At 35.9% G+C, this 71775-nt stretch overlaps 3 protein-coding genes and 10 non-coding genes across 15 annotated transcripts; 9 read left to right on the top strand and 4 right to left on the bottom strand.

Moving 5' to 3' along the window:
- The first annotated feature begins 10213 nt into the window (after nucleotides 1-10213).
- Nucleotides 10214-10321, top strand: LOC112745404 (small nucleolar RNA R71). Its single transcript, XR_003173335.1, has one exon. It is a non-coding gene; the product is annotated as a small nucleolar RNA R71 (small nucleolar RNA).
- Nucleotides 10322-21266: 10945 nt separating this feature from the next.
- Nucleotides 21267-23273, top strand: LOC112741929 (B3 domain-containing protein Os06g0112300). Of its 2 annotated transcripts, XM_025791117.3 has the most exons (4): nucleotides 21298-21419; nucleotides 21509-21544; nucleotides 21735-21907; nucleotides 22640-23273. In XM_025791117.3, the coding sequence occupies exons 2-4, from the start codon at nucleotides 21523-21525 to the stop codon at nucleotides 23015-23017; spliced, it is 573 nt and encodes a 190-aa protein (XP_025646902.1). In that variant the 5' UTR covers nucleotides 21298-21419; nucleotides 21509-21522; the 3' UTR covers nucleotides 23018-23273. The 2 variants fall into 2 exon arrangements, with proteins under 2 accessions (XP_025646901.1, XP_025646902.1); XM_025791116.3 differs by having other exon boundaries at nucleotides 21267-21544.
- A 276-nt stretch (nucleotides 23274-23549) lies between these two features.
- On the bottom strand, nucleotides 23550-26374 carry LOC112741927 (DNA-damage-repair/toleration protein 111). The gene is made up of 2 exons (XM_025791115.3): nucleotides 25260-26374; nucleotides 23550-24123 (listed from the first exon to the last, which is right to left on the bottom strand). Exons 1-2 carry the CDS (start codon nucleotides 26157-26159, stop codon nucleotides 23827-23829), a joined length of 1197 nt encoding a protein of 398 aa, XP_025646900.1. The 5' UTR covers nucleotides 26160-26374; the 3' UTR covers nucleotides 23550-23826.
- Nucleotides 26375-35372: 8998 nt separating this feature from the next.
- Nucleotides 35373-43935, bottom strand: LOC112741926 (uncharacterized). Of its 2 annotated transcripts, XM_025791113.3 has the most exons (7): nucleotides 43482-43935; nucleotides 43290-43366; nucleotides 43041-43175; nucleotides 41830-41884; nucleotides 41575-41662; nucleotides 35978-36076; nucleotides 35373-35880 (listed from the first exon to the last, which is right to left on the bottom strand). In XM_025791113.3, exons 1-7 carry the CDS (start codon nucleotides 43784-43786, stop codon nucleotides 35764-35766), a joined length of 876 nt encoding a protein of 291 aa, XP_025646898.1. In that variant the 5' UTR covers nucleotides 43787-43935; the 3' UTR covers nucleotides 35373-35763. The 2 variants fall into 2 exon arrangements, with proteins under 2 accessions (XP_025646898.1, XP_025646899.1); XM_025791114.3 differs by lacking the exon at nucleotides 43041-43175 and having other exon boundaries at nucleotides 43482-43876.
- TRNAP-UGG (transfer RNA proline (anticodon UGG)) lies at nucleotides 36296-36367 on the top strand. Its single transcript has one exon. It is a non-coding gene; the product is annotated as a tRNA-Pro (tRNA).
- TRNAP-UGG (transfer RNA proline (anticodon UGG)) lies at nucleotides 36785-36856 on the top strand. Its single transcript has one exon. It is a non-coding gene; the product is annotated as a tRNA-Pro (tRNA).
- TRNAP-UGG (transfer RNA proline (anticodon UGG)) lies at nucleotides 38324-38395 on the top strand. Its single transcript has one exon. It is a non-coding gene; the product is annotated as a tRNA-Pro (tRNA).
- TRNAP-UGG (transfer RNA proline (anticodon UGG)) lies at nucleotides 38813-38884 on the top strand. The gene has a single exon. It is a non-coding gene; the product is annotated as a tRNA-Pro (tRNA).
- On the top strand, nucleotides 39779-39850 carry TRNAP-UGG (transfer RNA proline (anticodon UGG)). The gene has a single exon. It is a non-coding gene; the product is annotated as a tRNA-Pro (tRNA).
- TRNAP-UGG (transfer RNA proline (anticodon UGG)) lies at nucleotides 40268-40339 on the top strand. The gene has a single exon. It is a non-coding gene; the product is annotated as a tRNA-Pro (tRNA).
- On the top strand, nucleotides 40763-40834 carry TRNAP-UGG (transfer RNA proline (anticodon UGG)). Its single transcript has one exon. It is a non-coding gene; the product is annotated as a tRNA-Pro (tRNA).
- A 5940-nt stretch (nucleotides 43936-49875) lies between the features above and the next one.
- On the bottom strand, nucleotides 49876-49979 carry LOC112745364 (small nucleolar RNA R71). The gene has a single exon (XR_003173296.1). It is a non-coding gene; the product is annotated as a small nucleolar RNA R71 (small nucleolar RNA).
- Nucleotides 49980-57683: 7704 nt separating this feature from the next.
- LOC112745109 (small nucleolar RNA R71) lies at nucleotides 57684-57787 on the bottom strand. The gene has a single exon (XR_003173053.1). It is a non-coding gene; the product is annotated as a small nucleolar RNA R71 (small nucleolar RNA).
- Nucleotides 57788-71775: the final 13988 nt, after the last annotated feature.

The raw sequence follows: 71775 nt of genomic DNA, 5'->3' as shown, positions 1-71775 counted from the left end.
GCGCTGAACTTGAGTAAACTCAAGTTCGGCGTGGAGATGGCAGCGTGTATTCTTCCTTGGGGCTTCTTGGTGGTGCCAAACTTGGAAGGATCCAAGTTTGGCGTGGAGGTGGCCGTGCGAAATGGAAGAAAAGGATAAACTATTAAATATCGTTAGAAAGCTCTGAAAGTTAGCTTTCCAATACTGCTAAAATCACATCAATTAGATCTCTGTAGCTCAAGATATATCTGTTTGAGTGCAAGGAGGTCGGGATTGACAGCATCATTTGCTTTCTTCCTTTTCTGCTACAAAACTCTGTCAAATACGTTCGAATGCTACCTGAAATAAAAAGAAATTGCAAACAACTCAAAGTAGTATTTCATAGTGGCTAAAGGTAATTAAATCTTGATTAAACTCAACAATTTGAATGCAAATTCACTAGGAAAAGATAGAGAAGATGCTCACGCATCACAACACCAAACTTGAATTGTTGCTTGTCTTCAAGCAGCCAAAAATAATGCATGATTAAGATGTGAATTTGCATGAGAAGTGAGAGTTCAATTAGGCTCATGTCTCTTCTTGAAGTGGGGTTTATCTATTGTAATACGGAATAGTTTTGGTATCTCACTCTCCTTTTAATCAGAGGAATGTCATTGTTATTCAGAATTAGAATCTGGATAATATTATGAATTCTCTAATCTTTATACTTTAGTTTAATCCTTAAACATAGCAGATATCCTTTAATTCTCAATGAATTGGTGCTTTGCACCTTGAGTCTAGCCGTGACTTTAAATGTTCTGTCTCAAGGGTTAATTGACACAAGAACACCACAAGCACTTAACTGGGGAACTCTCTTGAAGTTCTGATTTTCTTTCAGCTATTCCCAGATAGTGGTGCTCAAAGCCTTTGGCATACACTGCTAAATGCACTTGGCCTCGACTCTAAGTGTTCTGTCTCAAGGATTACTTGACACATTCACACCACAAGCATATGACTAGGGAAACAACTCTTTGAGCTTTTAATTATGTCTGACCTCCCTAGTCATTGATGCTCAGAGTCTTGGACCTTGCTTTCCTTTTTTCTGTTGATGTTTCTTTTGCTTCAAGGATTAAGCTTTCACTAACTTCATAGAATTCATAATAGTTCTCTAAATTCCTTTTCCTTATACATCAACATCCTTTGATTCAAATTCAAATATGCACTGTTCATATCATGCATTTAAAATCACAGATAATACCACCACATCTAAGTAAATAAGACTACTCTTCAATATAAACTTAATTTCTCATGCAATACATCACTTCTTTTCTTTTATTTTTAGATTCAAGCTCAGTGAGTGGTACATGAGACAATTTTTTTTGAACTAAAAGTAAATAACAGAATGAAACTAAATCTAAAAACTGAAAGTACCAAAGATCATGCAGGCAATCAAAGTAACAGAAAACAGAAGACAACAAAATAAGAACGGAAGGGGAAATAGAGTGAAAGGAACTCAACCACCTCAGTTATGCTGGTGTGCTCCTCCATGAAGAACATTCATCTCCCCATGGTGCCACTAATGATAAGGTAAACAGAGAGCACACTCCACAATACCAAACTTAAAAGTTTGCTTGTCCCTAAGCAAAGAAAAACTCTAGGGTGTCAAAAATTCCTTTTAATTGCTCCTGTACCTGTTCTAACCACTCTGCATGACCAAAACACATGTAAAACATGAAAAATTCTAAAAAAAAATTGAGATAAAGTAATTTAAAACTAGAACTAAAATAACTATAATGCTAAAATCAAAATAACTGTAAAATTAAAACCAAAGTAACTGCAAAAACAAGGATACTAGTAGTTGGGTTGCCTCCCAACAAGCCCTTCTTTAATGTCACTAGCTTGACACTTGATTGTTAAATTTTCTTCCTCTTCTTCCAGTTGGTTAGAAGAAATGTCTCCAAGGGGGGAGAGGTGAAAATTAGTGCCCCCTGATATAAATTTCTCCTAACAAGCTTTCTTTTATTGTGGTTAACTTGATTCACCTTGCTTGTTGGGGGTAGAGGTTGGATGTTTTTTGCTGGCCTTCTCTTTTTCATGGATATTTTCTTCTGTTTCTTGGTCACAATCCCCTTTTTAGTGCTTTCCTTGGTTGCCTTCACTTCTTTGATTTCAAAATTTGGGTGTTGTGTGATGGTTAGAGTGTACCCTTCATTAAGAACTTCTTGAATTGGTAGTTCAAGAAACTTACCCTCTATGCCACTCTCTGCTTCATTGGAGTGTAGATTCCCATAATTGTTTTCATCCCTTACAACCTCCTTTGTTTGTGCATCTTCCTTCTTTGTTTGTGCGTCTTCCTCCTTTGTTTTGGCATCTTCCTCTTCTTCCATGTGTGACGGTGGAGAGTTCTCTAATTCACTGGAGTATGAACTCCTTTGATTGATTTCCTACTTTCTTCCATAGGATCTTGCATTATATCTCTTAGAAATGAATTTGCTTATTCCTCTTTCTGGGGCTTGATAATCAACTCCACATATTTCTCTACATTTTTTACACTCATCTTTATATCATGTATGAATTCTTTCATGAGAAGCTCAAGAGATGATGGTTCTTGATATGAATAAGGAGATGGTGGCTCTTGATATGAATAAGAAGGAGATGATGGTTCTTGATAAGAGTAAAAAGAGGATGGTTCTTGGTATGAATAGGGAGATGGTGGCTCTTGATATGGGTAGAAAGATGATGATTCTTGATATGGATAGAGAGGTGGTGGTTCTTGGTATAAATATGGAGATGGTGGTTCTTGATAGTTGGAACATGGAGCACTGAAGTTTCTTTGGTTTTGACTTTGCCAACCGAAATTCGGATAGTTACTCCATCCACAATAATATGAATCACTACTTGGGTGTGAGTAGTAACCCATGTGATCTCTCTCCATTATTTTTCCTTAGCACAAAACACCAAACAGAATTAAACGCATCATGTGGTAAACAGGCAAGCAAAGGAGAAAGAACATAAAGAAAAATAAAAATAATAAAAAGAAATAAAAATAAAATAAAATATAAAAGAAAATGAAAATAAAAGAAAAATAAAATAAAGAAAATAAACTAAATAATTTAGAAAAGAAAATAACTAATAAGTAAAAAGGAATATAAAATTCAAATTCAATGAGTAAAATAACTAGGAAGAATAAAAACGACTAAAGGGACACCAAACTTAATTTCAGAAATTAAGAGAAAAAATTTAAATAAAATAAATCAACTTTTTTTTTTAATTTAAGGAAATAAGTTAAATGAAATTAAAGTAAAAATGCCTACTCTAAGAGATCAAACAACCAGTAGTTGTCAATCACAGTCAATTCCCGGCAACGGCGCCAAAAATTTGGTGCGGAATTTAAAGTCCACAAACTAACCGGCAAGTGCACCAGGTCGTACCAAGTAGTACCTCAGGTGAATGAGGGTCGATCCCACGAGGATTGATGGATCAAGAAACAATGATTGAGTGATTAGCATAGTCAAACAAAAAGAAAATGGTGTTTTGAGAGTTCAAAAGCATAAACAGTAATTTCAGAATATCAGAAAGCAAGCAGTAAAATTGATGTGAATAATATATGGAGAAATAGTTAAGGATTCAGAGTTATCTATTTTTCGAATTGACTTTTCTTACTAGCTATTTTAATCATGCAAGATTTAATTCATGGCAAACTATATGTGACTAAACCATAATTCCTTAGACCTTTTTAGTCTCCTCTAACATTCATCAACCGCCAATTCCTTGGTCACTTAATTCTAATTAGAGGGTGAAGTTCAATTCTAGTTATATGCCACAGAAACCCTAATTACCCAAACATAAGAGGATTATATGTCATGTATCTAGTTAAATCCAGATGATTAGAAGTTTAGGAAAAATTATTTTCAAGCTGTTATTCAAGTAAAGATCTTTTCCAAGTTATACAAGAACTCAATTAGAACCAAGGTCATACTTCCGTTCCACCCAGATTCATAAAATAAACAATGAAAACAATTCTTGAATTATAAATCAATACATGAATTAAAATAGAAAAGTAATATTATCAATTCATACAATAGGCAGGGCTCCTAACCTTAACAGTGGAGGTTTAGTTGCTCATGGTTCAGAGAGAAAAACTAGGATTCGTAAAACCATAAATTGCGGAATGAGGTAGAAGAGAAGAGATGAACCCGAAGGGCTGATTCTTTTCCCTTTTATATCAAATCCTAATTAATGTAAAATAAATTTCCTAAAACTAAATAATATCTTTTTCTATTTTAAAATAAAATAAAATTTAATCAAAATTAATTTAATTCTACGTGCAGCCTTGTATGAGTGAATGGGGACCACGTGTGTACTAAAGGTTGGCGCCGAACTTGAGTAAACTCAAGTTCGGCATGGAGATGGCAGCGTGTATTCCTTGGAGGCTTTTGAGTTGGCGCCGGACTTGAGTAAACTCAAGTTCGGCGTGGAGATAGCAGCGTGTATTCTTCCTTGGGGTTTCTTGGTGGCGCCAAACTTGGAAGGATCCAAGTTTGGCGTGGAGGTGGCCATGTGGTGCACGAAATTGTGATGTCCAGGCTCAAACTATTCCTGGCACGTGAGCAACTTGGTACGCGTAATCGTGATTACACATTCATAATATGTCACAACTTCGATACAACTAACCAGCAAGTGCACTGGGTCGTCCAAGTAATACCTTACGTGAGTAAGGGTCGAATCCCACGGAGATTGTTGGTATGAAGCAAGCTATGGTCACCTTGCAAATCTCAGTCAGGCAGATATAAATTGATAATGATGTTTTCGAATAATAAATAATAGAATAGGGATAGAGGTACTTATGTAATTCATTGGTAGGAATTTCAGATAAGCGAATGGAGATGCTTTTCGTTCCTCTAAACCTCTGCTTTCCTGCTATCTTCATCCAATCAGTCTTATTCCTTTCCATGGCTGGCTTTATGTGATACATCACCACTGTCAATGGCTACTTTCGGTCATCTCTCGGGAAAATGATCCAATGCCCTGTCACGGCACGGCTAATCGTCTGGAGGCATCACCCTTGCCAATGGCTTCATCTTATCCTCTCAGTGAATAATATGCTCACGCACCCTGTCACGGCACGTCTATTCATCTGTTGGTTCTCGATCATGCTGGAATAGGATTTACTATCCTTTTGCGTCTGTCACTAACGCCCTGCAATCGCGAGTTTGGAGCTCGTCACAGTCATTCATTCATTGAATCCTACTCGGAATACCACAGACAAGGTTTAGACTTTCCGGATTCTCTTGAATGCCGCCATCATTCTAGCTTATGCCACGAAGATTCTGGTTAGGAGATCTAAGAGATATTCATTCTAGCTTATTTCATGTAGAACGGAAGTGTTTGTCAGGCACGTATTCATAGGGGAGAATGGTGATGAGCGTCACACATAATCATCACCTTCATCACGTTCTTGGGTGCGAATGGATATCTTAGAAGCGAAATAAGATGAATTGAATAGAAAACAGTAGTACTTTGCATTAATCTTTGAGGAACAGCAGAGCTCCACACCTTAATCTATGGAGTGTAGAAACTCTACCGTATGAAAATACATAAGTGAAGGTCCAGGCATGGCCGAGATGGCCAGCCCCCTAAAGCGTGATCAATAGTCTCCTAAGATGAACAATGGATTAAAACTGAGACCAAAGATGTCTAATACAATAGTAAGAGGTCCTATTTATAATAAACTAGCTACTAGGGTTTACAGAAGTAAGTAATTGATGCATAAATCCACTTCCGGGGCCCACTTGGTGTGTGCTTGGGCTGGGCTTTGAGTGTTGCACGTGTAGAGGTCTTTCTTGGAGTTGAACGCCAGCTTTTATGCCAGTTTGGGCGTTCAACTCTGGTTTTGGCTCCTTTTCTGGCGCTGGACGCCAGATTTGGGCAGAGAGCTGGCGTTGAATGCCAGTTTACGTCGTCTATTCTTGGCCAAAGTATGAACTATTATATATTGCTGGAAAGCCCTGGATGTCTACTTTACAACGCAATTGGAAGCGCGCCATTTCGAGTTCTGTAGCTCCAGAAAATCCACTTTGAGTGCAGGGAGGTCAGAATCCAACAGCATCAGCAGTCCTTCTTCAACCTCTGAATCTGATTTTTGCTCAAGTCCCTCGATTTCAGCCAGAAAATACCTGAAATCACAGAAAAACACACAAACTCATAGTAAAGTCCAGAAATGTGAATTTAACATAAAAACTAATGAAAACATCCCTAAAAGTAACTAGATCCTACTAAAAACATACTAAAAACAATGTCAAAAAGCGTATAAGTTATCCGCTCATCACAACACCAAACTTAAATTGTTGCTTGTCCCCAAGCAACTGAAAATCAAATAGGATAAAAAGAAGAGAATATACTATAAATTCCAAACTATCAATGAAACATAGCTTCAATCATATAAGCGGGACTTATAGCTTTTTGCCTCTTGAATAGTTTTGGCATCTCACTTTATCCATTGAAGTTTAGAATGATTGGCATCTATAGGAACTTCAGATTTCGAATAGTGTTATTGACTCTCCCAGTTCAGTATGATGATTCTTGAACACAGCTTCTTTATGAGTCTTGGCCGTGGCCCTAAGCACTTTGTTTTCCAGTATTACCACCGGATACATAAATGCCACAGACACATAAGTGGGTGAACCTTTTCAGATTGTGACTCAGCTTTGCTAAAGTCCCCAATTAGAGGTGTCCAAGGTTCTTAAGCACACTCTTTTATTTTTGCTTTGGACCTTGACTTTAACCGCTCAGTCTCAAGTTTTCACTTGACACCTACATGTCACGAGCACATGATTAGGGACAGCTTGGTTTAGCCGCTTAGACCAGGATTTCATTCCTTTTAGGCCCTCCTATCCACTGATGCTCAAAGCCTTGGGATCCTTTTTATTGCCCTTGCCTTTTAGTTTTAAGGGTTATTGGCTTTTTGCTCTTGCCTCTTGGTTTTAAGAGCTTTGGCTTTTTCTGCTTGCTTTTTCTTTCTATATTTTTTTTTATTTGCCTATTTTTTTTCTGCAAGCTTTGTTCTTTGCTGCTTTTTCTTGCTTCAAGAATCATTTTTATGGTTTTTCAGATTATCAAATAACATGTCTCCTAGTCATCATTCTTTCAAGAGCCAACATATTTAACATTCTTAAACAACAACTTCAAAAGACATATGCACTGTTCAAGCATACATTCAGAAAACAAGAAGCATTGTCACCACATCAATATAATTAAGCTAAGTTCAAGGATAAATTCGAAACTCATGTACTTCTTGTCCTTTTGAATTAAAACATTTTTCATTTAAGAGTGGTGATGGATTCATAGGACATTTATAACTTTAAGACAAAGTTACTAACTACTAATGATCATGTAATGAAGACACAAACATAGATAAGCACATAACATAGAAAACGAAAAAACAGAGAAAGCAAGAACAAGGAATGAATCCACCTTAGTGATGGTGGCGTTTCCTTCTTGAGGAACCAATGATGTCCTTGAGCTCTTCTATGTCTCTTCCTTGTCTTTGTTGCTCCTCCTTCATTGCTTTTAGATCTTCTCTGATTTCATGAAGGATGATGGAGTGCTCTTGATGTTCCACCCTTAGTTGCTTCCAATAATTGTGTGGAAGAAAATATATCCCCTGAGGTAACTTAAGGATCTCTTGATTTGCAGTCAAATGTTCTACCACTGAGCTATAGACCCTTGATGGAAGCTTTTGTCTTCCCTTTCCTCTTTCTAGAGGTTTCTCTGGCCTTAGGTTCCATCAATGGTTATGGAAAAAACAAAAAAGCTATGCTTTTACCACACCAAACTTAGAATGTTGCTCGTCCTCGAGCAAAAGAAGAAGGAATAGAAGAAGAAAAAGAAGATATGGGTGAGATGGAAGGAGGTGTGTATTCAGCCATATGGGTGGGATTGGGTGGGGAAGAGATGTTGAATTTTGAAGGTAAGTGGGTGTATGGATGTGAGTGGTAAAGGGTTAATAGGGAAGAATGTTTATTGGGAGTAGAGGATGATTGAGAAGAGAGAAGAGTGAGTGGAGGTATGTGGGGATCCTGTGGGGTCCACAGATCCTGAGATGATCCTGTGGGATCCACAGATCCTGAGGTGTCAAGGCATTTACATCCCTGCACCAATTTAGGCATGCAAAATACCCTTGCACACAACTCTGGGCGTTCAGCGCCAGGTTGGTGCCCATTTTGGGCGTTCAACGCCCATTTGCTGCCATTTCTGGCGTTGAACGCCAGAACCATGCTTGTTCTGGGCATTCAGCGCCAGAATGCTGCCCATTTTGGGTGTTCAGCGCCAGAACCATGCTCTGTTCTGGCGTTGAACGCCAGGCAGATGCTCCTCCAGGGTGTGATTTTTCTTCTGCTGTTTTTGACTCCGTTTTCAATTTTTATATTTATTTTGTGACTCCACATGATCATGAACCTAAGAAAACATGAAAAACAAGAATAATAGAGTTAAATAAAGAAACATTGGATTGCCTCCCAACAAGCGCTTCTTTAATGTCAATAGCTTGACAGTGGGCTCTCATGGAGCCTCATAGATGTTCAGAGCATTGTTGAAACTCTCCAACACCAAACTTAGAGTTTGGATATGGGAGTTTAACACCAAACTTAGAGTTTGGTTGTGGCCTCCCAACACCAAACTTAGAGTTTGACTGTGGGGGCTTGGGTTGACTCTGCTTTGAGAGAAGCTTTTCATGCTTCCTCTCTATGGTTGCAGAGGGAGATCTTTGAGTTTTAAACACAAGGGAGTCCTCATTCCATTGAAGGACTATTTCACCTCTGTCAACATCAATCACAGTTCTTGCTGTGGCCAGGAAAGGTCTTCATAGGATGATGGATTCATCCTCTTCCTTTCCAGTATCCAGGACTATGAAATCAGCAGGGATGTAAAGGCCTTCAACCTTTACTAATACGTCCTCTACTTGTCCATATGCCTATTTTCTTGAACTGTCTGCCATCTCTAATGAAAGTTTAGCAGCTTGCACCCCATAGATTCCCAGTTTCTCTACTACAGAGAGGGGCATGAGGTTTATTCCTGAACCAAGGTCACACAGAGCTTTAAAGATCATGGTGCCTATGGTACAGGGTATTGTGAACTTTCCAGGATCCTGTCTCTTCTGAGGCAATGTCAGTTGATCCAGATCACTTAGTTCATTGGTGAACAAGGGAGGTTCATCTTCCCAAGTCTCAATACAAAATAATTTGGCATTCAGCTTCATGATTGCACCAAGAAACTTGGCAGTTTGCTCTTCAGTAACATCCTCATTCTCTTCAGAAGAGGAATACTCATCAGAGCTCATGAAGGGCATAAGGAGGTTTAATGGAATCTCTATGGTCTCTAGATGAGCCTCAGAGTCCTTTGGTTCCTCAGAGGGAAGCTCCTTATTGTTCACTGGACGTCCCAGGAGGCCTTCCTCCTTAGGATTCACGTCCTCCTCTCCTTCTTTGAGTTCGGCCATGGTGCTTATGTCAATGGCCTTGCACTCTCCTTTTGGATTCTCTTCTGTATTGCTTGGGAGAGTACTAGGAGGGATTTCAGTGATCCTTTTACTCAGCTGGCCCACTTGTGCTTCCAAATTTCTAATGGAAGATCTTGTTTCATTCATGAAACTCATAGTGGCCTTAGATAGATCAGAGACTAAGTTTGCTAAATTAGAAGTATTTTGTTCAGAGTTCTCTGTCTGTTGCTGAGTGGATGATGGAAAAGGTTTATTATTGTTAAACATGTTTCTTCCACCATTATTAAAGCCTTGTTTAGGCTTTTGATCCTTCCATGAGAAATTTGGATGATTTCTCCATGATGAGTTATAGGTGTTTCCATAAGGTTCACCTAAGTAATTCACCTCTGCTATTGCAGGGTTCTCAGGATCATAAGCTTCTTCTTCAGAAGATGCCTCTTGAGTACTGTTGGATGCAGCTTGCATTCCATTCAGACTCTGAGAAATCATATTGACTTGCTGAGTCAATATTTTGTTCTGAGCCAATATGGCATTCAGAGTATCAACCTCAAGAACTCCCTTCTTCAGAGGCGTCCCATTACTCACAGGATTCCTTTCAGAAGTGTACATGAACTAGTTATTAGCAACCATGTCAATGAGTTCTTGAGCTTCTGCAGGCGTTTTCTTTAGGTGAATGGATCCACCTGCAGAAGTGTCCAGTGACATCTTTGATAGCTCAGATAAACCATCATAGAATATATCCAGGATGGTCCATTCTGAAAGCATGTCAGAAGGACACTTTTTGGTCAACTGTTTGTATCTTTCCCAAGCTTCATAGAGGGATTCACCTTCTTTCTGTCTGAAGGTTTGAACATCAGCTCTAAGCTTGCTCAGCTTTTGAGGAGGAAAGTACTTGGCTAAGAAAGTCGTGACCAGCTTATCCCAAGAGTTCAGGCTGTCTTTGGGTTGAGAATCCAACCATAATCTAGCTCTGTCTCTTACAGCAAAAGGGAAAAGCATGAGCCTGTAGACTTCAGGATCTACTCCATTAGTCTTAACAGTATCACATATCTGCAAGAATTCAGTTAAGAACTGAAAAGGATCTTCAGATGGAAGTCCATGAAACTTGCAGTTCTGCTGCATCAGAGAAACTAATTGAGGTTTCAGCTCAAAATTGTTTGCTCTAATGGCAGGAATGGAGATGCTTCTTCCATGTAAATTGGAATTAGGTGCAGTAAAGTCACCAAGCATTCTCCTTGCATTATTATTATTTTCAACTGCCATCTTCTTTTCCTGTTTGATAATTTCTGACAGGTGCTTGCTGGTTTGTTGTAATTCAGCTTCTCTTAGTTTCCTCTTTAGAGTCCTTTCAGGTTCTAGATCTGCTTCAACAAGAATATTCTTGTCCTTGTTCCTGCTCATATGACAAAGAAGAGGGCACAGAAAAATAATAATAATAGAGATCCTTTTTTTTTTGTGAGTGAGGGAGAGATATTAGTAGATGAATAAACAAATAGAAGGAGATGAGAGAGAAGATAATTTTCGAAAATTATTTTTGAAAAAGGAGTTAGTGATTTTCGAAAATAGTTTTTGAAAAGTGTTAGTAATTTTTCGAAAATTAGAATAAAAAATTAAAATAATTAGTTAATTAAAAAGAAATTTTGAAAAAGGGGGAAGATATTTTCGAAAATAGAGAGAGAGTTAGTTAGGTGGTTTTGAAAAAGGTAAGAAACAAACAAAAAGTTAGTTAGTTAGTTGAAACAAATTTTGAAAATCAATTTTGAAAAGATAAGAAGTTAGGAAGTTAGAAAAGATATTTTGAAATCAAATTTTTGAAAAAGATATGATGAGAAGATATTTTTGAAAAGATAAGATAGAAATTAGTTTTTTTTTTTTGAAAAAGATTTGATTTTTAAAATCACAATTAATGACTTGATTCACAAGAAATCACAAGATATGATTCTAGAACTTAAAGTTTGAATCTTTCTTAACAAGGAAGTAACAAACTTGAAATTTTTGAATCAAAACATTAATTGCTATTGTTATTTTCGAAAATTTGGTATAAAAATAAGAAAAAGATTTTTGAAAAATATTTTTGGAATTTTCGAAAATAACTAAGAAATTTGAAAAAGATTTGATTTTTGAAAAAGATTTTGAAAAAGATAAGATTTTCAAATTGAAAATTTGATTTGACTCATAAGAAACAACTTGATTTTTAAAAAATTTTGAAAAAGTCAATCCAAATTTTTGAATTTGATGAGAGAAAAAGGGAAAGATATTTTTTTTATTTTTGAATTTTTATGATGAGAGAGAAAAACAAGAAAAATGATGCAATGCATGAAAGTTATGGATCAAAACAATGAATGCATGCAAGAATGCTATGAATGTCAAGATGAACACCAAGAACACTATGAAGATCATGATGAACATCAAGAACACAATTTTGAAAAAATTTTAATGCAAAGAAAACATGCAAGACACCAAACTTAGAATTCTTTAATACTTAGACACTAAGAATTCAAGAATGCATATGAAAAACAAGAAAAGACACAAAAACATGCAAATGCAAAGATCAAACAAGAAGACTTACCAAGAACAACTTGAAGATCATGAAGAACACTATGAATGCATGATTATTTTCAAAAAATGCAAGATGCACATGCAATTGACACCAAACTTATAACATGACACATGACTCAAACAAGAAACACAAAAAATATTTTTGATTTTTATGATTTTCTAATTTTTTTGGATTTTTTCGAAAATTATATGAAAAAGAAAAATAAGGATTCCAAAATTTTTAATATGAATTCCAGGAATCTTGCATTCTTAGTCTGAAGCTTCAGTCCAGGAATTAGACATGGCTCACTAGCCAGCCAAGCTTTCAAAGAAAACTCCAGTCCAAAACACTAGACATGGCCAATGGCCAGCCAAGCTTCAGCATTTAACACGAGGGTATATTGCTCTTGATAACAAATTGCAAGCCTCAGTCCAAATAAATTTAGACATGGCTTTACAGCCAGCCAGGCTTTACATGCTTCATGAAACACTAGAATTCATTCTTAAAAATTTTGAATAAAAAAATTTTTTTTTCGAAAACAGATGAGAAAATTTTGAAATATTTTTTTGAAAAATTTTTGAAAAGAAAATAAAAAGAAAATTACCTAATCTGAGCAACAAGATGAACCGTCAGTTGTCCAAACTCGAACAATCCCCGGCAACGGCGCCAAAAACTTGGTGCACGAAATTGTGATGTCCAGGCTCAAACTATTCCTGGCACGTGAGCAACTTGGTACGCGTAATCGTGATTACACATTCATAATATGTCACAACTTCGATACAACTAACCAGCAAGTGCACTGGGTCGTCCAAGTAATACCTTACGTGAGTAAGGGTCGAATCCCACGGAAATTGTTGGTATGAAGCAAGCTATGGTCACCTTGCAAATCTCAGTCAGGCAGATATAAATTGATAATGATGTTTTTGAATAATAAATAATAGAATAGGGATAGAGGTACTTATGTAATTCATTGGTAGGAATTTCAGATAAGCGAATGGAGATGCTTTTCGTTCCTCTAAACCTCTGCTTTCCTGCTATCTTCATCCAATCAGTCTTATTCCTTTCCATGGCTGGCTTTATGTGATACATCACCACTGTCAATGGCTACTTTCGGTCATCTCTCGGGAAAATGATCCAATGCCCTGTCACGGCACGGCTAATCGTCTGGAGGCATCACCCTTGCCAATGGCTTCATCTTATCCTCTCAGTGAATAATATGCTCACGCACCCTGTCACGGCACGGCTATTCATCTGTTGGTTCTTGATCATGCTGGAATAGGATTTACTATCCTTTTAAGTCTGTCACTAACGCCCTGCAATCGCGAGTTTGGAGCTCGTCACAGTCATTCATTCATTGAATCCTACTCGGAATACCACAGACAAGGTTTAGACTTTCCGGATTCTCTTGAATGCCGCCATCATTCTAGCTTACGCCACGAAGATTCTGGTTAGGAGATCTAAGAGATATTCATTCTAGCTTATTTCATGTAGAACGGAAGTGTTTGTCAGGCACGTGTTCATAGGGGAGAATGGTGATGAGCGTCACACATAATCATCACTTTCATCACGTTCTTGGGTGCGAATGGATATCTTAGAAGCGAAATAAGATGAATTGAATAGAAAACAGTAGTACTTTGCATTAATCTTTGAGGAACAGCAGAGCTCCACACCTTAATCTATGGAGTGTAGAAACTCTACCGTATGAAAATACATAAGTGAAGGTCCAGGCATGGCCGAGATGGCCAGCCCCCTAAAGCGTGATCAATAGTCTCCTAAGATGAACAATGGATTAAAACTGAGACCAAAGATGTCTAATACAATAGTAAGAGGTCCTATTTATAATAAACTAGCTACTAGGGTTTACAGAAGTAAGTAATTGATGCATAAATCCACTTCCGGGGCCCACTTGGTGTGTGCTTGGGCTGGGCTTTGAGTGTTACACGTGTAGAGGTCTTTCTTGGAGTTGAACGCCAACTTTTATGCCAGTTTGGGCGTTCAACTCTGGTTTTGGCTCCTTTTCTGGCGCTGGACGCCAGATTTGGGCAGAGAGCTGGCGTTGAACGCCAGTTTATGTCGTCTATTCTTGGCCAAAATATAGACTATTATATATTACTGGAAAGCCCTGGATGTCTACTTTACAACGCATTTGGAAGCGCGCCATTTCGAGTTCTGTAGCTCCAGAAAATCCACTTTGAGTGCAGGGAGGTCAGAATCCAACAGCATCAGCAGTCCTTCTTCAACCTCTGAATCTGATTTTTGCTCAAGTCCCTCAATTTTAGCCAGAAAATACCTGAAATCACAAAAAAACATACAAACTCATAGTAAAGTCCAAAATGTGAATTTAACATAAAAACTAATGAAAACATCCCTAAAAGTAACTAGATCCTACTAAAAACATACTAAAAACAATGTCAAAAAGCGTATAAATTATCTGCTCATCACCATGCGAAATGGAAGAAAACGGTATACTATTATATATCATTGGAAAGCTCTGGAAGTTAGCTTTCCAATGCCACTAGAATCACATCAATTGAATCTCTGTAACTCAACTTATATCTGTTTGAGTGCAAGAAGGTCGAGGTTGACAGCATCATTCGCTTTCTTCCTTTTCTGCTACAAAACTCTGTCAAATCCATCCGAATGCTATCTGAAATAAACATAAATTGCAAACAACTCAAAGTAGCGTTTAATAGTGGCTAAAGGTAATTAAATCTTGATTAAACTCAACAATTTGAATGCAAATTCACTAGGAAAAGATAGAGAAGATGCTCACGCATCATGTAGTTAGTTGCTTGCATTTAGATACTACTTGGTTGAAGTGATAAATTCTTGTCCAAGAAACTGTTTTAGGGTATCTAACTAGTTTGAATTAAAATTTTGTTGAACTTGCCTGAAAAAATTTAATTTGGAACATGGTTTTAGAGCTCAAACACACAAGCCTTGTGAGTTTTTTTTTTAACCTATTTGATTGGTTGCATCTATCAACTAATGATTTTTTGGTGTGTGTTGTTCTCTCTAAAATTGTGATCTTTGTCTTGCTTGATTCTATATTTTCACTGGTTGATGTATGCATGCACTTATATGATTGAGGCCTTTATTTTACTATAACTCATATACCCATATGGCCTTACCCTTTCATTACCCTTTGCAACCCAATATTGAGCCTATTTGATCCCATTTATTCATTATTTTAGCACATCATTAACTCTAAGTAAAAATAATAAATGTCCCTAATTTGAATCCTTGGTTAGCTTAGACTAATGAGAATGCACATAAATTAAGTATGGGTAATTTGGGATTGGGGAATACTTGATTTGGGAAATGGGTATTTTATAGTCTTATATGAAAAGATGAAAATAGTTTGGGCACTTGTTCATGCATCCAGCACATTAATCATATGCATTAACTCATTTCAAAAAACAAAAAAAAAAAGAAGAAGAGAAAAAGAAAAGAAAAAGAGAAAGCAATAAAAAAGGGACACAATGCCCCAAGGTAAATAATTGAATTAATGCATATAATTTGTACCCAAAAGATATCAAGGTGCATGAATTTATGGAAAAATAATCAACGGGTGGTTAGAATTTGCATTGTAATGACATGGAATGTCTTAGGTTAGGTGGAAATTTTAGGTTAATCAAGGATTCGAATTTTAGTCCACTTAACCAAATACATTCCTACCTTGACCCTAACCCCCACTACAACCCTTGAAAAGACCTCTTGATATGTGTATTTGTGCATTAAATTTTTGTTCGTTGGTAGAAGAAGAGCAAGCCTTAGAAAGAAAGATTAGTAGAGAACCGAGAGAATCGACCCTCAAACACTAGAGTGATTAAAGTGTATACACTTCCAGTGAGGGTTCGATGCTCGATTCTTTGTTCCCAGCTCTTATGAGCTTTCTTCTTGCAAGCCTACTTGTACTTCATTTTGAGATTTAAATTAGTGGAATTCAGTTTATATGTGTTCTTGGAGAATTTGTTTACTTTTAACTAAATAGGTAGAAGCATTTAGCATGTAGTTGCATCCTTATAGATAAATTGCATTGCATAAGTCTCACCATTTTTCTTTCACTCTTTTTGGCTCACATGAACTTAGCATGAGGACATGCTAATGTTTAAGTGTGGGGAGATTTGATACACCACTATTTTATGATATATTTTGGACTGAATTGAGTGGATTTTGTCAACTACTCTCACACTTATTCATGTAAATTGCATGTTTTTAAGTTTCCTTCCCAATTTTATGCTATGATTGAAAACATGCTTCCCAGGCCTTTAAATCGCTAATTTTAATCCTTTGTTATTACTATTCGATGCCGTGATATGTGTGTTAAGTGATTACAGGAATTATAGAGCAGGAATGGTATAGAGGATGAAGAGGAAGCATGCTAAAGTGGAAGAAACACAAGAATTTGAAGATTAGAGAAGCTGGAGGCGACGCGCGCACATGGCTGACGCGTACGCGTGATCAAGCCATTTTTCACTGACGCGTATGCATGACTGATGCGTACGCGTGACCAGGAGCATCGACCATTGTCGTGTACGCGTGACTTATGTGTACGCGTGACCTTGTGCAAAGCCCACCGACACATATGCGTGGATGATGCGTACGCGTGGCTGACACGTAAGCATGACGAGCGTCACGTGCTACAATTAACAGAACTCGCTGGGGGCAATTTCTGGGCTTATTTGGACCCAGTTTCAAGTTTGAAAATGCAGACTAGAGGCTGGGATGGAGCTGAGACTGGACACTTTCACACTTTAGCTTAATTTTTTATTAATTTTGAATTCTAGTGAGAGAAACTCCCACTTCTCTCTAGGATTTTTGGTTTTTCTTAGTTTACTTGCAATTTGATCGGGGAGAAGCTGTGTTCACCTTCATTTGGAGTCATTTTCCTTATAGTTTTTCTTCTCTAATCCCTTTATTCCTCTTTTCCATTTTTTCATTTGATTATTTTGAATCCATGTTTGGATCTTATTACCTTTGAATTTTATTAATGCATTGAGTTGTTTTTATATCTATTATTATTTTTTATTTTGTTATGATTGATTATTGTTAGTGGTAATTTGGATTGAATTATTTTGTCATATTTATCATATTTTATTTTCGCCCACCAAGTGTTTGAGGAAATGTCATCCAATATAATGGAGTAGATTTCCTTGCTTGGTTGGGGGTTGATAATTGGAGTCACTTGAATTATTATACCCAAGTATTAATCTGTAATTGGAAATTGCCAATTAGCTTGAGACTCACCAACTCTAGTTCTTCCCTACGAAGTAACTAGGACTTGTGAGTTAAGGCTAATTGTTTCACTTGACTTTTCTCCACTTGTTTGAGGATAACTAAGTGAGAGCAATGAGCTTTTACCATCACACTTGGGAAAGACAATAAGGATAGAATTTCCAATTCTCACCCCTAACCAAGGCTTTTTATATTGATTATTTTACAACTCTTGCTAATTATTCATTGCTTTAATTTCTAGTTATTTATTTCTCTTGTTCTCAACCTTAAAAATTTCTAGGAAAATCACAACCAATAATTTGCATTTTGTGTCAACTTCTAGGGAAACGACTCGGAATTTTACTCCCGGTTATTTATTTCATTTGTGACACATTTTAAATTCGATAGCGAAAATCTTGTCGGTCAAGACTGTACTTGCAACGATGATTTGGAAAAAATACTTTTGATAATTCTTGACCGGCATTTATCTGTTTATCATGGATCAATCGTTTTCATGTGCTACAGAGTGGTGTGATAAATAACTCATGTTGTTGATGGCTATGCCAGAGATGACATAGGAGTTGTTTTGTCTTTTATGGTTCTTATCTGTCTTTTCTTGCTCCACGTGACTGTTGAGCTCTTTCAAATTTTTTTTTGAATTGAATGGAATCTAATGCAATTGAATAAAGTGATAATCAATAATTTCATTCTACTTTGCTAAAACTAGTGTTGTTTATGAATTTAAATTTAGATAGAATGCAGGAGTTTCTGAATTTATAGAATGCACAATTTTCGGTTTATTTGTTATTACATAATGGTATTGTTATGATAATATTTCGGTTTATTCTTCAACAATTACTTCTTTTGCAGTTGAACCTTTTAGATGGTGGATCAATGATTCAGTCAAGCTCCAGCCTTTATCATGCACAAGATATGAATTATCCTGGAGAGGATATGATGCACTATGATAGAAATTTCAGTGTTTAGTAAAATAAATTTTGGTTCATTTATGTTTTACTCATATAATATTTTTCCCTTTGATGAAAATGAGGGTTAATTTCTGATTTATGTTATGTTTTATTGAATAGTCACTTTTTGGTTTTTCAAATTAGCTTCTGCAATTGTGTTGTATCTGTTTATTAGAGAATATTTCGATTCATTTGTGACTAAATTTCGATTCATTTGTGTTTTTGCCACTGTTGAGGTTTGATAAATATATTCAATATATTCAGTGTGAACCTAAATTCATTCAAATTAATGTAATCTCAATACAACCGAGACATTTCCAACAAATAAATGAAAAGGAATTTAAAAAAATATTTTAAATATATATATATATATATATATTAAAATTTATAATTCCTTACAAAATAGTGTTCAAGAATGTTAATAGAAATTCATTATAATTTAGAAGATTGAATCTATTTACTTTCTATATCCCCAGATGAGAATCTACAAAAAGGACTTGAGAAGGCAGCGGATGACTTTGTCACTCAATTTATTTATCTTGTCCAAGAGAATGGTTGGACCATATTCATACCTGAAAGCATCAACTTGTTCCTATAATTGAAAGAAATTTATTCATATGAATCGAAATAAACTAAAAATTAACCGAAATGAATCGAAATTACTTAAGGAATAAAAAAATTGGTGAATACTTAGCAACAGCATGAATTGAACCTCAATTAATTCACAAATAAACCGAAATTAATTCAAATTTAAACAAGCAGTAAAAAAGACTCAATTATTAACAAAAAGACATTGAATATATACAACGGATAAAAATTGGAGCTATAACTAACTAAACAAGCACACTTGAACAAGTTTAGCAAAGTCAAGCCAAACGAAACCAAATGAACCTTAATTAAACTAAGAAATGAACCGAAATTACTTAAGGAATAAAAAATTTGGTCAATACTTAACAGCAGCATCAAGTGAACCTCAGTTAATTCACAAATAAATCAAAATTAGTTCAGATTTAAACAAGCAATCGAAAAGACACAATCATCAATAAAAATACATCGAATTCATTTCTGGATCCAGATGAACCTCAATTAAACTAAAAAATGAATCGAAATTAGTTAAGGAATAAAAAATTTGGTCAATACTATCATCAGCATCAAGTGAACCTCAATTAAGACACAAATGAACGAAAATTAGTTCAGATTTGAACAAGCAGTCAAAAAGACTCAATTATCAACAAAAACACGTCGAATTTATTTCTGGATCCAAATGAAACTCAATTAAACTAAGAGATGAACCGAAATAACTTAAAGAATAAAAATTTTGGTCAATACTTATAAGCAACATCAAGTGAACCTCAATTAACACACAAATGAACCAAAATTAGTTCAAATTTGAACAAGCAGTAAAAAAGACTCAATCATCAATAAAAACACCTCGAATTCATTTATGGATCCAAATGAACCCTCAATTAAACTAAAAAATGAACCAAAATTACTTAAAGAATAAAAAATTTGGTCAATACTTATCAGCAGCATCAAGTGAACCTCAATTAACACACAAATGAACCGAAATTAGTTCAGATTTGAACAAGTAGTCAAAAAGACTCAATCATCAATAAAAACACGTCTAATTCATTTCTGGATCCAAATGAATCTCAATTAAACTAAGAAATGAACCGAAATTATTTATCAGAACCAATAAATTAACAACACAGTTTCATTAGATGCCCTAGTTACAGAGAAAAACAAGAAAAAATTGAATTAGAGAAACTCGATCTACTAAATGAATGGACTCGATCCACTAAACCCTAAATCAAACTAATAGAAATGTGAAAAATACAAGAAATGCGAAGGAAAAAACTGAACATAATGAACAAGTAGTTTTGTCAGTACGTTGAGGAATCTTTTTTTTTTTGTTGATGATCTCAAACGCACCACCGGATTTTGCAGTAGTTTTCGTAGAGAATTTGAAAGATTTTGAGAGAGATTTTAAATTATTTTGTTACAGTTTTGAGTAGGAGATATGAATGGTTTTTCATATTAGAGCGCGAAGAGACAAGTAACGTTTTCTAGGATTTCGAGCACGTATACACGCTCTTTTAATGAGTGGTTTTTATTGGTATTGGACCTGCTTGGTTGGACTTGGATGGCAATAAGCCTTGGATGTGTAGCAGATCTGTTTAATTATAACATCAATTTTATAGAATTTTCCTAGTCAATTAGTCTTGTCTATAGTTGTAAGAACTGAACTGGTGATCGAACCGGTCAGACTATTAGTTCATTAGTTTATTGGTTCAACCGATAAGTTACTAGTTGAATCGATAGAACTGGTCCTACGTAAATAAAAAAAATATAAAATAGTGAAAAGTCTAAAATTAAAATTTAAAATAGATATCTTTACTAATATTTTAAAAACAATCAAATTTCAACAAATTATAATCAACAAGTTATAATCCAGTTATCATCAAATGAATATATAAAATTTTAGTATCTTTTTATAATAAAAATTTTTTAATTTTATTTTCATACTAAAATAATTATTTTTTATTTCAATAATTAATTAATTAGTTTATATTTATTATATTATTTTTATTAAAAAATAATATTTAATAAATATCATAAAATCATAAATAGAATAATGATACTATAATTAATAAAAATGATATTTTTATTTATATATGTTTAATAAAATTTATATTAATAATTATGAATAATAAAAATATAATTAATTTAAATATAAATAAATATAAAATTAAAATAATATTAACAAAATTATTGTATATTTTTACTATATAATTAATAAAGTATATAAAATAAGAAGAAATAACATGGTTTAATAACAAAAAAAATGATAACTTTACTATATAATTAATAATTAGCATATAAAGTAACAAAGAATAATATCTTCATTTTTATTATTGTATTTTCTTCAACACTGTTTTTGTCCCATAAAAAAAAGTAAGAAGGATAGTGTTACTTTCAAGTCTTATCTCTTTTTCTTCTTTAATTTCCTTACTCAACCAAACAATAAAAAATAATCATTTTTCTTCTCCTTTTTTTTTCTTAGTAAAAAAGATGGTATTACTTTCAAATCTTATCTCTTTTCTTTCTTCTTTAATTTCCTTCCTCAACCAAACAATAAAAAATAATCATTTTCCTTTTCCTTTTCTTTTCTTTCTTTTTCTCTTCAAACAAACATATCATCATTGTCTCTTATTTTAGTATTTTACACCATCTCCTCCAGGTGCGCGATACTTAACCTCGAATCTTGTTTGGCATGTAGATCCTTCTCCTGCACCTGTTATTTTTAATTTTCACATTTTTCTTGTCTAGATTTGCAGCACAAAATGAGTACGTCAAACTCAAAAGGTAAAACTTTTAGGGTTAGTCACTTAGGTTGACATAAAACAAGACCATTTTTTTTACAAATGTTACCTTTAACTATAAATATTCTTAAGTTTAACTCCTAATAATATATGAGAATGGGGATGTCCTGGTGGCCCAGTACAATTAATTTTCTTTTTTCCAAAACTAACTTCATCTAATTCAAATTTTGCAGTGAACTTCATTGCAAGTAGTTCTGGAGTTGTAATAGAAAACATAGCCCCGTTGAAAACCGTGCCCGGTCCTACAACAAATTTGCCGGGGGATGATGACATTCAACCACTTTCAGGATGCCCATTCTATCATGTGATTATTTCAAAATCACATATTTATCCTTGCTTTAGCATGGTAATCCCATACTTTTTATTACACACAAATATGTTATTATTGCATTTGCCTCTCTAATATAAAGACATCTTATTGAGATGTCAAATGGCCATAATTAGGTATAGTAATATAAATGTACGTCTTAGACAAACTCAACTCACATTCTCACCACGATTGTGAGTTCAATGATGGTGAGGACGTGAGTCATGTTGGCGTTATGCAACGCGAAAATCTTAAAACTATTTGTCTGGATTTGGAGTGGATAAATATGACAAAGGTTTTGTGTATTTATTTTGTTTCGTATACCAAGCCGACATACACTTCTGTGGCATATCATTAGATAGAGTGTGAGATTCACATAAAAGGAATCACACACCCCAATCAGCAACAGAGAGATGTATGTTGGCTTAATGTACAAACAAGGCCAAAATAAGTGCAAATATTCAAATAAAAAGATGCACAACTTTACACATAGAAAGGCATAAGGTAACAAAATTCAACATTAGACCAAATTTCACACATGTATTTTGGTGAAACATAGATGACCAGTGTTTTAAAGTTACATTTCTTTGTGTCCTATTCTGGAAATTTGCTTCTTTACTCTGCCTTCAGAAGCGTTGAGCTCAGACAAGACAACGTAATGTTTATGTTGGAGATCAATATTGATAATATTCTTTCACACTGTTAGAAACAAAACTGTTTTTCTGAAATGCTGGGGTAGAATCATTTACATCTTGTATTGTTGGTATGTAGCCGGTTTCAAACGAATTAACACTTCCTTCAGCTGAAGTCCCAGCTATTCTCAAGTATGGAAGCAAGAGCTGGGACATGCAGTATTGCGGACTCGGCAAAAGTTACAAGAAGTTCTTTAACCACAGAGGCTGGAAAAAATTTGCTGTTGATAATCATTTGGAGGTTGGGGACGCTTGCGTCTTTGAACTCAAGGAGTCGAGTGAAGAGAAACTTGTCTTCCAAGTTCAAATTCTTAGAGGTGACCTCCCTGAAACTTTTCTTAAAAGGAAAGAAAAAGAGAAGGAAAAGAAAAAGGCCAGGGCCAAGATTGCAGAAAAGCCAGGAGGTAAAAGTGCAGAAAACCGCAACAGTGCAGAAATGCCAATTCTCATTGACTAGTATAGAATTACAATGCATTTCATTTACTTTTCAATGTGTTATTAGCATTCAGTTTGGTGTATGAAGTAGAATGAGTACAAGACACCACTATCTGTAACTACTAGAAGTTAGCCTTCTAGGCGTGGAAACCTCATTTCTGAGATGGTTCAGAGGTGAAATCGGGTCATAGATTTCTGCAACTTGTTCGGAGTTTATGTGCTATGATTCTCCATATCAATTCTCTAGCTAAATGAATGCAGGAGATTTGGAATTTGTATACAGTTTTTCTTGATTTACTCTTTGGGTTGGATAATCTTTTGGAGTGTGATCGTTCTTATATTTTATTGAAAATGACCAAATACAAAATATTCAACCATGCGGATTGCAAGAATCGTGCAATGCAGACAATGAATACAAAGTTGAATCTCAAAAAGGAAATGAAACAATCCTAATTTTTTCGAATTTTGTTTCTATTCTCACTAACAGCGATTAATCTATCATGGTATCAGAGTATAGAATCTGACACCGTAATAACTAATCATTAGGATCTCAATTTCAAAATTCGACCATCACATAAAGGAACTTCCAATGTACAATGAAAATCGTTAGAACTAGCTAGCTAACAGTGAAGTTTGTTCTTTTTTCATCACAATAATTCTTTGAGCAGCAACCCTTTGTCATCCTTACAACACACTTCGACCATGATTGAATCCGAAGTACAACACAATGCTAAATTATCTTATAATGTAATGAAACACTGAACCTTCAATTTCAAGATTTCAGAGCAATCACCAGGGTCAACTGTATGGAAATCAACGAGTCTTTTCCTGTCAGGAAAAACCAGGAATTTCTCCTGGCATTGGAGCTAACTCATTCTTGCCGAACTTCTCCTCGTCATAAAATGAGGCCTGCACCACTCTACCTCCAAAGTACCGACCATTAAGGTCAATTAAAGCTTTGGTTGTTTCCTCTGATCTCTCAAATTGCACGAAAATTCTTACTGCTTCATCAGTAGGGAAATTTGGCTCTGTTATCTCGAATATCAAAACCCGAGTTACAGTTCCATACTTGGCACATTCTGATCCTACCTCCTCTTCTAGTTCATCATCTACCTCACCAGGACCCACCTTCAACAAGAAAGCATAAACATGACACAGTACTTAGAAAGAATGCTTCATAAACAAGATATTCAACTTTAGCAGGAGAAAATGGAAAGAGCTTAATCAAGGCACATCAAACTAACTAATCAGAAAATTATGCATGCTAATATACAATAATCACTTAATCAGTGGCTTCCCTAATGATACAACACTCAAAAGTATGCTTTGTTTGTTATGATGCCAACACACACCTTTCCTTCTTAACTCGGCCATAATTGTGATGTAGTTGTGTATGTAATGCAGATAGTTTCATAATTTGCAAATTACAATTATTTTAATTTTTTGGGGAGAGAGAGAGAGAGAAGAGGGGGGGGGGGGGGGGAGCAAAATGCATTTTGGCTTCAAATTGCAATATTGACATTGTCCACACTTACTCGAATCAGTTCCCAAGGTTTTTAAATTATAGATACGACATCCTCAATCACATAGTGAAAGCTTATATGGAAAAAACTGCCAAAAAGAATATGCACCTTCAAAAACTCTTTCAAACAAGACAACCAAGAAAAATGGCCAGCAGCAGAGAGCAACTTAGTAATTAAATTGGAATGGCTAAATGAATCCCTTGAGATCATCTCAGCTATACTTCTATGTCTATACCGCCATCATAACAAAACTAACAACTATGACAATTGAGTGAATTGACTACTCCTATTAAATGATCAACAATAACAAACGATGACAATTACAACAATAACAAGATACTTAGGCCTAGACAGCTAGAAATACAAGATGCAGGTAATGAGAACAGCAAGGCAACACAGCATTGCCAAACAATTCTCATAGAATAGGCTCCCTAGCTCTCAAACTAGTTGCCCATAACATAGCAACAAAAACTAAGCTCTCCCTGGCCTTGACTCCATGGATAGCGGCATAAATCATACTTAAATCTAAACTACTCTCTCTGTCACTTAAACTTATCAAACGGGTATATATAAATCTCCATAACAATTTCAACTATGGTCTTTTGAGCCCTCATTTGCCTCTAGCACAAAAACATGACACTGGCATTTATCTCAAAGACTAATAAGAAGGAAATAATAGCCAAATCATATTAAATGAATCACAATAAAAAAAATGTAGCATGAACTATTGAATATACATACCATGTTCCTAAGTAGGAGCACCCTAGTAGGAACCCCATGGAAGTTAACACTCTTCACCTTCTTCTCAGGCTTATTACTACTGTTCTCACTGGCATTCACAATAACACCAGCTCTTCTATCAGTTTTCCTTGCCATCAATGGAGTAGTGATTCCTTGTTCTTGCTTCCCAAGCCCCTGTCCTTCCTTCCACCCCATTTTCGCCATCATCCTCTGCGCCGCCGTCATCTGCCCGCCTGCCCCAAGCCCCAACCCGCCAGTCTCCGACTTCCCAATGCTAAAACCATCCAAATTCCCTGGTGGCGACGGGGATCGCGGAACAGCGCCGCCACCACCACCGCTGCCACCTCCACTACTCATGGCAGCACGCCTCCTCCACGCTTCCTCGCCGGAAATATTCAACCTGGAATCGCCGTAATCCCGCTCCCGCTCCCTCTCTCTTTCTCTCTCCTCCCTCTCTCTCCTCTCTCTCTCCTCCTCCTCCTGGCGCCGCCGCTCCAGCTCACGCATCATCTCCGCCTCCCTCGCCTTTCGCTTCCGCTCGCGGCGATACTCCTCGTAGTCGTTGGGCCTGGCGGGGTCGTACTCCTCTATCACCGTCGACTGGACGCCGACGAGTGCAGGCTGGTGGTGTGCTGGGTCGTCGGGGAGAACCGGCGGCGGTGGAAGTGCCGGAGCAGCAGGGATTGAGGGGATTTTGGAGGAGGAGGAGGGAGTGGGGAGGGGTTTTGGTTTGGATTGAGATCGGAGGAGGGTGACGGGAGGGGCGGAGACAGTGGCGGGTTTGCGGAGGGTGGCGGGGGCCATCTTGGTGCTGGTGGACCAGACGGTGGAGTTGGTGGTGGGTTTTTCTTCCTCCGCCGAGGATGGTGGAGGAAGGTCGCCGTAGAGGCCACCCAGCATTTTAAGAACTAAAAACCCTTTATGACTTCCGAATACTGATTTCGACCGGTAAGAGGGTTGTGGAAGCTGAATTCAGAGTCCTCGTTTCGAGCCGAAGATGCAGATAGTGTTTCGATGACCTTTGATTAGGGCATACATAGATAGGAAGAAGATGAACCGGTTTGGTTTTATTTTGGTAACAGAGCCGGTTTGGTGTGACTTGTGATTTGGGATTTGGGAATAATCAGTTCATTTTGTTGTAATATAAATAATTAAGGAAGATATAATAAATATAAAATAAGAAAATGTAAGTAAGAAATTCTAGTATTCTTATTTATTATAATTACTATCACAATATAATTAATATATTAATATTGTAGTATAAGAAAGAGAGAATAGTATAAGAGAGAGAAGAGATTATTGTTATTGATTGATTATATTGTTCGTTATAGAGGCTTAACCTCCTATATATACACATAAGGGGTCTTCATTTACAACTTTAATGCTCCTTTAATATTCTTCATTCTTGAAATATGAGCTCCACATAAAAAATGCATATCCACGTTCCATTCTTATCACAACACTCCCCTTGGATGACCATTTAAGATTATTGCCTCGTTAAAACCTTACTAAAGAAAAATCTAGGAAAAAAAAAACCTTATTGAAGAAAAAAGAGTACAATATCCTTTAGTGATGGGGACTGCCTCATTAAAAATCTTGTCAAGAAAAACCTAATAGAAAAAAACCTGACCAAAGAAAAAAGAGTACAGTCTCCCCCCCTTGCCGACATTATATTATATCTCGAAATCGGCGCATCCCAATCTGATGTACCAATCTTTCAAAAGAAGATTTTGGGAGTGACTTTGTGAATAAATCTGCCAGATTATCACTTGAGCGGATCTGTTGGACATCAATTGTCCCTTGATTTTGAAGATCACGAGTGAAGAAGAATTTGGGAGAAATATGCTTTGTTCTATCACCTTTGATATATCCGCCTCTAAGTTGAGCAATACATGCTGTATTATCTTCAAACAGGACAGTTGGAGCTATCTTCTGATCAATCAATCCACATGATGACAGAATATATTGGATCACACTCCTTAGCCAAAAACACTCGCGACTAGCTTCATGTATCGCTAGTATTTCAGCATGATTAGAGGATGTTGCTACAATCATCTGTTTCGTGGACCTCCATGATATAGTTGTACCACCATATATGAATAGGTATCCTGTTTGAGATCTCCCTTTATGTGGATCAGACAAATATCCAGCATCTGCATAGCCAACTAATTGTGACTTGGATCCATAGGGATAAAACAATCCCATATCAACCGTTCCATGAAGATATCGAAAGATCTGTTTGATTCCACTCCAATGTCTTCTGGTTGGAGAGGAACTATATCTTGCTAGTAAATTCACCGCGAATGATATGTCAGGTCGCGTATTATTAACAAGATACATTAGCGCTCCAATGGCATTAAGATATGGTACTTCAGGACCAATGATATCTTCATTCTCTTCTTTAGGACGGAATTGATCCTTTTCCACATCTAAAGATCTTACAATCATTGGGGTACTTAATGGATACGACTTATCCATATAAAATCTTTTCAAGATCTTTTCTGTATATGTTGTTTGATGAATAAAGATCCCATTTTTTGTAGGTTCAATCTGCAGGCCGAGACAAAATTTAGTCTTTCCAAGATCTTTCATCTCAAACTCTTCCTTTAGAGTTTTTATAATTGTTGGAATCTCTTCAGGAGTTCCAATGATATTTAAATCATCAACGTACACAGCAATAATAATGAATCCAGATGCAGTTTTCTTTATGAAAACACATGGGCAGATATCATCATTCTTAAATCCGTTTTTGGCCAAATACTCAATAAGACGATTATACCACATTCGTCCAGATTGCTTTAGACCATATAAAGATATTTGCAATTTAACTGAGTATAATCCTTGTGAATATTCATTGGATTGTTTAGATATCTTTAGTCCTTCAGGGACTTTCATATAGATATCCCAATCTAATGAGCCGTATAAATAGGCTGTTACCACATCCATTAAATGCATATGTAGTTTATGATATGCAGATAAACTGACCAAATAACGTAATGTTATCGCATCCACTACAGGGGAATACGTTTCTTCATAATCTATACCGGGCTTTTGTGAAAAACCTTGTGCCACAAGTCGGGCTTTATAGCGCACAACTTCATTTTTCTCATTTCGTTTTCTCACAAATACCCATCGGTATCCAACAGGTTTTACATCTTCAGGTGTACGGATTACAGGTCCAAAGACTTCACGTTTTGCAAGTGAGTCTAATTCAACCTTCATGACTTTTTTCTATTTTGGCCAATCATTCTTTTGTCGACATTCTTCGACTGATCTTGGTTCAAGATCCTTACTTTCATGCATGATATTTAATGTCACATTATATGCAAATATTTCATTGACAATTATCTTATTTCGGTCCCATTTCTCTCCTGTAAATACATAATTTATCGAGATCTCATCATTTTCACAATTTTCAGGTACCTGAACGTCTTCTGGCGTTAAAATTATATCAGAATTTTGGACAATTGCAGGTGTCTTTACTGTGTCTTTTTCAACAGGAATATTATTTACCTCTTTTCTCTTTCAAGGATTTTTATCTTTGGAACCGACAGGCCTGCCACGCTTCTGGCGTGAATTTGCTTCAATGGCTACTTGTCCTACTGGGACATCATTTCAAATTGGGGCATTTTTCGCTGGTATATAAGATTTGATTATCCTCTTTGTATCGGAAAATGCATCAGGCAATTCATTTGCTATTCTTTGCAAATGTATAATCTTTTGAACTTCTAGTTCACATTGCCCTGATCGAGAATCTAAATGCATCAATGATGATGCATTCCAATTAAGTTCCTTTTCAGGAAGCTTATTCTCTCCCCCTAATGTTGGAAATTTTGATTCATCAAAATGACAATCCGCAAACCGGGATTTAAATACATCTCCTGTTTGTATCTCCAGATACCTTACTATAGAGGGAGAATCATATCCAACATATATCCCCAATTTCCTTTGGGGTCCCATTTTGGTGCGATTAGGTAGTGCAATGGGAACATATATCACACACCTAAATATTCTTAAATGGGAAACATTTGGCTGCTGGCCAAAAGCTAGTTGCATAGGAGAGAACTGATGGTAACTCGTTGGCCTCAAACGAATAAGTGCTGCGGCATGTAAAACAATATGCCCCCAAACCGAGGTTGGAAGATTTGTTCTCATAAGCAAAGGTCTAGCAATCAATTGGAGGCGTTTAATAAGTGATTCTGCTAACCCATTTTGTGTGTGAACATAAGCTACTGAATGTTCAACACTTATTCCATTAGCCATACAATAAGCATCAAAAGTTTGGGAAGTAAATTCACCAGCATTATCAAGACGAATTGCTTTGATTGGATTTTCTGAAAATTATACTTTTAATCGAATAATTTGAGCCAGTAATCTCGCAAACGCCAGGTTGCGAGAAGAGAATAAGCACACATGTGACCATCTCGAAGATGCGTCTATTAGGATCATAAAATATCTAAAAGATCCACATGGTGGATGAATAGGTCCACATATATCACCTTGAATCCTTTCTAGAAATTCAGGGGACTCAAATCCAATCTTTACTGGTGATGGCCTTAAAATTAACTTCCCTTGAGAACATGAAGCACAACAAAATTCACTAGATTTAAGAATCTTCTGGTTCTTTAGTAAATTTCCATGAGAGTTTTCAATAATTCTCCTCATCATGGTTGTTCCCGGATGACCCAATCTATCATGCCAAGTTATGAATTCATTTGGGCTAGTAAACTTCTGGTTTACAATGGCATGTGATTCAATTGCACTAATCTTGGTATAATACAATCCAGATGAAAGTGAGGGTAATTTTTCTAATATAACCTTTTTATTTAAATCATGAGTTGTAATACATAAATACTCATGATTTCCCTCATTCATTGTCTCAATATGATATCCATTTCGGCGAATATCTTTGAAACTCAACAAGTTTCTTAGAGACTTCGTAGATAATAGTGCATTATTTATTATAAATTTTGTTCCTCCAGGAAACAAAATTATAGCTCTTCCGGAGCCTTCTATCACATTGCCTGAGCCAATAATAGTATTAAGATACTCTTCTTTTGGCACAAGATGGGTAAAATATATATCACTTTTAAGAATAGTGTGCGAACTTGCACTATCTGTAAGGCAAATATCTTCAGAATATGTCCTTGCCATTTTTCTTCAAAGACAAATGATAATAATAAAATGAGTAGAAGTACATGCACAGTAAAATTATTCACATGAATACTTAACAAACACATACACATATCAAATTATTCCATCATTGATCAAATAGCCAATATTTCCTTCACAATCCTTAAAGAAATTAGATACATCATAATGAGTGATAGAATTTTCATCATTTGAAGCAAAATTTGTTTCCTTTCCTTTGTCATCCCTTTTCAAGAATGCTTGATAAAGATCAACTAGGTGCCTTGGGGTACGACAGGTACGTGACCAATGGCCATTTCCACCACAACGGAAGCATTTATCCTCAGTTGATTTACTTTACCCATTATTTCTTTCTTTATCCCACTTCTAGTGAGATTCTTTCTTGTGAACATAATTTCTTTTCCTTCCATAATTTTTTTTTGCTACCAAAGTCTTGCCATTTACCTCTTATGGGGTTAGAATTTGCCACATTTACTTCAGAAAATTGGGCGGCGCCAGCTAGGCGCGCTTCATGATTTCTTAAGAGTAATTCATTGTTGCGCTCAACAACAAGAAGGCAAGAAATTAGCTCAAAATATTTTTAAATCCTTTTTCTCGATACTGCTATTGCAGGAGCACATTCGAGGCATGGAAGGTTGAGAAAGTTTTCTCTAACATATCGGGTTTGAGGAAGTATCACATGATTGTACCTTTCTTCAAGGTCTTTCCACAGATCTGCAAGATCTTTTAACGTGGGATATTCATTTTTCAAACATATGTCAAGATGACGACGAAGGAAAATTATGGCTTTGGCTATATCCTTCTGGGATGTATTATTTTCAACCTTAATGGTATCTCCAAGATACATTGAATCAAGATGGATTTTAGCATCTAGTATCCATGATAAATAATTATTTCCAGATATATTAAGAACATTAAATTTAAGATGAAAGAATTTCGACATAATGAAAATTTGTTACCTGGAGTCTTCCTAAAATATCGTTAGAGATTCGTACTGATAACGTGTTGTAATATAAATAATTAAGGAAGATATAATAAATATAAAATAAGAAAATATAAATAAGAAACTCTAGTATTACTATTCACTATAATTACTATCACAATATAATTAATATATTAATATTGTAGTATAAGAAAGAGAAAATAGTATAAGAGAGAGAGAGAAGAGATTGTTGTTATTGATTGATTATATTGTTCATCACGGAGGTTTAACCTCCTATATATACACATAAGGGGTCTTCATTTTCAACTTTCAATTAATGCTCCTTTAATATTCTTCATTCTTGGAATATGAGCTCCACATAGAAAATGGGCATCCACGTCCCATTCTTATCACAACACATTTTATATTTTTTTTAAAGAATTTAATTTTGATAAATTTTATACGTGTATTTAAGGATTTTTTTTCAGAAATAAAATAAAAAATCGATATTTTCTCACACATAATTTTTGAATTTTAATTCTCCAAATACAATTTTTTTTGTTTAAAGCAAGTTCGTCGCACCTCCAACGAACTTTATACAAATTATAGAATTCGCCTTACCTCGGCTAACTTCCTCTAATTTTTTTGAATCTTGCGATTTTAATCCATTATCATCATCTCTAAATAGTATATAGATCTACAAAGAGTACACAAAAATACACAGAGCATGACTTCTTCAAGGATTTTTTTAATTATAAATTAAAAAAATAAGCCATATTTAACAATGGCAACTATTATCATTGTCTCCAAAAAATACACAGGTACACCGGAATAAGCCATATTTAACAAGAATTTTTTAAATTATAAGTCGTATTTTATTTTGAAAAAATTTATTTACATTTTAAAATTTCGGTGTACCTGTGTATTTCTGGAGACGATGATAATAGTTGTTATTGTTAAATATGACTTTTTTTTTAATTTATAATTAAAAAAATCCTTGAAGAAGCCATGCTTGTTGTCTGTGTATTTTTGTGTACTCCTGTATACTGTTTGTAAATCTATATACTATTTGGAGATGATGATAATGGATTAAAATGGATTAAATTCGCGGGATTAAAAAAATTAAAGGGAGTTCGCCGAGGGTGCGGCGAACTTGCTCTAAACAAAAAAAAATCGTATTTGGGGAATTAAAGTTAAAAAATGGTGTTTGGGGAAATATGAATTTTTTTTTATTTTATTTCTGAAAAAAATCCTATATTTAATTATGTAATCTTATGTCAATAAAAAATATAAAATAAAACTGATGTAACTCGAAGATTTTGGAATTTTTTATTTAAATAAATTAAAAAAATATTTTATTTACTGAAATGAATAATTTTAAAAATTATTGTGAAAATACGTAGGACTATTTATTTCGTTTACACTACAGTGTAAACGAGATACGTATAAGTTAAACGAGATACGTGTCAAATTATAACGTTTACAATGTAAACGAGATACATTAAGACAAATTTTGAACAGATATAAAAGGAGGTGTCCTTAGCATTCTCCACATACATTTCATATCTTTTTCTTTTCTATTTTTCTTCCGAAAAATAGGCCAATATGTCCAGTAGTAACGGATATGTGGTTGTGTGTATATCCTAATTGTTGTATCAGGAACAGTGACAATGTGGTGATATTTAAGTGTGATAATCTGTTATTGTTGCGCACCCAGCGCATAAGTTTGCGGTCCGAGTTGAAGAGTCTGATATTGAGTAACCTTGGTGGTTTAGGGAGAAAAAAGATCGGAAAGGTGGAGTATAGGTTGCTAGCATCGTTGGGTAACAGGGTTTTTCGGTTTCATCTGTTTTGAATTCAGGGCGAAGAGCATGTGCGACTCATGTTTGACATCCATGGAAGAATCATGGCGGAACAAGTGATGGAGCTTTCCGTCTAGTTAGGTGATGTTGGTGGCAGTAGATCCGTCCTTTCAACCTTTGTGCAGGATGACCCACCTCTCGCACCACCACCGATTCATGTTACTAGTCCAGTGGAAGACTTGGACGTGGGTGATGAAGACTCCGACAAAGAGTACGTTGCAGATAGCAACGATAGTGATTCCTCTGAAGATGATGAGCAGGAGGAGTTTGTACCAGAGACGCCAGCCGAGGCAACGGTACGCTATGTTTTGCCTCCCCCCACCCGATTTCAGCGCTATCAGATGTACCAAATCACTATCATGCATTGGATCTAGACGCGATGCATGAGAAATCTCTGTTTTTCAATATCGGGAAAGACTATTACAACCTAGACGATGGAGTGGAGTTTCAAATCGACCACAGATTCAGAAGCAGAGCTGCAGTAATGCAAGGTGTGAAGAACTACAGCATTCGCAGAAGTGCTAAGTATCGGGTGGTCAAATCGGACCAATTAAAGTACCATGTGTATTGCCGCCAAACTGCAACTGGATGTAATTGGAGTCTCCGTGTAGCCCTCCGACAGAACCTCGGATAGTGGTGACATCAAGTTTAATTGTGGCGTATTTACTCATTTATGATTATTATATTTGGTGTAGTTTCCAACCATGAATGGTTTATTTCGTCAGGGAGGTCCGGAAGATTGGTGAAGCGCATACGTGTTTAGCACCAGTCATGTCCCAAGACCATCGACAGTTGGACAGCAGCCTTATCTGCAAGGTCATCATGCCGTTGATACAGTCTAACCCATCATGCCATGGCAGGTGGAACGTGTGGGTCTCCGGACGCCAGCGCTCCACGAATGCCGTGATCAGGGAATTGTCAAGGACAAAGTCCCTGAGAGGTACTATGTCGCGGAAGCCAACTTCCCTCAAATACGGGACGATGGCATCCGGTGATGGAAGCGTGTGACTCATTCACCGAAGAAGAAGTAAGTAAGGCCTCTGATAAAAAATAACTGATCACAATTAGAAAAAAATTTGTACACATACATCGACATAACAAACTGAGTTAACTATTATATACATTTATTTCAAAAATTTACATATATGTACTAACTGAATTTATATCAATAAAATTTTTTACGTTAATATTTACTTAGTTAATTAATAAATATTTCCTCAATACGTTACGTAAAATAAAAACATTGACTAAACTAACTAATAATCTAATTCACAAACTTTTACTTAATAATTTAATTTAAGTAATTACAAAATTACATAATTGTTCACTTAATATAAAAAATAACTTTTAGTTCAATAGTTAATAACTAAATTAATAAATTAAGAAGCATGTAACCAATAAATTAACTTCAACGGTTTGAAAATATCTATCCTAATATTTAATATCTACATTAATAATTATATATCTACATTAATAATTATGTAGTTAAAAACTTAATTACAAAAAAATGAGAACTACGTTTCTAGAATTATACCTTATCAATGACATGTTGCTAGCGATACATTTGGCCACCTAAATCATGAATTGTATTTTAGTTCTTGTCAAGTATCATAACCATGGCTATACATATATGGAATAACATAAACGTCATGATAACAAAACTAACTGCGAAGTCGGCTGCCCCGACCGTGCATCTGCGTGGGCCATCTTCGTCTTACTAAAAAATATGGTCAGAAAATGATAGAAGAGAGAAAAAAGTGGTGGAAAGGATGGAAATGGAGCCCAGAACCTCACTGTAAATGCGCGCTGTTTTATGGTAAACAAGATACGTGCAAATTTCTGCGAATTTTCGTAATAATTTTTAAAATTATTCATTTCCGTAAATAAAATATTTTTTAATTCATTTAAATAAAAATTTCTACGATTTTGTAGGAAAAAAATCATAAGTTTGAAATTTATTACTTAGTTTGGATGATTGGTTTAGTGTTTTTCCCCCTCAAAATACGTTGAAGTTTAAGGAATATTTTAAGGTTCCGACAATAAAATAAAAAAAGAGAATATTTAAGGATTTAAATTCTAGCAAGTGATTAAAAAAATTGAAGAGTTGAATCACAAGATTATAGTTTCACGATTATCTAATTATGTATTTTAATTAAATGGAGAGCAGTGGGCAGGCAATAGAAGAACCTACTTTTTTGTATTTGTTGTTTGGGAAGATAAATCATTTTATTAATTAACAAAAAATTTTATACATCTGTTGAAATCCCATGAGATAATCAATTCATCTAACTTAAACAAATTATAAAATTATTATTACAATTGGACAACAAAAATATTAAAATAACATACACTACACATGATACAACATTTCAAAGTCATGTGAACTGTATCAAATATAACACCTAGTCACCTGCTTCAAACATTGCCTTCCGTAACCGATACCAACCCATACATAATGCTTCAACATAACTGTATCCAACCATGGGTGATCAATTTTCCCTTGAATCTATACTGGGAGTTTCAAGAAACGGAAGGCAATGAACACATAAATATGAAATATCCATAGAAATCAACTAAACTCGGTTTCTGATGCCCCGAGCTCTAGGCCTTGGACAAATGTACGGAGGCAACCGTTTATGATACGAGGGGCTGCTCCATCACAAAACCGTTTAGCAAGATCCACAGCCTTCAAAACAAACATACACACATTGGTAAGATATAATGTGTGAAGAAATAAAGAAGGCTAATGCTGGACAGAAGAAGGGTAAAAGAAAAGGATGAACCTCATTGATGACAATTTGGTGTCTTGTATCGAGCACCGTCATTTCAGACATTGCCAAATGAAGAATAGAAAGCTCTAAAATCCTGCCTGCTGGTTCGTTCTGACATGTATCAATAGACAAGATAAATTACTATAAGCATATTATTATATAAGGGATACAATAGAGATAAGATACAAAATTATAGTAAGATATTAACAACTTAATTACAAACGCAGAACTCCCCGAAAAAGAGTTATTTATATATTACATGCAATATCCGCTGAAAATAAGGTGATAAACATGGATTACTTAGTGGTAATGGTGATATCACTATCAATAGGGCATTTGGTCTAGTGGTATGATTCTCGCTTTGGGTGCGAGAGGTCCCGAGTTCGATTCTCGAAATGCCCCAAATTTTTAGATTGTACAAGCCAAGGTTTTTAAAATAGGCTAAGAGGTGAAATCAATATGATTAAAATATAAGGTTAAGCAAATAGTAATCTGCCTAGGGTGACAGCTTGCTTGAGCCTTGACTTTCACAATAGGAGTTTCATGTTCCAGATCTAAAATGAGCACCAACTAAACAAAGAGGAGTTCAAAGATTATTTAATAGATAAAGCAAAAACAGCATACAATAATATCTTTAGATTACTAAATCATTAAAATTATAGATCTCAAAGAAGAAAAATCAATAAAAAAATGTGAAAGCTATATATAATATACATACTAATATGAAATACATGCTTGCAATAAACATGAACAGATAAGTTAACCTCAATTTGAAAACCTACTCACTAAATTAAAAATGAAGTGATGTCATTGACAACAGGGCATTTGGTCTAGTGGTATGATTCTCGCTTTGGGTGCGAGAGGTCCCGAGTTCGATTCTCGGAATGCCCCATTTTTAATTTTGTTCCACTTCATATAAGAGATCATTTTCTTCTTTCTTTTTGAAACTTAAGAGATTTATTTTCTATCATCATCAATGCAGCATATAAAAACATAATAGTTTTGTGACTAGCAATCTGCAGGGGACTCAGTACAGTGTAAATGTGCAAGGCACAAACAATAGAGCAATCAATTTTTTGTTTTACATTACACACGTCCTTTCTTAGGGGACCTACATCCTCTTTTGCAATCGGTTTCGCTACAGAAAGAATTTGAAAGAATTTGTATAGTGTGAACCGCACAGGGGTAACTGGATCGTAATCTGTCTAGCTTAACAAGCTTGCTTAAGCGTTGGTTTTCAATAGGGAGAGCTTCATTTTCATATTCTGGATCTAAAGTAAAGCAGGAGTTTAATTGTATATATTGTATGAAATACAGCTAAATAAACATGAATAAGGAACTTAAAGTCAATTTGAAAAACTACACACTAAAATAGTGATGTTTTGTCATTGGCAACTGGGCATTTGGTCTAGTGGTATGATCATCATTTGGGTGCGAGAGGTCCCAAGTTTGATTCTCGGAATGCCCCATTTTTAATATTTTGTTCCCTTCATATAAGAGATCTATTTCTTCATTTTCTTTTTCCTTCTTTTGGAACATCAAAGATATCTGTGTTCTATCATCATATCAATTCATCATACAAACTATAATGGTTATGTGACTGCCAATCTGTAGGGGACTCCGTTGTGTGTAAATGTCCAGGCCAAGATTTTGTATAGTGTGAAGTGTTCAGGGGTAACTGGATCTTAATCTCCCTAGGATGACAGGTTTGCTTAAGCCTTGGTTTCCAATAGGGAGAGTTTCAGGTTCTGGATCTAAACTGAAGCAGGAGTTTCATTGTATATAGTACATGAGATATAGCTAACAAATAAACATGAATAAAGAAGTCAAAGTCCATTCAAAAAACCACACACCAAAATAATAGCGATGTGATGTCATTGGCAACTGGGCATTTGGTCTAGTGGTATGATTCTCGCTTTGGGTGCGAGAGGTCCCGATCGGAATGCCCCATTTTTAATATTTTGTTCCCTTCATATAAGAGATCTATTTCTTCTTTTTCTTTTTCCTTGTTTTGAAACTTCAAAGATATCTATGTTCTATCAGCATATCAATTCATCATACAAACTATAATGGTTTGTTTGACGGGCAATCTGTAGGGGACTCTGTTCTGTGTTAAATGTGCAGGCCAAGATTTTGTATAGTGTGAAGCATTCACCGTTAAGTGGATCATAATCTGCCTAGGTTCACAAGCTTGCTTAAGCCTTGGTTAATTGGTTTTCAATAGGGAGAGTTTCAGGTTCAGGATCTAAACTGAGGAGTTTCATTGAATATATGAGATACAGCTAACAAATAAACATGAATAAAGAAGTCAAAGTCCATTTGAAAAACAACACACCAAAATAATAGCGATTGGCAACTGGGCATTTGGTCTAGTGGTATGATTCTCGCTTTGGGTGCGAGAGGTCCCGAGTTCGATTCTCGGAATGCCCCATTTTTAATATTTTGTTCCCTTCATATAAGAGATCTATTTCTTCATTTTCTTTTTCCATGTTTTGGAACTTCAAAGATATCTATATTCTATAATCATATAAATTCATCATACAAACTATAATTGTTTTGTGACTGGCAATCTGTAGGGGACTCTCTTCTGTGTAAATGTGCAGGCCAAGATTTTGTGTAGTGTGAATTGTTCAGGGATAACTGGATCATAATCTGCCTAGGTTGACAAGCTTGCTTAAGCCTTGGTTTCCAATAGGAAGAGTTTCAGCTTCTGGATCTAAACTGAAGCAGGAGTTTATTTTATATACTATATAAGATACAGCTAACAAATAAACATGAATAAAGAATTCAAACTCAATTTGAAAAACTACACACCAAAATAATAGCGATGTGATGTCATTGGCAACTGGGCATTTGGTCTAGTGGTATGATTCTCGCTTTGGGTGCGAGAGGTCCCGAGTTCGATTCTCGGAATGCCCCATTTTTAATATTTTGTTCCCTTCATATAAGAGATCTATTTCTTCATTTTCTTTTTCCATGTTTTGGAACTTCAAAGATATCTATATTCTATAATCATATAAATTCATCATACAAACTATAATTGTTTTGTGACTGGCAATCTGTAGGGGACTCTCTTCTGTGTAAATGTGCAGGCCAAGATTTTGTGTAGTGTGAATTGTTCAGGATAACTGGATCATAATCTGCCTAGGTTGACAAGCTTGCTTAAGCCTTGGTTTCCAATAGGAAGAGTTTCAGCTTCTGGATCTAAACTGAAGCAGGAGTTTATTGTATATACTATATAAGATACAGCTAACAAATAAACATGAATAAAGAATCAAACTCAATTGAAAAACTACACACCAAATAATAGCGATGTGATGTCATTGGCAACTGGGCATTTGTCTAGTGGTATGATTCTCGCTTTGGGTGCGAGAGGTCCGAGTTCGATTCTCGAATGCCCATTTTTATATTTTGTTCCTTCATATAAGAGATCTATTTCTTCATTTTCTTTTTCCATGTTTTGGAACTTCAAAGATATCTATATTCTATAATCATATAAATTCATCATACAACTATAATTGTTTTGTGACTGGCAATCTGTAGGGACTCTCTTCTGTGTAAATGTGCAGGCCAAGATTTTGTGTAGTGTGAATTGTTCAGGGATAACTGGATCATAATCTGCCTAGGTTGACAAGCTTGCTTAAGCCTTGGTTTCCAATAGGAAGAGTTTCAGCTTCTGGATCTAAACTGAAGCAGGAGTTTATTGTATATACTATATAAGATACAGCTAACAAATAAACATGAATAAAGAATTCAAACTCAATTTGAAAAACTACACACCAAAATAATAGCGATGTGATGTCATTGGCAACTGGGCATTTGGTCTAGTGGTATGATTCTCGCTTTGGGTGCGAGAGGTCCCGAGTTCGATTCTCGGAATGCCCCATTTTTAATATTTTGTTCCCTTCATATAAGAGATCTATTTCTTCATTTTCTTTTTCCTTGTTTTGGAACTTCAAAGATATCTATATTCTATCATCATATAAATTCATCATACAAACTATAATTGTTTTGTGACGGGCAATCTGTAGGGGACTCTCTTCTGTGTAAATGTGCAGGCCAAGATTTTGTGTAGTGTGAATTGTTCAGGGATAACTGGATCATAATCTGCCTAGGTTGACAAGCTTGCTTAAGCCTTGGTTTCCAATAGGAAGAGTTTCAGCTTCTGGATCTAAACTGAAGCAGGAGTTTCATTGTATATACTATATGACATACAGCTAACAAATAAACATGAATAAAGAATTCAAACTCAATTTGAAAACTACACACTAAAATAATAGCGGTGTGATGCAATTGGCAACTGGGCATTTGGTCTAGTGGTATGATTCTCGCTTTGGGTGCGAGAGGTCCCGAGTTCGATTCTCGGAATGCCCCATTTTTAATATTTTGCTCCCTTCATATTAGAGATCTATTTCTTCTCTTTTCCTCTTTCTTCTCTTTGAAACTTAAAAAGAGATATTTGTTCTATCATCGTATCAATTCATCATACAAAAACATAATGGTTTTATGACTGGAATTGTGCAGGGGACTCTGTCCAGTGTAAATGTGCAAGCCAAGATTTTGTATAGTGTGAAAGCATTCAGGGGTAACTGGATTATAATCGGCCTAGGTTGACTAGCTTACTTAAGCCTTGGCTTTAAATAGGGAGAGTTTCATGTTCTGGATCTAAAGTGAAGCAGGAGTTTCATTGCATATAGTATGTGAAATACAGCTAACAAATAAACATGAATAAAGAAGTCAAAGTCAATTTGAAAAACTGCACACTAAAATAATAGTGATGTGATACCACTGACAACTGGGCATTTGGTCTAGTGGTATGATTCTCGCTTTGGGTGCGAGAGGTCCCGAGTTCGATTCTCGGAATGCCCCCATTTTTCAAAATTTTCTTCCCTTTGTAAAAAAAATAATTTTTTATTCAAGACTAATAATATTAAGTGTTAACTTCTACTAGGAGTTGTTTCATGTTCAGATCTAAAAATGAAGAAGGGAAAGGATGGCCTGTAAAAGGGGAAAGATGGCATCTCTCAAAAATCCCAATCATTGACACAGTCCTTCTTTCCATATAGGTCGTGAACCAAAGAATATAAGTAATTTGCAGAAAAACAGACTATTTAATCTCACAGATAAGAAGAAAAGCATCTTGTATTTTATATTAGAAACCATCCAAATTTCACGGGCTTATAGTTTATAGCTTTTATGTTCAGATACAAAAAGTAATCTCTTGTATCAACTGCAATAGATAGAAGATTTAACCAGAGAATGGAGGAAGCAAAACAAACAGCACTGTATAATGTATTATAAAACTTCGTTGTACTTTTGCATGAGATATTCTTTTTCTCATTCCCTCAAATAGAAATCCTTAAAACTATTACTTGTTCCCAAGGATGATCAAACGCAGGAAGGAATAAATAAAGTTAATCATCTACCCTTTTCTTAATACATTGTCCCTTCTTCCTAAAGATGTTCAATGTGTCACATGGATGAATAAGTAGATCATGATTAATAAGATATAAGTTTTCCAACTGCCAGAAGAAACTATGAATAGTACTTGCATGAATTTTGAAAGGGCCGGGGATAATAAATTGAACAGAAGAGTTATTATTCCATACCTTCCAATTTTGTGGGACAATTTCGTTAATGACATCAACATTAGCATCCCATCTATCCCTCGCTGCAACTAATAATTTCCTAGTGAACCTGCAAATAAAGCATGGTCTTACATTATTATCCTCCCTCACGGCATTCACACACTTAGGAGCAATCAATCTTGCAATGTTAGGAAGGAGGGGAGAAAGAAGAGATACAAACTAGAAGCTTTAGCTAACATTTCAAGTTTGATATAGCACTATATGAAAATGTTTTACCTCAATATCAGTTTGTTGTATACTAGCTTTGGAGGAGCTGCAAGGACTTCAGCTTCTGGCATGTGGAAAACATGTTTTAAACAGTTTGGAGATGGCAGCAACAAAACAAAATATAGAAACTGAACAGGAAATAAATGCAACATAGCCAGGTGAAAAGTTCCCTGGGCAAAATGTGAGAGAAATAATGAAGGCTGTGCTGAATTTATGAAAACTCTTACTTTATACCATAATTGTAAAACTTTCACCAGTACTTGGTGCCTGAACGAAAAGCTGTTAAATAAAAAGTTGCCGTGCTTGAGTGCCAAAGTTCTAATTCACAGAGGGTTTAATGCCCACATAAACCCTTATACACACATACTGTCAACAACTCAAAATAAGGAAATAAGGGTGTGAGTGCGTTTGGTTTGCATTTTCATTTTCAGTGATTTCTATTTTCAAAATTTTGTGAAGAAAAAAGAAAAAACAGGAAGTGAAAACAAAACAAAAAAAGGATTTTACTGTTTTCGGTGTTTTCTCTTTTTTCTTCACAAAATTCAGAAAATAAAAAATACTGAAAATGAAAACAGAAAATGAAAACGCAAACCAAACGCATCCTAACATTTTGAGAATAGCTTAAGACATGCATCGGATACTTGGATTGCTAAACATCCAAACTACTGCAGCAAGTCAGCAACAACCAAGTTAAACTGCTATTTACATTGAAATAAAAATCCTGATATTGTATTAATGTATTTTAGTGATGTGAACATGCTAGACTTTCAACATTGAATTATCATAAGAAATATCAAGGTGGTTAGCTACTGATGCCTGGTTTTAAAGCAACATTAAGAACCAGAAAAGAAATATAAACTTTTCACCATGAAGACTGATTAAATTGCACATTCACAGTAAATCAAAATGATTGCCTTCTTTTCCAGAGCCACAAAAAGTGTGAAGATTAGATATCAAATCTACAAATCACGAAAATACTTGATTTTACAATTCTGGCAAACAACTTAGAAGTTATGACAAGCATGTTCAACACAATTCAATTTCAATGCAGCAGCGAGAATTTCACTTCCAATATCTATATTGAGTTATTGACAATAACAAAAACAACTACTGCTAGTTTAATTTTAGGCCACAGGCAAGCTTCAATTATCTTTTATCACTGTTTTTTAATTTTTAAAAAGAAAGGGAAAAAGCGGGAAAATGCTTTGAACAATTTTTACCAACAGCAGACTCCTTCTCAATGTCACTTAGCAATTCATTCTCTTCTTCAACAGATTCAACAGTAACAGGTGGCCCTCCAAAACTCATATGATTATACTTCAACAACTTCTCCTTGTCAAAGTCATAACCGGGTTCTGAAACCAACCAAAAGTTAAAAAACAAACACATTCCACTCACAATACTCAACCACATGACATAACCATAATTCAAGGTCCCAACTTCAAACCAAACAAAACGCCAACCGTTACCTCGCCGCTCATTCATCCGTTTCTCGAACAATCGAACCGGGTCCAAACCTTCCAAGCAAGAAGCATAAATTATAGACCTAAAATCGCAACATTCCAAAACAAAAAAAGCACTTTGAGAATCAGAATTTCAGAAGCAACACGAGTAAATAAATAAAATGCAAGGAGAATAAACTTGGAGTGATTTCAGTTTACAGAGCAAGTTCTCTGGCGGCTCTGGGGCTGCAGAACCTGCCGGTCTTGTCGATTTTGGGCAAAGCGGAAGCGGCAAAGGAAGAGGCGTCGGTTTTCTCCGAAACGGATGCGGTTTCGTGGAGAGCGAGTGCAGAGCTACGGTGTGAGTTTCGAGAGGAAGCTGTCAAGACGGTGCGTTTGGGAGTGGAGAGGGTTTTTTGGAAGTGATTAAGTGAAGAAGGGAAAGTGAAGCGTTGGAAGAGAATGAAGTTATTGTTCGGTTTGGTAGGGGTTGGAGAGGATAGGGGTAGCAAGGTTCCCTCCATTGCAGCTAACGCAACTTGCAAGGGGTTTTTCAGGTTCCAAAGTAATTTACTAATTTTAAATATCTCCCGACATTCCTCAAGCTCCTACTTTTTATAGAGTGATAGGCATGATTTTGGGGGGTAATGCTAATATTGAAAGAAAGTTAGATACTCTTATAATTTTTTAACTAACTCCAATTAAATTGGATTTTTTTTATTTAAATTATTTAAATATATTTTTATGTGTAATTTATAATGTATTTATGTATTTGTATTAATCTTACATATTTTGAGTACCGAAGAACCAAAACCTAAAAAATCACAATTCAAATACTCTATATCTAAGATATAAACACTTTGAAAACATGTGCATAAGTCGGGTGTATTGTATCTAGGATACTGCCTTAAGTAATTTTCTGGCATTGTATCCGAAATACCACCATAATAAGTATGGTGAGATAGTATTTGGGGTACGTGCTTAAATAAATAGGAGTCTTTACACTTTAGATACATAATAGAAAATATTTATATAAGTAACTTTTTGGCTCATCCATTCTACATCCATCTTTTTATTCTTTCTTTCTTTCTTCAAAAAAGAAAAAAAAAACAAACAAAAAAGGCTAGTAATCATTTTTTTTGTGAATGAGTAAAATTTGAGTACAATTTAACTGCAATGATGTGCACTTTCTGTGTTGATTCTCTAGATGTACTTAAGAATGTCATCTTGATCAACATAGGAGCAATTGGTTCGAAGGAGGTTGGTCAAGTAGTATATAGATTCCTATCAGCGTTGGCTAGTGGAGGTCTTAATAATATGACGTTTTAGGTTGAAGCCGATAAGCACGTTAGTATAATGTTTGATGTGCATGGTAGACTAATGCCACAACATGTGACGGAGTTGTATGCAAAGATTCGTGACATGATTAGTGGTTTTGGGCCATCTTCTTCAATATCCCATGTAGTCCCGGTCTTGGCGAGGCCAATTCACTTTGTTGATCCGCAGGATAGTGTTGACGTAAAGTTGAGCTAGTCTGATTCAGATTATGTTGTCGACACCAGGTCGTCCAACGATAGTGAGCCATCAAGAGAGTATGTGCCGGATACTCCAGGTGGTGGAGATGTTCGATTTCTTCTTCCTCCCCTGTTGATTGTTCCACAGTTATCAGAAGTTTTCAGTTTGTATACGATGCAACTAGAGGACCCTTTTAATTTTGGCGATGATGAGGATTACAACTCAGATGGAGAGATAGAATTTCGAGTGGGCCAATAGTTTAGTAGTAGAGATGTTGTTCTCTTGGCAGTGAAGAATTACAGAATTCGAAAAAAAGCTGAATACAGGGTCTTGGAGTCGGATAGGCTAAAATACCATTGTCGATGCAAGTAATCTTTCGCTGGGTGTCCATGGAGTTTTCGTGTAGCACTTCGACAGAATCTGAATTACTGCTAAATGTTGTATTATCAGATTATAGAATTAAATTAATGTATATTAGGGTATATCTTAGATGTTTAAATTTATGAGTTCTCTTGTAGGGAGGTGCGGAGGTTTGGGGGGCACATACTTGTTTGCCTCCAACTACGTCTCAAGATCAGACTCAATTGGATGGCAGTTTGATTTGCATTGTTATCCTACCAATTATATATGTTGATCCATCTATATCCATCCCAGTGTTGCAAAGTGCAGTGCAACAAAGTTACATTTCAAGCAATCATATCAAAAGGTGTAGATGACAAAGCAGAAGACGATTGCTCAGATTTATGGCGATTGGGAAGAGTCGTATAACAAGATTTTCATTCTGTTACAAGCTTTGTCCGATTGCCTTCTTTGTACCATACATGATTGTGTCGCAGTTCCACACTACAATGAAAACATGATTGACAGAAATTTTAGCCAGCTTGATAAGGTGTTTTGGGCCTTCTCCCGTGTATCGAAGCTTTTAACCGTTTGTTTCGGTCGACGGGACACATTTGTATGGCAAATACAAGGGTGTGTTGTAAGAACCCGATTTTTGGTAAACATATTTTTCTGGTTATTTTAAAATTTATTTCACAAAATCTCGACTCACGGCCCAACAAGAAATAGTGAGGCTAGCCCAATGATAAAAAAAATTAATTAAAGAAAAAATAAAAAATTGAATAGAAAAAGACCATTAATAAGGTCAAAATTGACTTTATGAGGGTAATTATCTCCTAAGTCAAGTTTGACTAATAAATAATAATTATTAGCTTACCATTGGTTTATTTTTCTCACTAGAGTCTTTTTGAGCTGGAAATTCACTTTTAGTGACGGTTTTGCGTGTGTTGAGAAAAACTCTAGTAACTGAAAACCTCAAAATCAGTGGTCAAAATAATTTTTACCCATCTAAATGTGCCTCAAGATTTATTTTAGTCATCCATTCATTATTTACTCCTTTAAGAATAAATATTAGCCATTAATTATTCTACCATACGGTAAAAGTTACCCGAACCGAATTTTCAGCTAGTATTCCGCAAACAACTCTTAGAGACTCCAAATCTTCTTGCTTGCTACCCAAGTAACTTAGCCTCCCTCTTTTCACCCCTCTTTGTTGTATTTTTAACTATGAGTAATTAACCGCGGTTAACTGCAGATAAACACGTCATTATGATGCTAACTGTGTTTCCTCAAAATCACGCCCCTTCTCTCTTGCTATCAGCCAATTTATCTCTAATTTTTTCAGCCCTCTTTTACCACATTTAACTAGGTTAGACTTCAAATTTTATTTAAGACAATTACCAAGCAAAAATTCAATAACATTTTACTATAAAGAGAGAGATAAGAACTGTGAGTGAGAGAGGAGAAACAGAGAAAATTCTGCACATACTACCTGCATTTTCAGCCCCTTATCTCACCATTCATACACTATTCTTCAAGTGTTCTTAAAGGACTCAAACTATACAAGCACAAACTCTTGTCCATTTTCGCCAATCTTTGCGTTTATACCGAATTTCGGCTAGGTAAACTCTTGTTCTTTCTCCTTTTCTTTTTCTTCTAAAAAAATAGTATCCATGATGAATCCTTACTCTCTTCCATGTATAGAGAACTCCTCTTGAAGCACCCATGGAGCACGCCTAAGGAGTTAAGGAGTTTCGAGCTCACAGTGGTTGAATTTCGACGTTTTGCGACACTTTAGGCCCAAAAATGAAACTCACCACCACCAGCTGTGTTTTTGCCCTTGTATGCATGTTTTCTAGTGTGAGAAAGGTTTACTAACTGAATTACATAAGAGATAAGGTTTAGGATTAGTTAGAGTATGGTTGTGCTTATTTTCGGTACTTATATGAGCCACTTTGTGATGAATTTATACTTGTTTTGAATTTCTAGAAATTTGTGAGTTACCACTGTTTTGGCTTACTAAATATGTGTAATATACTGTTGTATCTCTGGATTTTGTGTGAAAACATCCGGAAGCATAGAAGCGCTTGGGGTTTAAGTTCAAGCTTTAAACGTCACAAAAAGTGAAGAAAAATATAAAAACTGCACCTCTGAAATTTTCAGTCACTAAGAGCACAAAAATTATGATAGAAAAGAGTTAAAAGGTAGCTAGAAAAATAGTTGCAATCCTATAAAACAAAGACGGAAAGGTAAAAAGGGTGTTATGTGATGCGTGAGCATCTTATCTATCTTTTCCTTGTGAATTTGCACTTGAATTGCTAAGTTTAATCAAAATTTAAATATCTTTTAGCCACTATGGATGCTACTTTGAGTTGTGTACAATTTTATTTATTTCAAGTAGCATTCGGAGGGATTTGACGGAGTTTTGTAGCAGAAAAGGGAGAAAGCAAATGATGCTGTCAATCCTGACTTCCTTGCACTCAAACCGGAATAGCTTGAGCTACAGAGGTTCAATCGACGTAATTCCAGTAGCATTGGAAAGCTAACTTCCAGGGCTTTCCAACGATATATAATAGTTCACATTTCTTCTCCAGCAACCTCTGCATCCTTCATGTTGAACTTGGTTCCTGCCAAGTTCAGCGTGGATTTGAGAACTCCCAGGGAAGCACTCGCTGCCTTCTCCACGCTGAACTTGGAAAAAGCCAAGTTCAGTGTTGATTCAAAGGAACACGCTAAAGACCACGCTGCCTTCTCCACATTGAACTTGGAAAAGGCCAAGTTTAGCGTGGAGCTTAATGAATCCAATGGTCCCCACGCTCCTCAAGCCTTGCACGGATCAATCAAATTAATTTTGATTCAACTTTTATTTATAATTAGGAAAATATATTATTTTAGTTTTAGAAAATATATTTTACATTAATTAGGATTAGATATAAAAGGAAAAAGAATCAGCCCTTCGGACTCCTCTTCTCTTCTACCTCATTCCGCAATTTACAGTTTTTCTGAATCCTAGTTTTCTCTCTGAATCATGAGCAACTAAACTTCCACTGTTAAGGTTAGGAGCTCTGTTTATTGTATGGATTGATACTATTATTTTTCTATTTTAATTCATGTATTGATTTATAATTCAAGAATTATTTTCGTTATTTATCTTATGAATTTGGGTGGAACGGAAGTATGACCCTCTTTCTAATTGAGTTCTTGTATAACTTGGAAAAGCTCTTTACTTGAACAACAGCTTGAAAACATATTTTCCTAAATTTCTAATTATCTGTACTTAACAGGATACGTGACATATAATCCTCTTATATTTGGGTAATTAGGATTTCTATGACATATAAACTAGAATTGAACTTCACCCTCTAATTGGAATTAAGTGACCAAGGAATTGGCGGTTGATGAATTTTAGAGGAGACTAAAAAGGTCTAAGGAATTAGGGTTTAGTCACATATAGTTTGCCATGAATTAAATCTTGCATGATTAAAATAGTTAGTAAAAAAAGTCAATCCGAAAAATAGATAACTCTGAAGCCTTAACTGTTTCTCCATATATATTTTTCACAACTTGTTTACTGCTTGCTTTCTGATATTTTCAATTTACTGTTAATGCTTTTGAACACTCAAACACTATTTTCTATTTGTCTAACTAAGCCAATCACTCAATCATTGTTGCTTGATCCATCAATTCTCGTGGGATCGACCCTCACTCACCAGAGGTATTACTTGGTACGACCCGGTGCACTTGCCGGTTAAACCCTAAACCCTAAACCCTAAACCCTAAACCCTAAACCCGGGGATTGATAGTAATTAACAACTACTAGTTGTTTGATTGGTTAGATTAGGCACTTTAGTTTTAATTTTACATAATTGTTGCTTTATTATTTTCGAAAACAAAATTAGCACTAATATTTTCCTCTTTTTTTCGTTAGCACCCCCTCCCTAGTTTCGTTTTCTTTCTCTTTTCTTTTATTATTTAGTTTAAAAATAAATAAATAAATAAATAAATTAGTACTAATATTTTTTTAATTTCTAAAATTAAGTTTGGTGTTCCCTAGTTATTTTTATTTTAATTTTCCTGTTTATTTTTTTTTAATTTTCAAAAATTTTCGGCTTTAATTATTTAGTTGTTTTATTTTATTTCTTTTACACAAGTTACCTCACTGGGAATTCTCTGCACTCTGATGTAGAGATTTCCATCTTTTGTTTTCTTTTTTCTATTTATGAGCAGGAATAGGGACAAGGAACCTCTATTAGACTTTGATCTTGAACCTGAAAGGACTTTTAGGCGGCGTTTACAACAAGCAAGACTGTACAAGGCTGCAGAGTCCAACATGGATCATAATCATGCTGCTAATGCCAATATGGCAAATCTGAATGGGAATGAGGAACCTAGAAGAGTGCTTGGCTCTTACACTGCTCCTAATGCAGATCTTTATGGAAAAAGCATTGTGGTGCCTCCTATAGCTGTAAACAATTTTGAACTGAAGCCTCAGCTTGTCACTCTTGTGCAACAAAATTTCCAGTATTATGGACTTCCTCAGGAAGACCAGAATCAATTTATTTCTGATTTTCTGCAGATTTGTGATACTGTGAAGACCAATGGAGTGAATCTTGAGGTGTACAAACTCATGCTCTTCCCATTTGCTGTGAGGGATAGAGCAAAACTGTGGTTAGATTCTCAGCCCAAGGAGAGTCTGGATACTTGGGACAAGGTTGTCACTAGATTTCTGACTAAATTTTTTCCACCTCAAAAGCTGACTAAGTTAAGGGTGGAGGTTTAGACTTTCAGATAGAAAGAAGGTGAGACCCTTTATGAAGCTTGGGAGAGATTCAAGCTACTTACTAGGCAGTGCCCTCCAGACATGTTCTCTAAATGGACTCAGCTGGATATCTTTTATGAGGGTTTATGTGAAATGTCCAAGATGCGCTTGGATAATTCTGTAGGTGGTTCTTTGCACATGAAGAAGACACCGGGAGAGACTATTGAGCTTATCGAATTGGTTGCTAACAACCAATACTTATATTCCTCCAACAGGAATCCTTTGCACTCTGAGACCTCTCAAAAGAGAGGCGTGTTGGAAGTGGAAGCTGTTAATGCTCTTCTTACTCAGAACAAGTTTATGTTTTAGCAAATAAATCTACTTACTCAACAGTTGAGTGGAATGCAAGTTTCAGCTGTCAACACTCAGAATGCACCTCAAGAGGTCCCTTATGACATGACAGGTAATTTTGTGCAAAATGATAATTATGATTATGCTCAATCCTCTTTTGAACAGGTCAATTATATGGGGAGTGGTCCTAGAAATCCCAACAATGATCCATACTCCAAGACCTATAATCAAGGGTGGAGAAATCACCCAAAATTTGGGTGGAGAGATCAACCTTAGAGATCTCAGAATTTCAACAATAATTCTTAGGGCGGTTTCCACAGAATAATCAAAATAACCACCAATTTCAGTCTCATCCACAACAACCACCTCAGTAGGCAAATTCTCAACCCCAACAAGATTCTAATTGGGAAATGATGAGGAGTTTTCTGCAGGAAACCAGGGCTTCCATTAGAAACTTGGAGGTGCAAATAGGCTAAATAACAAATACCTGAGAGATCTTCAAATACATTTCCTGCTGATACAGTGGTGAACCCAAGAGAAGATTGCAAGGCTATTCAATTAAGAAGTGGTAAAGTAGCTGGTTCTGAGACCAAGGTCAATGAGGAGCTAGTTGAAAAAGAAGCTCCAGAGGAGAAGAAGGAAGAAATAGAGCACGCCCCTCCAAAGCATGCAGATAACCCATTCCCTGACTCTCTTCACTCTTATCCTACATTGCCAAGGACTCCTGAATACAAGCCCAAAATGCCATATCCTCAGAGGCTTCATAAGGCTTCCAAAGACAAGTAATTTTCTAAATTTTTAGAAGTCTTCAAGAAGTTGTAGATCAACATTCCTTTTGCAGAGGCTCATGAGCAAATGCCTCTTTATGCTAAATTTATGAAAGAATTGTTGACTAACAAGAGGAATTGGAAGGAGCAAGAAACCGTGGTGTTAACCAAGGAATGCAGTGCTATTATTCAACATACACTTCCTGAGAAAATGCAGGATCCAGGGAGCTTTGGGATTCCTTGCACCATTGGAGATGTCACCATTCAGAGAGCTTTATGTGATCTTGGAGCTAGCATCAATCTCATGCCACTTTTAGTGATGAAAAAGCTTCAAATTGAGGAGGTAAAACCCACTCGTATTTCTCTTCAACTTGCTGATCTTTCTATTAAATTATCTGTGGGTGTTGTTGAGGATTTACTTGTGAAAGTAGGACCATTTATTTTTCCTGCTGATTTTGTTATATTAGACATGGAAGAGGATGTAAAATACTCTATTATTCTTGGTAGACCCTTTTTAGCTACAGGAAGAGCTCTGATTGATTTGCAAAAGGGTGAATTAACCCTGAGGGTCAATGAAGAACAGGTGGTCCTTAATGTTTTTGAAGTTCTCAAGCACCCTAATAATTCTGAAGGGTGTATAAGAATTGATGTTATTGAACCACTTGTTCAAGAGGTACTGGAAGCTGAGGTACTTGATGATATTTTAGATCCTATTTCTGAGTATGAATTAGTTAAAGTTGATGATTCACCACCCCAAAAGGAGCTGATGAACACGCCAATAAAGGAGGAGGAAGTCCCTAAGCTTGAGCTCAAACCTTTGCCCCCTTCTCTGAAATATGTGTTCTTGGGTGAAAATAATTCATATCCAGTGATTATTAGCTCTTCCCTAAAGCCCGAAGAGGAAGAGGCGCTTATTTTAGTGCTCAGGAGCCATAAAACAGCTCTTGGGTGGACCGTTAGTGATTTAAAGGGGATTAGTCCAACCAAGTGTATATACAAGATCCTTCTTGAAGATGATACTAAACCAGTTGTGCAACCACAAAGGAAACTCAATCCAACCATGAAAGAGGTGGTCCAAAAAGAGGTAATGAAATTATGAGAAGCAGGTATTATTTACCCTACTAGCAGAAGCCCCTCGCATACGCGCGGGTAATAATAGTAGTGTTTGTATTGTAACCATTTTGCTTAAAATATTTAAATAATTCTGTGATGGACTTTTGTTATTTTTTATAATTATTTATTTGTTTATCTCTATAATTATCTATGTAAGATATTTTGCAAAAAGTATTAATACTTAAAAAGTTATATAAATTATTGAAGTACCTCGTTAAATTTGGGAAGAAGTTAATAGCTTATTGATAAAGTTTGTATTTTTATTAAACCAAGTGAAATGTATATTGATGAGTTGTCAATTTTAGTTATAAATAGGATAAACTACATTATACTCTTAAATTGATTAATGTGGTATAATTTATAATTGATTAGTATGGTATCATTTAAGGCACATCGATTTAATATACCACCTGATTAGAATTGATTATTTATGTATTTAATGCGAGAACTTTTACAGTTTAAATATTTAGAATTTCATTTTAGTACACTAACTATTATTTATATATATTTGATATTCATTGTTATGATTTATTGGTCTATAAATATGAAAAAAAAATATTGTAGTTAATTCATCAAGATTAATTAATATTTTTTTAAATATTAAACATTCGATTTTGTATAAAGATGTAATGTTATACTTTTGCATTTGAAATTGAATATGCAGTAAGACAATTATTTTCACTTAGAGATGAAAATAAATAGCATATTTCACATAGATATTAAAAAATTACATTAATTTCTACTTATATATATATATATATATATATTACATGCACCTGACATTATAAGAACTCTGATAAAATTTATATGGAAGAACAAATTATTTTAGGCATCGAATAAAATTGAAAGCTTTAATAAAATTCAAGATAACATAGACCAATATCAAAGTGAATTTCTGTACCTTAAAAATAAAAGCAACAGTTGAGATGTATAATTACTTAATACAGTAACTAATACAACATAATCAACTAACTGATACAACATAATCAACATTTGTTCTACTTAAGCATATATAATTGCCTAATCTATTAAAGCAACACAAATCAACATTCAAGCAAATGCTAACATCCTTACACACACACAAAAGAAAACAAAAAAAGAATAAAGTGTAGTGCCTTAAAGCATAAATCATATAAATCATTGACTACTTCAGTTGTCAATGCCTCATATCTAGTGAAACAAATATTTTCTTTTAGTTTTTTGAATCAATAATTGTGCTACTTTTTTCTTCTGTAGCTTTTATAAACTGGTAGCATCTTTAGAATCTTCAAAAAAAATTCTCTCATCCTCTCTGCTAGTCCATCAAAATGTTCTTGATGGGAAACATTATAGGAAGACTATTTGTTCCATCACATGAGCAACACAAGTTAAAAACAATGATTTTTCCTAACTCCTTGATAATAGTAATTGAATATGAGCTTGTTTGATCCCTACTGCTTCTCAACTTTTGAGCTATGATACTTTTTAGTAATACCTACAAACATTAAGAAATAATCGCATGTTAAAAAAAAGGGGTGCACCAAAAGCAAAAAAAAAATTATTGATGAGATTTTTATACTACTAACCCAACAAATCAAACTTGTGTGCCATAATTTTACAGCCAAAGCCTAACAAAAAAATGTATATAAGAAATTAAGATAGCTTTTTAACAAAAGAAAAAACAGTGTGGTGAGGGTACTGATGAGCGAATAATTTATACGCTTTTTGGCATTATTTTTACATAGTTTTTAGTATGATTTAGTTAGTTTTTAGTATATTTTTTTAGTTTTTAATAAAAAATCACATTTCTGGACTTTACTATGAGTTTGTGTGCTTTTCTATGATTTCAGGTATTTTCTGGCTGAAATTGAGGGACTTGAGCAAAAATTAGATTCAGAGGTTGAAGAAGAACTGCAGATGCTACTGGATTCTGACCTCCCTACACTCAAAGTGGATTTTCTGGAGCTACAGAACTCCAAATGGCGCGCTTTTAATTGCGTTGGAAAGTAGACATCCAGAGATTTCCAGCAATATATAATAGTCCATACTTTGTCCGAGTTTAGATGACGCAAACTGGAGTTCAACGCCAGTTCCATGTTGCATTCTGGAGTTAAACGCCAGAAATAGGTTGCAAAGTGGAGTTAAACGCCAGAAACAGGTTATAAACTGGTGTTCAACTCCAAGAGAAGCCTCTACACGTGTAAAGCTCAATGCTCAGCCCAAGCACACACCAAGTGGGCCCCGGAAGTGGATTTTTACATCACTTACTCATTTCTGTAAACCCTAGTAACTAGTTTAGTATAAGTAGGACTTTTTACTATTGTATTTACATCTTCGGATCATTTTAGTCTTGGTTACTCTGGTTCCCCTCTGGGGCCGAGACCAATGAACTCCATTATCACTTATATATTTTCAACGGTAGAGTTTCTACACACCATAGATTAAGGTGTGAAGCTCTGCTGTTCCTCATGAATTAATACAAAGTACTATCGTTTTTCTATTCAATTCAAGCTTATTCTGATTCTAAGATATTCATTCGCACTTCAATATGAATGTGATGATAATGACAGCCATCATCATTCCCAACCTATGAACGCGTGCCTGACAACCACTTCCGTTCTACCTTAGATTGAATGAATATCTCTGGGATTCCTTAATCAGAGTCTTCGTGGTATAAGTTAGAATCCATGGACGGCCATTCTTGAGATCCAAAAAGTCTAAACCTTTTCTTTGGTATTCCAAGTAGGATCTGGGAAGGGATGGCTGTGACGAGCTTCAAACTCACGAGTGCTGGGCGTAGTGACAGACGCAAAAGGATCAATGGATCCTATTCGAGTATGATCGAGAACCGACAGATGATTAGCCATGCAGTAACAGCGCATTGGACCATTTTCACTAAGAGGACAGGATGTAGCCATTGAAAACGGTGACGCCTAACATATAGCTTGCCATAGAAAGGAGTATGAATGATTGGATGAAGACAATAGGAAAGCAGAGGTTCAGGAGGAACAAGCATCTTCATACGCTTATCTGAAACTCTCACCAATGAATTACATAAGTATCTCTATCTTTAATTTACGTTTTATTTATATTTTAATTATATTTTAATTATCAAATATCCATAACCATATGAATCTGCCTGACTGAGATTTGCAAGATGACCATAGCTTGCTTCAAGCCGACAATCTCCGTGAGATCGACCCTTACTCACGTAAGGTTTATTACTTGGACGACCCAGTGCACTTGCTGGTTAGTTGTGCGAAGTTGTGACAAAGAACTAAGATTATGAACGTGCGTATTAAGTTTTTAGCGCCGTTACCAAGGAATGAACCATCACGATTTCTGCGCACCAAGTTTTTGGCGCCGTTGCCGGGGATGGAACGAACAACAATTTCGCATCTGTTTCCGGTAACATTAGCGCCAAGTTTTTGGTCCGGCAACAACACCAAGTTTTTGGCGCCGTTGCCAGGGATTGTTCGAGTTTGGACAACTGACGGTTCATCTTGTTGTTCAGATTAGGTAATTTTATTCTATTTTTAAGCTTTTTTATTTTTTATTTTTTATTTTCAAAAATAATATATAAAAAATTTCTTCTTTTTCGTTTTTCCCAAAATAATTTTCGAAAAAAACCAAAAAAATTCTTATAAAATCATAAAAACCAAAAATTTTATGTTTCTTGTTTGAGTCTAGTGTCAAATTTTAAGTTTGGTGTCAATTGCATGTTGTTATTTTTCTTGCATTTTCGAAAATTCATGCAATGCATTCTTCATGATCTTCAAGTTGTTCTTGATGAATTTCCATGTTTGATCTTTGCATTTTCATGTTTTGCATCTTTTCTTGTTTTTCATGTGCATTTTCAATTTGTTAGTGTCTAAAGTTTGAAAATTTCTAAGTTTGGTGTCTTGCATATTTTTCTTTTCTTCAAAATTTTCAAAAATAAGTTCTTGGTGTTCATCTTGACATTCAAAGTGTTCTTGGTGTTCATCTTGACATTCATAGTGTTCTTGCATGCATCATGTGTTTTGATCCAAAATTTTCATGCATTGAGCCTTTTTGATGTTTTTCTCTTTCATCATTAAAAATTCAAAAATAAAAAAATATATTTCCCTTTTTCACTCATAAATTTTCGAAAATTTGAGTTGACTTTTTCAAAACTTTTTAAAATTTAGTTGTTTCTTATGAGTCAAATCAAATTTTCAATTTAAAATTCTATCTTTTTCAAATCTTTTTCAAAAGTCAAATCTTTTTTTCATTTTTCTTTTATATTTTCGAAAACTTTATGATTGATTTTCAAAATCTTTTTCTTATTTCTAATTCATATTTTCAAAATTAATGCTAACAATTAATGTGATTGATTCAAAATTTTTAAGTTTGTTACTTGCCTATCAAGAAAGGTTCAATCTTTAAATTTTAAAATCATATCTTTTTGTTTCTTGTTAGTCAAGTAATCAACTTTAGTTTTCAAAATCAAATCTTTTTAAATTTCTTTTTCAAATCTTTTTCAAAATAAATTTCAATCACATCTTTTTCAAAATTTATTTCAAAATCTTTTCTAACTTCTTTTCTAACTTCTTATCTTTTCAAAAATTGATTTTCAATTCTTTTTCAATTAACTACTTGACTTTTTGTTTGATTTTAAAAGTTTACTATTTCAATCATATCTTTTTCAAAACTATCTAACTAATTATCTCTTTAATTTTCGAAAATTACCTTCCTCTTTTTCAAAATTCCTTTTTAATTAACTAATTGTTTTAAATCTCAATTTAAATTAGTTTCATTTTTCCTTCTTATTTTTGAATTCTAACTTTGATTTTAAATTAAAAACAAAAATATTTTTATTTTAATTTATCTAATTTTTGAAAATTCTTCTCCCTCATCTCCTTCTAATTATTTATTTATTTACTAACACTCCTCTTCATCTAAGAATTCGAACCCACTCCTCACCCTTGTGTTTGGATTCTCATCTTTTCCTTCTTCTATTCTTATCTTCTTCTACTCACGTAAAGGAATCTCTATACTGTGACATAGAAGATTCCATATTTTCTTTTCTGTTTTCTTCTTTTTCATATGAGCAGGAACAAGGATAAGAACATTCTTGTTGAAGCTGATCCTGAACCTGAAAGGACTCTGAAGAGGAAGCTAAGGGAAGCTAAAGCACAACTCTCTGGAGAAAATTTGACAGAAATTTTTAAAAAAGAAGGAGACATGGCCAAAAATAATAACAATGCAAGGAAGATGCTTGGTGACTTTACTGCACCAAATTCCAATTTACATGGAAGAAGCATCTCAATCCCTGCCATTGGAGCAAACAATTTTGAGCTTAAACCTCAACTAGTTTCTGTGATGCAACAGAACTGCAAGTTTCATGGACTTTCATCTGAAGATCCTTTTCAGTTCTTAACTGAATTCTTACAGATCTGTGATACTGTTAAGACCAATGGGGTTGATCCCGAGGTCTACAGGCTTATGCTTTTCCCGTTTGATGTAAGAGACAGAGCTAGAGTATGGTTGGACTCTCAACCTAAAGATAGCTTGAACTCTTGGGATAAGCTTGTCACGGCTTTCTTAGCCAAGTTCTTCCTTCCTCAAAAGCTTAGTAAGCTTAGAGTGGATGTTCAAACCTTCAAATAGAAGGAAGGTGAATCCCTCTATGAAGCTTGGGAGAGATACAAGGAACTGACCAAAAAGTGTCATTCTGACATGCTTTCAGAATGGACCATCCTAGATATATTCTATGATGATCCGTCTGAATTATCAAAGATGTCATTAGACCATTCTGCAGGTGGATCCATTCACCTAAAGAAAACGCCTGCAGAAGCTCAAGAACTCATTGACATGGTTGCAAATAACCAGTTCATGTACACTTTTGAAAGGAATCCTATGAGTAATGAGATGCCTCAGAGGAAGGGAGTTCTTGAAATTGATACTCTGAATGCCATATTGGCTCAGAATAAAATATTGACTCAGCAAGTCAATATGATCTCTCAGAGTCTGAATGGATTGAAGGAATCATCCAACAGTACTAAAGAGGCATCTTCTGAAGAAGAAGCTTATGATCCCGAGAACCCTGCAATAGCAGAGGTGAATTACATGGGTGAACCCTATGGAAACACCTATAATCCCTCATGGAGAAATCATCCAAATTTCTCATGGAAGGATCAACAAAAGCCTCAACAAGGCTTTAATAATGGTGGAAGAAACAGGTTTAGCAATAGCAAGCCTTTTCCATCATCCACTCAACAACAAACAGAGAATTCTGAGTAGAATCCATCTAGCTTAGCAAATATAGTCTCTGATCTATCTAAGGCCATGAATAATTTGTACGCTTTTTGGCATTGTTTTTAGTATGTTTTTAGTAGGATCTAGTTACTTTTAGGGATGTTTTCATTAGTTTTTATGTTAAATTCACATTTCTGGACTTTACTATGAGTTTGTGTATTTTTCTGTGATTTCAGGTATTTTCTGGCTGAAATTGAGGGACTTGAGCAAAAATCAGATTCAGAGGTTGAAGAAGGACTGCTGATGCTGTTGGATTCTGACCTCCCTACACTCAAAGTGGATTTTATGGAGCTACAGAACTCAAAATGGCGGGCTTTTAATTGCGTTGGAAAGTAGACATCCAAGGCTTTCCAGCAATGTATAATAGTCCATACTTTGGCCGAGTTTAGATGACGTAAAAGGGCGTTGAACACCAGTTCTACGCTGCTACCTGGAGTTAAACGCCAGAAACAAGTCACAAACCAGAGTTGAACGCCAGAAATACGTTACAAGCTGGCGTTCAACTCCAGAAAGAGCCTCTGCACGTGTAACATTCAAGCTCAGCCCAAGCACACACCAAGTGGGCCCCGGAAGTGGATTTATGCATCAATTACTTACTTCTGTAAACCCTAGTAGCTAGTTTATTATAAATAGGACTTTTTACTATTGTATTAGATATCTTTGATCAGTTGTATGCGATCTTAGATCACGTTTTGGGGGCTGGCCATCTCGGCCATGCCTAGACCTTTCACTTATATATTTTTAACGGTAGAGTTTCTACACTCCATAGATTAAGGTGTGGAGCTCTGCTGTTCCTCAAAGATTAATGCAAAGTACTACTGTCTTTCTATTCAATTCATGTTATTTCGCTTCTAAGATATTCATTCGCACTCCAACCTGAATGTGATGAACGTGACAATCATCATCATTCCTTATGAACGCGTGCCTGACAACCACTTCCGTTCTACATTAGATTGAATGAGTATCTCTTAGATCTCTTAATCAGAATCTTTGTGGTGTAAGCTAGAATGATGGCGGCATTCAAGAGAATCCGGAAAGTCTAAACCTTGTCTGTGGTATTCCGAGTAGGATTCAATGATTGAATGACTGTGACGTACTTCAAACTCGCGAGTGCTGGGCATAGTGACAGACGCAAAAGGATAGTAAATCCTATTCCAGTATGATCGGGAACCTCAGATGATTAGCCGTGCCGTGACAGAGCATTTGGACCATTTTCACAAGAGGAGGGGATTGTAGCCACTGACAACGGTGATGCCCTTGCATAAAGCTTGCCATGGAAAGGAGTAAGACTGATTGGATGAAGACAGCGGGAAAGCAGAGGTTCAGAGGGACGAAAGCATCTCCATATGCTTATTTGAAATTCTCACCAATGATTTACATAAGTATTTCTATCCTTAGTTTCTTTTTAATTAGTATTATTTTCGAAAACTCCATAATCAATTATTATCCGCCTGACTGAGATTTACAAGGTGACCATAGCTTGCTTCATACCAACAATCTCCGTGGGATTGACCCTTACTCACGTAAGGTTTATTACTTGGACGACCCAGTGCACTTGCTGGTTAGTTGTATCGAAGTTGTGACAAATTATGAATTAAGATTAGAGCACCAAGTTTTTGGAGCCATTACCAGAGGTCACAATTTCGTGCACCAAGTTTTTGGCGCCGTTGCCGGGGATTGTTTGAGTTTGGATAACTGACGGTTCATCTTGTTGCTCAGATTAGGTAATTTTCTTTTTGTTTTATTTTTCAAAAATTTTTCAAAAATATTTCAAAAATTTCTCATCTGTTTTTGGAAAAAAATATTTTAAAAAAAATAAAAATAAAAATGTTTTCAAAAAAATATAGATTTTTAAGAATGAATTCTAGTGTTTTATAAAGCATGTTGAAGCCTGGCTGGCTGTAAAGCTACGACTGTAGGGCATGTTAGACGTGTCATGTCTGAGTTACATACTAAAGCTTGGCTGGCTATTAAGCCATGCCTGACCCTTTGATTGGAGCTTTAGAGTATAAGATTCCTGGAATTCATATTAAAAATTTTGAATCCTTATTTTCCTTTTTTTAAATGATTTTCGAAAAAAAATTAAAAGAAAATACAAAAAAAAAAAAATCATAAAATCATAAAAATCAAAAATATTTTTTGTGTTTCTTGTTTGAGTCTTGTGTTATGTTATAAGTTTGGTGTCAATTGCATGTTCATCTTGCATTTTTTTTTCGAAAAAATTTCATGCATTCATAGTGTTCTTCATGATCTTCAAGTTGTTCTTGGTAAGTCTTCTTGTTTGATCTTTGCATTTGCATGTTTTGTGTCTTTTCTTATTTTTCATATGCATTCTTGCATTCATAGAGTCTAAACATGAAAGATTTCTAAGTTTGGTGTCTTGCATGTTTTCTTTGCATGAAATTTTTTTCAAAAATGTGTTCTTGATGTTCATCATGATCTTCATAGTGTTCTTGGTGTTCATCTTGACATTCATAGCATTCTTGCATACATTCATTATTTTGATCCATAACTTTCATGCATTGCATCATTTTTCTTGTTTTTCTCTCTCATCATAAAAATTCAAAATTCAAAAAAATATCTTTTCCTTTTTCTCTCTTAAAATTTCGAAAATTAGATTTGACTTTTTCAAAAATTTTCAAAATCTAGTTGTTTTTATGAGTCAAATCAAATTTTCAATTTAAAAATCTCATCTTTTTCAAAATCTTTTTCAAAAATCAAATCTTTTTCAATTTTTTTAGTTATTTTCAAAAATTTCAAAAATATTTTTCAAAAATCTTTTTCTTATTTTTATATCAAATTTTCAAAAATAACATCATCAATTAATGTTTTGATTCAAAAATTTTAAGTTTGTTACTTGCTTATTAAGAAAGATTCAAACTTTAAGTTCTAGAATCATATCTTGTGATTTATTGTGAATCAAGTCATTAATTGTAATTTTAAAAAAAAATCAAATCTTTTTAAAACTAATTTCAATCATATCTTTTCAAAAATATCTTCTTATCTTATCTTTTTCAAAAAAATTTTGATTTCAAAATATCTTTTCTAACTTCCTAACTTCTTATCTTTTCAAAATTTGTTTCAACTAACTAACTAACTTTTTGTTTGTTTCTTACCTTTTTCAAAACTACCTAACTAACTCTCTCTCTCTAATTTTCGAAAATATCTTCCCTCTTTTTCAAAATTTCTTTTTAATTAACCAACTATTTTAATTTTTGATTTTAATTTTCGAAAATCACTAACTCTTTTTCAAAAATTATTTTCGAAATTTTCCCTCTCTCTTATTCTATTTATTTATTCATCTACTAACATCTCCTCATCTCACATCTCTGCTCTCCTCACCCTTGTGTTTCTTTCTTTACATTACATTCTTTGTCCCCATCCCTTCTTCCACTTACATAAGGACCTCTATACTGTGGTATAAAGGATCCCTGTTATTATTATTATTATTTTTTCTGTGCCCTCTTCTTTGTCATATGAGCAGGAGCAAGGACAAGAATATTCTTGTTGAAGCAGATCCAGAACCTGAAAGGACTCTGAAGAGGAAACTAAGAGAAGCTAAATTACAACAATCCAGAGAGAACCTTTCAGAAATTTTCAAACAGGAAGAGGAGATGGCAGCTGAAAATAATAATAATGCAAGGAGGATGCTTGGTGACTTTACTGCACCTAATTCCAATTTACATGGAAGAAGCATCTCCATTCCTACCATTGGAGCAAACAATTTTGAGCTGAAACCTCAGCTAGTTTCTCTGATGCAGCAGAACTGCAAGTTTCATGGACTTTCATATGAAGATCCTTTTCAGTTCTTAACTGAATTCTTGCAGATCTGTGATACTGTTAAGACTAATGGAGTAGATCCTGAAGTCTACAGGCTCATGCTTTTCCCTTTTGCTGTAAGAGACAGAGCTAGAATATGGTTGGACTCTCAACCTAAAGACAGCCTGAACTCTTGGGATAAGCTGGTCACGGATTTCTTAGCCAAGTTCTTTCCTCCTCAAAAGCTGAGCAAGCTTAGAGCTGATGTTCAAACCTTCAGACAAAAAGAAGGTGAATCCCTCTATGAAGCTTGGGAAAGATACAAATAGCTGACCAAAAAGTGTTCTTCTGACATGCTTTCAGAATGGACCATCCTGGATATATTCTATGATAGTTTATCTGAGCTATCAAAGATGTCATTGGATACTTCTGCAGGTGGATCCATTCACCTAAAGAAAACGCCTGCAGAAGCTCAAGAACTCATTGACATGGTTGCTAATAACCAGTTTAAGTACACTTCTGAGAGGAATCCTGTGAGTAATGGGATGCCTATGAAGAAAGGAGTTCTTGAAATTGATACTCTGAATGCCATATTGGCTCAGAACAAAATATTGACTCAACAAGTCAATATGATTTCTCAGAGTCTGAATGGAATGCAAGCTGCATCCAACAGTACTCAAGAGGCTTCTTATGAAGAAGAAGCTTATGATCCTGAGAACCCTGCAATAGCAGAGGTAAATTACATGGGTGAACCATATGGAAACACCTATAATCCATCATGGAGAAATCATCTAAATCTCTCATGGAAGGATCAAAGGCCTCAACAAGGCTTTAATAATGGTGGAAGAAACAGGTTTAACAATAATAAACCTTTTCTATCATCCACTCAGCAACAGACAAAGAACTCTGAACAAAATATCTCTAATTTAGCAAACTTAGTCTCTGATCTATCCAAGGCCATTGTAAGTTTCATGAATGAAACAAGGTCTTCCATTAGAAATTTGGAAGCACAAGTGGGCCAGCTGAGTAAAAGGATCACTGAAATCCCTCCTAGTACTCTCCCAAGCAATACAGAAGAGAATCCAAAAGGAGAGTGCAAGGCCATTGACATAAGCACCATGGCCGAACCTGTAAGGGAAGGAGAGGACGTGAATCCCAAGGAGGAAGACCTCCTGGGACGTCCAGTGATCAATAAGGAGCTTCCCTCTGAGGAACCAAAGGACTCTGAGGCTCATCTAGAGACCATAGAGATTCCATTAAACCTCCTCATGCCATTCATGAGCTCTGATGAGTATTCTTCTTCTGAAGAGAATGAGGATGTTACTGAAGAGCAAGCTGCCAAGTTCCTTGGTGCAATCATGAAGCTAAATGCCAAATTATTTGGCATTGATACTTGGGAAGATGAACCTCCCTTGTTCACCAATGAACTAAGTGATCTGGATCAGCTGACATTGCCTCAGAAGAGACAGGATCCTAGAAAGTTCATAATACCTTGTACTATAGGCACCATGATCTTTAAGGCTCTGTGTGACCTTGGTTCAGGGATAAACCTCATGCCCCTCTCTGTAATAGAGAAACTGGGAATCTATGGGGTACAAGCTGCTAAAATCTCATTAGAGATGGCAGAAAATTCAAGAAAACAGGCTTATGGACAAGTAGAGGACGTGTTAGTAAAGGTTGAAGGCCTTTACATCCCTACTGATTTCATAGTCTTGGATACTGGAAAGGAAGAGGATGAATCCATCATCCTAGGAAGACCTTTCCTAGCCACAGTAAGAGCTGTGATTGATGTGAACAGAGGAGAATTGATCCTTCAATTGAATGAGGACAACCTTGTGTTTACAACTCAAGGATCTCTCTCTGCATCCATGGAGAGGAAGCAGAAAAAGTTTCTCTCAAAGCAGAGTCAAACAAAGCCCCCACAGTCAAACTCTAAGTTTGGTGTTGGGATGCCACAACAAAACTCTAAGTTTGGTGTCAAACCCCCATATCCAAACTCTAAGTTTGGTGTTGGGAGGTCTCAACAAAGCTCTGCACATCTGTGAGGCTCCATGAGAGCCCACTGTCAAGCTATTGACATTAAAGAAGCGCTTATTGGGAGGCAACCCAATTTTTATTTATCTAACTATATTTTTCATTATTTTTCATGTTTTATTAGGTTCATGATCATGTGGAGTCACAAAATAAATATAAAAATTGAAAACGGAATCAAAAACAGCAGAAGAAAAATCACACCCTGGAGGAAGACCTTACTGGCGTTTAAACGCCAGTAAGAAGCATGTTTTGGGCGTTCAACGCCAGAACAGAGCATGGTTTTGGCGTTGAACGCCAGAAATGCACCCTGGAGGAGAGTTGGCGCTGAATGCCCAGAACAAGCATGGTTCTGGCGTTCAACGCCAGAAATAGGCTACAAATGGGCGTTCAACGCCCAGAACAAGCACCAACCTGGCGCTGAACGCCCAGAGTTGTGTGCAAGGGCATTTTACATGCCTAATTTGGTGCAAGGTTATAAATCCTTAAGCACCTCAGGATCTGTGGACCCCACAGGATCACCTCAGGATCTGTGGACCCCACAGAATCCCCACCTACCTCCACTCACTTCTTCTCACCCATCTTTCACACAATCCCATAAACACTCTTCCCCAAAACCCTTCACCAATCACCTCAATCTCTCTTCCCCGTCACCTCTTCACCACTCACATCCATCCACTCTTCCCCATAAACCTACCTCATAAACTCCACCTACCTTCAAAATTCAAAATCAATTTCCCACCCAAACCCACCCTAAATGGCCGAACCTTCACCCCCTCCCATCCCTATATATAACCCTCCATTCTTCCTCATTTTCACACAACACAACCCTCTCTTCTCTTCTTGGCCGAAACACAACCCCTTCTCCCTCTCCTCCATTTCTTCTTCTTCTTCATCTATCCTTTCTTCTCTTGCTCGAGGGCGAGCAAAATTCTAAGTTTGGTGTGGTAAAAGCATAAGCTTTTTGTTTTTCCATTACCATTGATGGCACCTAAGACCAGAGAATCCTCTAGAAAAGGGAAAGGGAAGACAAAAGCTTCCACCTCTGAGTCATGGGAGATGGAAAGGTTCATCTCCAAAGCCCATCAAGACCACTTCTATGATGTTGTGGCCAAGAAGAAGGTGATCCCCGAGGTCCCTTTCAAACTCAAAAGAAATGAGTATCCGGAGATCCGACATGAAATTCAAAGAAGAGGTTGGGAAGTCCTAACAAACCCCATCCAACAAGTCGGCATCCTAATGGTTCAAGAGTTCTATGCTAATGTATGGATCACTAGGAACCATGATCAAAGTAAGAACCCGAACCCAAAGAATTATCTCACCATGGTTCGGGGGAAATACTTAGATTTTAGTCCGGAAAATGTGAGGTTGGCGTTCAACTTGCCAAACATGGAAGAGAACGCACGCCCCTACATAAGGAGAGTCAACTTTGATCAAAGGTTGGACCAAGTCCTCATGGACATATGTGTAGAAGGAGCTCAATGGAAGATTGACTCAAAAGGCAAACCGGTTCAACTAAGAAGACTGGACCTTAAGCCTGCAGCTAGAGGATGGTTGGAGTTCATTCAATGCTCAATCATTCCCACTAGCAACCGATCTGAAGTTACTATAGACCGGGCCATCATGATCCATAGCATCATGATTGGAGAAGAGGTGGAAGTTCATGAGATTATACCTCAAGAACTCTACAAGGTGGCTGACAAGTCCTCCACTATGGCAAGGTTAGCCTTTCCTCACCTCATTTGCCACCTATGCAATTCGGCTGGGATTGACATAGAAGGAGATATCCTCATTAAAGAGGACAAGCCCATCACTAAGAAAAAGATGGAGCAAGCAAGAGAGCCCATTCATGGAGCTCAAGAGGCGCATGAATCTCATCACCATGAGATCCCGGAGATGCCTCAAATGAATTTTCCTCCACAAAACTATTGGGAGCAAATCAATACCTCCCTAGGAGAATTAAGTTCCAACATGGGACAATTAAGGGTGGAACATCAAAAGCACTCTATCATCCTTCATGAAATAAGAGAAGATCAAAAAGCAATGAGGGAGGAGCAACAAAGACAAGGAAGAGACATAGAAGAGCTCAAGGACATCATTGGTTCCTCAAGAAGGAAACGCCACCATCACTAAGGTGGACTCATTCCTTGTTCTTACATTCTCTGTTTTTCGTTTTCTATGTTAAGTGCTTATCTATGTTTGTGTCTTCATTACATGATCATTAGTAGTTAGTAACTTTGTCTTAAAGTTATGAATGTCCTATGAATCCATCACCTCTCTTAAATGAAAAATGTTTTAATTCAAAAGAACAAGAAGTACATGAGTTTTGAATTTATCCTTGAACTTAGTTTAATTATATTGATGTGGTGACAATGCTTCTTGTTTTCTGAATGTATGTTTGAATAGTGCATATGTATTTTGAAGTTGTTGTTTAAGAATGTTAAATATGTTGGCTCTTGAAAGAATGATGACTAGGAGACATGTTATTTGATAATCTGAAAAATCATAAAAATAATTCTTGAAGCAAGAAAAATCAGCAAAGAGCAAAGCTTGCAGAAAAAAAAAGTAGGCGAAAAAAAAAGAAAAAAAAAAGAAAAAAATAGGCGAAAAAAAAAAGAAATAAAAAGCAAGCAGAAAAAGCCAAAAGCTCTTAAAACCAAGAGGCAAGAGCAAAAAGCCAATAACCCTTAAAACCAAAAGGCAAGGGTAAATAAAAAGGATCCCAAGGCTTTGAGCATCAGTGGATAGGAGGGCCTAAAGGAATAAAATCCTGGTCTAAGCGGCTAAACCAAGCTGTCCCTAACCATGTGCTTGTGGCGTGAAGGTGTCAAGTGAAAACTTGAGACTGAGCGGTTAAAGTCAAGGTCCAAAGTAAAAAAAGAGTGTGCTTAAGAACCCTGGACACCTCTAATTGGGGACTTTAGCAAAGCTGAGTCACAATCTGAAAAGGTTCACCCAATTATGTGTCTGTGGCATTTATGTATCCGGTGGTAATACTGGAAAACAAAGTGCTTAGGGCCACGGCCAAGACTCATAAAATAGCTGTGTTCAAGAATCATCATACTGAACTAGGAGAATCAATAATACTATCTGAACTCTGAGCTCCTAAAGAAGCCAATCATTCTGAACTTCAATGGATAGAGTGAGATGCCAAAACTATTCAAGAGGCAAAAAGCTATAAGTCCCGCTCATATGATTGAAGCTATGTTTCATTGATAGTTTGGAATTTATAGTATATTCTCTTCTTTTTATCCTATTTGATTTTCAGTTGCTTGGGGACAAGCAACAATTTAAGTTTGGTGTTGTGATGAGCGGATAATTTGTATGCTTTTTGGCATTGTTTTTAGTATATTTTTAGTAAGATCTAGTTACTTTTAGGGATGTTTTCATTAGTTTTTATGTTAAATTCACATTTCTGGACTTTACTATGAGTTTGTGTGTTTTTCTATGATTTCAGGTATTTTCTGGCTGAAATTGAGGGACTTGAGAAAAAATCAGATTCAGAGGTTGAAGAAGGACTGCTGATGCTGTTGGATTCTGACCTCCCTGCACTCAAAGTGGATTTTCTGGAGCTACAGAACTCAAAATGGCGGGCTTCCAATTGCGTTGGAAAGTAGACATCCAGAGCTTTTCAGCATTGTATAATAGTCCATACTTTGGCCGATTTTAGATGATGTAAAAGGGCGTTGAACGCCAGTTCTATGCTGCTGTCTAGAGTTAAACGCCAGAAACAAGTCACAAACCAGAGTTGAACGCCAGAAATACGTTACAACCTGGCGTTCAACTCCAGAAAGAGCCTCTGCACGTGTAACATTCAAGCTCAGCCCAAGCACACACCAAGTGGGCCCCAGAAGTGGATTTATGCATCAATTACTTACTTCTGTAAACCCTAGTAGTAGTTTATTATAAATAGGACTTTTTACTATTGTATTAGATATCTTTGATCAGTTGTATGCGATCTTAGATCACGTTTTGGAGGCTGGCCATCTCGGCCATGCCTGGACCTTTCACTTATGTATTTTTAACGGTAGAGTTTCTACACTCCATAGATTAAGGTGTGGAGCTCTGCTGTTCCTCAAAGATTAATGCAAAGTACTACTGTCTTTCTATTCAATTCATCTTATTTCACTTCTAAGATATTCATTCGCACTCCAACCTGAATGTGATGAACGTGACAATCATCATCATTCCTTATGAACGCGTGCCTGACAACCACTTCTGTTCTACATTAGATTGAATGAGTATCTCTTAGATCTCTTAATCAGAATCTTCGTGGTGTAAGCTAGAATGATGGCGGCATTCAAGAGAATCCGAAAAGTCTAAACCTTGTCTGTGGTATTCCGAGTAGGATTCAATGATTGAATGATTGTGACGTACTTCAAACTCGCGAGTGCTGGGCGTAGTGACAGACGCAAAAGGATAGTAAATCCTATTCCAGTATGATCGGGAACCTCAGATGATTAGCCGTGCCGTGACAGAGCATTTGAACTATTTTCACAAGAGGAGGGGATTGTAGCCACTGACAACGGTGATGCCCTTGCATAAAGCTTGCCATGGAAAGGAGTAAGACTGATTGGATGAAGATAGCGGGAAAACAGAGGTTCAGAGGGACGAAAGCATCTCCATACGCTTATCTGAAATTCTCACCAATGATTTACATAAGTATTTCTATCCTTAGTTTCTATTTAATTAGTATTATTTTCGAAAATTCCATAATCAATTATTATCCGTCTGACTGAGATTTACAAGGTGACCATAGCTTGCTTCATACCAACAATCTCCGTGGGATCGACCCTTACTCACGTAAGGTTTATTACTTGGACGACCCAGTGCACTTGCTGGTTAGTTGTATCGAAGTTGTGACAAATTATGAATTAAGATTAGAGCACCAAGTTTTTGGAGCCATTACCAGAGGTCACAATTTCGTGCACCAGGCCACTGTAAGTTTCATGAATGAAACAAGGTCCTCCATTAGAAATTTGGAGGCACAAGTGGGCCAGCTGAGTAAAAGAGTCACTGAAACTCCTCCTAGTACTCTCCCAAGCAATACAGAAGAAAATCCAAAGAGAGAGTGCAAGGCCATTGATTTAACCATCATGGCCGAACCTACAAGGGAGGAGAAGGACGTGAATCCTAGTGAGGAAGACCTCCTGGGACGTCCAGTGACCAATAAGGAGTTTCCCTTCGAGGAATCTGAGACTCAATTAGAGATCATAGAGATTCCATTGAACCTCTTTCTGCCCTTCATGAGCTCTGATGAGTATTCGCCCTCTGAAGAGGATGAAAAAATTACTGAAGAGCAAGTTGCTAAGTACCTTGGTGCAATTATGAAGCTGAATGCCAAATTATTTAGTAATGAGACTTGGGAAGATGAACCTCCCTTGCTCACCAATGAACTGAATGCATTGGATAGGCAGAAATTACCTCAAAAGAAACAGGATCCTGGCAAATTCTTAATACCTTGTACCATAGGCACCATGACCTTTGAGAAGGCTCTGTGTGACCTGGGGTCAGGAATAAACTTAATGCCATTCTCTGTAATGGAGAAACTTGGAATCTTTGAGGTGCAAGCTGCCAGAATCTCATTAGAGGTGGCAGACAACTCAAGAAAACAGGCTTATGGACAAGTAGAGGACGTGTTAGTAAAGGTTGAAGGCCTTTACATCCCTGCTGATTTCATAATCCTAGACACTGGAAAGGAAGAGGATGAATCCATCATCCTTGGAAGACCCTTCCTAACCACAGCAAGAGCTGTGATTGATGTGGACAGAGGAGAGTTAGTCCTTCAACTGAATAAGGACAACCTTGTGTTTAAGACTCAAGGATCTCCTTCTGTAACCATGGAGAGGAAGCATGAAAAGCTTCTCTCACTGAAGAGTCAACCAAAGCCCCCACAGTCAAACTTTAAGTTTGGTGTTGGGAGGCCACAACCAAACTCTAAGTTTGGTGTTTGGAGGTTCCAACAATGCTCTGAACATCTGTGAGGCTCCAGGAGAGCTCACTGTCAAGCTATTGACATTAAAGAAGTGCTTATTGGGAGGCAACCCAATGTTATTTAATTATATCTATTTTATTTTCCTTTTATTATTTTGTGTTTTAGTAGGTTGATGATCATGTGGAGTCACAAAAACTACTGAAAAATCAAAAACAGAATGAAAAATAGCATTGAAAATAGCACACCCTGGAGGAGAGCAGTCTGGCGTTTAAACGCCAGAAACAAGCATCTATCTGGCGTTTAACGCCAGAAACAAGCACCAAGCTGGCGTTTAACGCCAGAAACAGGCTACATTTGGGCGTTTAATGCCAAAAACAAGCAGCAGTCTGGCGTTAAATGCCAGGATTGCACAGCAAGGGCGTTTTACACGTCTAATTGGAGCAGGGATGTTAAGTCCTTGGCCCCACTGGATCTGTGGACCCCACAGGATCCCTACCACTTCTTCTCTCATCTTCACACCTTTTCATAACATTCTTCCTCAATTAACCTCCACCAATCACCTCCATTACTCCTCCAAAACCATCATACAACCCACCTACACCCACCCACTTAAATTCAAACCATCACTCCTTCCTTTTCACACATCATAACCACCTAAAACCCCCTTGACCGAACCATTCACACACCTCCATCTCCTCCATTTTTTTCTTCTTCTACTCACTTCTTTCTTCTTTTGCTCGAGGACGAGCAAACCTTCTAAGTTTGGTGTGGTAAAAGCATTGCTTTTTGTTTTTCCATAACCATCTATGGCACCTAAGGCCAGAGACATCCTCATTGAAGAGGACAAGCCCATCACTAAGAAAAAGATGGAGCAAAAAAGAGATCATGGACCTCAACAAGAGCATGAGGAAATTTCTCATCATGAAATCCCTGAGATGCCTCAGGGGATGCACCTTCCACCACAAAACTATTGGGAGCAAATCAACACCTCCCTAGGAGAATTAAGTTCCAACATGGGACAACTAAGGGTGGAGCATCAAGAGCACTCCATCATCCTTCATGAAATAAGAGAAGATCAAAGAGCTATGAGAGAGGAGCAACAAAGGCAAGGAAGAGACATAGAGGAGCTCAAAAGCACCATTGGTTCTTCAAGAAGAGGAAGACGCCACCCTCACTAAGGTGGACTCATTCCTTAATCTCCTTGTCTATTTATTTTACTGTTTTTCATTTATTATGCTTTATGTTTATTTATGTTTGTGTCTTATTACATGATCACTAGTGTTTAAGTGTCTATGTCTTAAGGCTATGAATGTCCTATGAATCCATCACCTCTCTTAAATGAAAAATGTTCTAAAAACAAAAGAACAAGAAGTACAGGGTTTCGAATTCATCCTTGAAACTAGTTTAATTATTTTGATGTAGTGACAATACTTTTTGTTTTCTGAATGAATACTTGAACAGTGCATATGTCTTTAGATATTGTGGTTTATGAATGTTAAATATGTTGGCTCTTGAAAGAATGATGAAAAAGGAGACATGTTATTTGATAATCTGAAAAATCATAAAAATGATTCTTGAAGCAAGAAAAAGTAGTGAATACAAAAGCTTGTAGAAAAAAAAAGAAAAAAAGAGAAAAGAAAAATGGCAAAAAAAAAGAAAAAGAAAAAGAAAAAGCAAGCAGAAAAA

This window comes from Arachis hypogaea, chromosome 14, assembly GCF_003086295.3.
Source record: "Arachis hypogaea cultivar Tifrunner chromosome 14, arahy.Tifrunner.gnm2.J5K5, whole genome shotgun sequence".
Classification (NCBI taxonomy): domain Eukaryota; kingdom Viridiplantae; phylum Streptophyta; class Magnoliopsida; order Fabales; family Fabaceae; genus Arachis; species Arachis hypogaea.
Note: the sequence above shows the minus strand (reverse complement) of the source record. Positions and strands in the feature narration are given on the sequence as shown.

Coding starts and splice junctions, on each gene's coding strand:
- LOC112741927 (XM_025791115.3), bottom strand. CDS start 26,159: ATGCTGGGTGGCCTCTACGGCGACCTTCCTCCACCATCCTCGGCGGAG. Junction 24,124..25,259: donor TGCTCCTACTTAGGAACATG/GTATGTATATTC, acceptor TTCTTGTTGAAG/GTGGGTCCTGGTGAGGTAGA.
- LOC112741929 (XM_025791116.3), top strand. CDS start 21,523: ATGAGTACGTCAAACTCAAAAG. Junction 21,545..21,734: donor GAGTACGTCAAACTCAAAAG/GTAAAACTTTTA, acceptor CAAATTTTGCAG/TGAACTTCATTGCAAGTAGT. Junction 21,908..22,639: donor TTTATCCTTGCTTTAGCATG/GTAATCCCATAC, acceptor GTTGGTATGTAG/CCGGTTTCAAACGAATTAAC.
- LOC112741926 (XM_025791113.3), bottom strand. CDS start 43,786: ATGGAGGGAACCTTGCTACCCCTATCCTCTCCAACCCCTACCAAACCG. Junction 43,176..43,289: donor ACGGATGAATGAGCGGCGAG/GTAACGGTTGGC, acceptor GGTTGGTTTCAG/AACCCGGTTATGACTTTGAC. Junction 41,663..41,829: donor TACAACAAACTGATATTGAG/GTAAAACATTTT, acceptor CTTTATTTGCAG/GTTCACTAGGAAATTATTAG.